Source organism: Pleurodeles waltl, chromosome 7 (assembly GCF_031143425.1).
Source record: "Pleurodeles waltl isolate 20211129_DDA chromosome 7, aPleWal1.hap1.20221129, whole genome shotgun sequence".
NCBI classification, from domain to species: domain Eukaryota; kingdom Metazoa; phylum Chordata; class Amphibia; order Caudata; family Salamandridae; genus Pleurodeles; species Pleurodeles waltl.
This window is the reverse complement of record NC_090446.1, coordinates 647,341,643-647,413,731: the sequence shown is the minus strand read 5'-3', so window position 1 is coordinate 647,413,731 and position 72,089 is coordinate 647,341,643.

The window sequence follows — 72,089 nt, the reverse complement described above, 5'->3', positions numbered from 1 at the left end:
GCATGGGTGACTGAAAAGATGGGTTAAAGGGTGGATGGGTGAAAGGATGCATGCGTGGATGAAAGGATGTGTGGTTGGTAAATATGTGAAAAGATGGATGGGTGAAAGGGTGGATGGATAGATGGATGCAATGGTAAAAGATTGAATAATGGATGAAAGAATGGACGAGAGAATATAAATGTGAAGTGGTGGATATTAGCAGGTGGATGAAGGGGTGAAAGGATGGATGGATAAATGCTTGGATGGAAGAGACAAGGGGACTCTTATGTGGGGTGTTGGAATCACTTGCTTGGTGCCTTCAACCCCTTTGTCCAAAGTGGGGTATTTTAAGTTTTGGTTACTCCCTTGACTTTACACCTGTCAATCTATTTTTTTCCTGGAAGAACAGAAGGTAAACAGAGCAAGCTGCCAGTCACACAGGTCAACCGCCGCCACACACACAAACACAATTAACCACCACTGTGGATTAAGCACAATTAAGCACTACTTCTCCCTGTCCACCCTTGCCTAACATGGCTTAAGATGCTGCACAAAGATTGGTCTCAACTACAATAGCAAATATTCTTCTTGTCCAGTACCTCTGAAGGTTGGGAAGCCCGGGGAGGAGTGGCTGTCTCTATCATAGATAGTTTTACCCCCTTCCCAGAAATAATTACAGGCCATTTGTTCGCGTTTTAGATTTTGAAAAGACCTAGACATGATACGTAAATGTAACTTTATAGAAAATTGACTGCATTCGTTGTAAAAATTGCATTTCTGTCTTTGTTTACTACAATTATCAGTCGGGGATCGTTAAGGCTGCTCAAGAACACTTCTTAAATTACGTTGATTTTTACGGTTTAAATTATGTACTGATGGGGGAAAAATACCAGCTTCTGGTGATTTTCCTAAGTTTTGTACCAGGTAGTACATTAAACTACGCGTCATGTCAGTACCGGCCAGGTGAACCATAGCCCTGTTAAACTTTCACCGACACAGGCCTTACCTGCAGGCCAATTTTCCACTCACTTTGAAAGCCACTCCATCCGCTATCTTGACTTAATGCCTCTCTTCTCCAACAACCGCAGGCGCTCAGAGAAATGACAGAATATTCCACGAATAACAAATCACGTCACCGATTTACAGCAGCGATAACTGCGCCATAAAGGGCGCACCCCTGTGCTCAGGGACAGCTGTTAATGAAACGAGATAAAGGCCTGCGAGTGAGGTAACTGCAGGACACATGGCGGGGAGTGCCTGCGCGCGTGTCCCGTCGGCAGGGAGGCCTGGGAACACTTGTTGGGGGCGCGAGGGTGCCGCACACAACACCAACAGTTGCTGTTGGAATGGAATCCGGAGGCTAATTTGAAACTTGAGGCACCTGATCCATCCACATCCGACAACTGACACCCGCCCTTGCCCTCTTCTGCAATGTCTGCTCCCACCGCCTCCAGAGTCCCTCGCACTTTGTTTATGTGCATCTGCTTTGAGCCTCCCAGTGGAAAATCCCCACACAAATTAATATTATGCCTTAAAGTTGTTGTCTATAGAATCTGGGTGTTTGGAATTGTAGTTTTAGCAGCATGTTGTTGGCTCGATTTTTGAAGAACGATTGCGTGAATGCTACCTTCTGTCACCAGGGCCCGAGGATATGCGAGGTCAAATGATTTGATGGTTTCATGAAGGGGGTTGAACGGTCCTTCACTGTCCTATAATTTTGGTAAAATGACGCTGCGGACAAAAGTGCAATCAAGCCGAGGTATTTTAAATCCGATCAAATATTGCTCAAGGGGGGTTTCTCAACTTTCTTGTAAACATGTTAATTAACTCATGTCAAAACAAGACACTCTCTTTGGCTGGAGTTTTATAATGCGTCCTAAAAGGAAAGTGTTAAGAGGAAGTTAGGAGCTGTTTTTTCTCACGTGGGATCTAGGTTATTTTGTATTGTTTATGAAACTGTATAGACATATTTTGCACTGTACTTGGGATTTTGCACACAATGAATACTTAGTTTAAAATGTTTTGATTTTTGGTGTAAACCACTATTTTATACCACTACAGTCAATGTTGCACAATAACAATAAAATAATGATGGAAAACAGATATATCTAGGCAATATCTACCTATTTCGATACAATCCATGGCTTTTTGATTCTCCGGTGTGAAATAGTATCAAACTTGAATCATGACAAACAATAGTAATTATCTTTGGCATTCGCCAAAAGACCAAAAGCTCCTTAACACACACATCATCATAGGTAAACATAGGAATGAATTTAGTATGAAAAGCAGTCTAGAGAGTTTTATATTGTAGATGTTTAATCCAGGATTACAGCCGAGAAGGAACTTTGAGCAGGGCTACCTAATGTTACTGACTGATCTAAATGTTTTCTTCAAGAAACATTTCGATCTATAGTGACACTGAACAGAGCACACACCTGTAGGTGTGCACGTTGTTATGGGGTGGACACTTGTGGTGCCGTGCTCCTCCCCTGCTCTTGCGCCTCTTTGGCCCAAGACAGGGGATACACCATGGGTGGTGGCAGGAAGTGCTTGCCATCCCTTGTCGCGCAATGTGCTGAACTGGGGACAGGAAATCACAACCACTAATAGCATGTCACTTCCTGGTTGTGGTGTTGCAGGAGCATTTAGAGGGGCCCTCTCACGACCTCCACCTCTTTGCTCAGCACCAGGACAAGGAAGCGGTTCTACTTGACCATCATGTTTGTGTGAATTGTGAATAAACATGACTTTGTACCCATGGCTAGTACAGTGCCTTGTCACTGATTCAGTTGAGTTGGAGGGAGGCCCGTCTTAAGATTTAGCTAGGACATCTGACTCTCTTTAACATGAGGGATTCAATGCTCTAACAGCAATATTTTTCCAAAATCGTTATCAGACACACGACATAGCACTAACATTCTGTAATTTGACTGGCTTTTTGCATCGTTCGTTTTATGTCTGGTGTTAGCGAAGACCTTTTAATTTTACTAAAGTATATATATAATATACATAGTTATGGAATCTTTCATCCAGCACTCATCATCCCTCGGACTACTATTATGTTGTTCATATATTTATTCCAGCCACTTCAGCGTTGGGCTTTTGTGAGCTCACTTCAGTCACTAATTAATTTGACCGTGAGTGACAGCATTCTACCCTTTCGCAAGGAGCACATTGGTATGCAAAATAGTTCCCTTCATGCTAGAGGCTACAATCGCAGTGTGAGCCTTTGAGGCCAAAAATACTTTTATTTTAGGATTCTTTTTAGGTTTAGCAATAGCCAAGATTCTTTGAGTTTACTAAATGTATATATATACTCCTCATCCATTGACTTCTTATTGTAGCATTCACATTTTTTATTCAGCTTACAGCAGGGGCAATCTGTCTGTCTACTACAGCCATTGGCTAACTTTACAGTGAGTGACAGCCATCTCGCTTTTCACAATGTCCCATGCCCACACAACGTAGTTCCCTTAAGTGCCAGAGGCTTCGACATCAATGTGTGCTTTTGTAGACCAAAATATATTTTTTGCTTACATTTGCTTTGTTTTAAAGACTGACGAATGCCCGACTGCTTCCTGACAAAGATTTTAAAAAACATGACAAAACAAGTCAAGCATTCACGAAAGCAAAAGGTTAAAAGTCAACTGCAGACCTATTGGCTTTAAAAATGCTTGATTTAGGCAGGTGCAGGCCCAGCTGCTCCCCAGTAACAGAGTTTTACTAAAGGCATAGCAAAGCAAAATAAGCAGTATCAAAACAAAAAGGCTGCCAGCCAAAGCCAACATATTTGCTTTTCCAATAGCTGTTAAAAATAAGGGGCATAAGGCTACCTCATCAAAAATCAGGAATAAATACATCTTTTTAAATACAGCAAAATAGTGGAAACCCCTTTCACAGAAAATGTAACTATTTTTATGAGTTTCATTTGAACTGATTTTAGCCAAGGTTGACAGAGAACATTGTTCAAAACCTACTTTTTATGCTTGACCAAATTGTGTAATTCTGAGCAAATTGCAACCTCTCTCTGTGCCTCACACATGGGAGCCAGAGGAAACAGCTAAATTGCATTATAAGGCAGTAAAGAAAAAACAGAATTCTAAAATTGAAATACATTGATGGGCAGTGTGAGAAGCTGGCAGAGCTGTGGAGGACTTTAAAAGGCAGGGCCACAATCTGATACCTTTCTCCAGGACTACATGTACACCACATAGTCACTAAGTGCTAAGAGAAGATTCAGTCTGCTGTGTGCTAGAGGATAGAGGAAGCAGTGCATTACCTTACTGTCCCTCCACAAGATGAATAGGAATTATGTAAGTCTCAAGGTAAATAGAACATGTCCCACTTTTGCCAGGAACATCTCCCATTCTGGATTTTGTCCAGGTCCTGTGGCAGAACCTGGTAGCGGGCAGCATCACAGTTTGGAACCCTGCTTTCTTCTCGCTGTCCCAGCACCTGGATGTTGTTTCTTGTAATAGTTAGCCAGTCCCTCTACCATCCCTTCACACCTGTGACTGAGAAGTCGAGCAAATTGGTGTTTGTGGATTGGACTTGGATAGGTTATACGTCAGGAGTTTTCTTTTCCCGTAAAAATCAGTGCTCATTTGTAGACATTTAATCGAAAAGGGATGTCTTTAACATACCAGAAACTTATCAAAAGTTAAAATGAGAACCGGGTGCCAAGGAGCTGAGGAACGTAAGACCCACAGCAGCTGACATAGGTCCAAAATGTGACTTGCTGATAAACTATGTGATCAACCCTAAGCCAGTGCAAGTCTATGGCACCAAGTTTATCAGAAGTCAAAGGTTTTTCGGACTCAAGGGGTTTAGCATTGTGTTTGCTGTCCTACTAGCAGTCACCACATGGATCTACAGGGCTTCCAGTAATTTATGTACAACATTGCAGTAGGACTTTAACGTGTCAGAAGGTTTGATTTCAGCTGAAGAGCTTTGGTTTGATTGTTAGGAGGGTCTGAAAAACTGTGATGGGACAAAGTTAGGGTGGCTATGTGGTACTGGGCCGGTTTCATTTAATGTTGGGAGTTGAAAACTCCTCTGGTGTGGGGGGCATTAGTTAAAACATTTTCACTAAAATGCTCCAGCTTTGGGAGTTTGTTTTTTAAAAATGGCAACTCTTGTAAATGTTTGACAGAGGACCTTCATGTTTGATGGAGCCGTCCATCACACTTTTACAACATTGAAAAGAACGGCTGTGACAGATGTTTCTGCCAATGTTAAGAAATGTCTGCAGGGGCGGTAGACATCTCTAACTTTGGTGGAGTATTTTACTATGTCACCCTGAAGGAGACACAACCGTCTGCTAAAGTATATAATTCAGTCCCAAAGATAACACATTTTCAGCCACCGCCCTACATGGCATAGCATGCTGCCCATGCAGGCCACAGGTTCAGTGATACACATATGGATAGTAAGGGCTATAGAAATGCTGCAATACAATACAGTACAATAGGTCCAACTTAGAAGAACCCTGTCTGGAATATGTTAAAGGGGTTATGTACATCAGTAACCCCACAATGAGGAGATCTGCTGAGAAACAGTTTCTAGAGTAGGGGGTCATGCTGCAATTCTCACAAATAGACTCAGTCGCCTCACATCATTACTGGTAGAAGTGTTTTCTGAGCCACAGGCAAAATAGCATATTGACTTTTGTATACTCCCACTACCTTAGTGGAATTGTCATATTTAGATCATCTGTTGCAATCTGGCAACCTCATGTGGTCTCTTGTGGTGGCCGTGATGTAGCATTGGCAATGAACCACACACAAAGAAAAATGCATCTCACTATGATGAACAAACTTCGATTTACATAGGGGGTCACTATAACCTCCATGAATACAGAAAAAAGATTGTACCCAACCTTCTACTATCGAGTAGTCACACGTAATTTACGAGAAAGCTTACTTTGTGAGGACAAGAGCTCCACGTGTGTGCCCTTGAGAGTGCAAAACATTGATAACAGGAAGTTTTTGGAGGGAAAGGCAAAATGTGGCGGGATGGAACAGTTGCCAGAGGGAGCTCTGGATGTTCACCAGTACCCCCCAATGGTGTCGTTTTAGGAAGAAGGACTTAAAAAGAAGTAGAATTCTGAGTTACTTAGACCATACTCTCAGCCACTGCAAAATGCAAGAGGTGTAAATAAAAACAGTATCATGAAAATTCGTTGTTCCTTGATTTCTTCATGTCAGAGGAATCCCCTGACTGTATTTCAGTTTGTGCGGGGAGCAGAGCCAGCTCTTGGAAATAAATTGAGAGAATTTAACTGGTCACAAAGGCTGCTGGCACAAATATGTATTGGTAAATTGAGTGTATAGAGAGGTGAAAGGGTGTTCCATGTGTCGTTTCAGAGGATTAAGCAGTGGTAGCAAGGTAAAACCGGCGGTGCTGATAGATGGGCAGGAACCATGGTTAGTGGTTGAAAAGTTTGGACCTGATTGAGTTTGGCAGGTGGGTACTCCATCACACATGCGACAGGTCCCTCTTCCACTTATTACAAGTGCATTAGAAAATCAAAATTAGGCCTTTGGCTTTTGCTGCTACTTAGATATTTGTGGGTTTATAATGGAAGTGCTTCCAAGTCTAGTGTATCTACCTTTTGCAACACTGTAGAGCTTACAGACAGCCTTCCCCTGAGTCCAAAGGAATACTGTGCAGTCAAATCTACCAGGAAAAATTTGACACTGCATCCTACGTTATATCTCAGAGCAACTTTACCAGCCCATTCTACATTTTTCAGGTAAAAATTGGAAATAACATGCAGTTGTGTTTTTAACTGCATCTGAAATCCACACTTTTTCTCCATTACCGACCTGTTTACTGTGCACAGATTTCTCCAAGATTTACCTGGAGGAATTTGTACAGGGAAGAAAACGAGGAGTGCGGTAATTTTGGAAACCTTGCAATGTAAGATTGGATTCAAAGAATGGCTCCACTTCATATCCTATAGCCTGCTACACTCAGAGTAAGGCCTTTGGAGCCAGTTTGTATTTGTCATTAGGTCCTGTTAAATAAAGTCTGCCAGCACTCCAATTAAAAGTTTGCAAAGTATTTATTTGAAAAGGAAGTATAAGACACAAATGAAAAGATTTTCATAGACAGTGCTCCAAAGATGATCTTGTGGTGAGGCTGAAACAAAGGAGTTACAGGAATTTAAAGTCATGAGATTCGACCTTCAGATAAATACAGAAATATAGAATGTCACTGCCGAGAAAGCTAATCAGAAATCCTAATGAGCCACTAATAAGCCAGGCATGGAAACAAGGCCTTCTTTACATGTTAGAAATGGGCACGTCTTAACTGCTTGGTTAGCACTGAGCAGGAAGATGGCTGCAACAGTTACAGGCAAATTAAAAAATGTCCTAGTCCTCATTTGAGAGTGACCTCTTAATATTAATTTGTTTCGAACCAGGAGCTTCCACCCGAGATGGAATTACTAGTAATGCTGTAATTTTCCATTGAGTGTTACAGGAAACACCACACTTGTCTTAAGCGATGAATTTGTAGAGTCAGACCAGGAGAATCTAGTCCCTGTAAAAGTGCTTGGAATTCAGCAGTGGCCTTCATAATCAGTGAAAAGACTAAGGGGCATATTTATACTCCGTTTGCGCCGAATTAGCGTCGTTTTTTTCGACGCAAATTCGGCGCAAAACTAACGCCATATTTATACTTTGGCGTTAGACGTGTCTAGCGCCAAAGTATGGGCAAATAGCGTCATTTTTTTGCGTGAACGCCTTCCTTGCGTTAATGAGATGCAAGGAAGGCGTTCCCGTCTAAAAACAGACGCACATAGCGGTGCGTGGTATTTATGCTCCAGGGCAAAAATCACTCCCGCGCGGCAGGCGGCGCAAAAAAATGGCGCAAAGCACGAATAGCGTGAAATTTTAACGCCTGGGTCAGGGCAGGCGTTAAAATGGGGCAAACACACCTGTACTTAATCAGAACACACAGAACAAACAACAGAGCAGCAGAGCAGCAGAGCAGCAACAGGGAGACATGGAGGTGCTTTTTCTTCAACGTGCACGTAGACGCAGAGCCCTGCAGCAACAACAGCAGCCACAACAACAACAGCAGGGACCCCAAAGACAGCGCAGAAGGCAGGAGAGGATATTCCGCCCAGGAACAACCCTGCATGGCCTCAGGGAACGAGACATCATCCAGAGGTACCGGTTGAACTGGCAGGCCATTCAGCAGCTGCTGACAAATATTGAACAGCAATTGGCCCCCACTTTAGTGACTCCACGCACTATCCCAACCGAAACAAAGCTGCTTGCCGTACTTCACCTGCTGGCAAGTGGCTCCTTTCAGACAACTGGTGCCCTGGTTGGTGGAATCTCACAACCATCTTTCTCCGCATTCCTGCCTAAAGTACTGGATGCCATCATTGGACTGACACCCCGCCACATCTGCTTCCCTAACACACTGCAGAAGCAGCAGGAAACAAAACAGTGGCTTTCCGCACGTCCTTGGTGCAATCGACTGCACACACGTACGCCTTGTGCCACCTGCTGCGAGTGAACACCTCTACCGCAACAGGAAGCACACACATTCCATCAACGTGCAGGCCATAGTCGATCACCAAGGACTGATCAGCAACATTGTGGCTAAATATCCTGGGAGTGTACATGACGCATTCATCTTCCGTCAAAGCACCATCAACCAACACTTCCAGGATGGACGGTATGGCAATGGACTACTTGTTGGTAAGGACAAAAATCTACTTATATACTCACTGCACAGAAACCCTCTAGGATAAACAACCCATACACCACAATAGCAACACCTAGACAGGAACACACTGAGGTACTCACATCACTAGCCATGTGTCACAAGTCACCATTGAACCTCTCATACATTTGAATTTACTCCACAGCTTAGTGTGAAGACATTCATGACTGTGGTTGCCTAAATGTCACCTTGCAAATTGGAAGTCTCACAATAACCTGTACACTAATACAATGCATAACTTTTAAGGGATGGGATGGCCTGGCTATGTTCATATGAACGTTTCTAATACCCTTTCATGTTTCAACTCTGCATGGAACTATCATCACACCCCCAGTGAGGACACATGGACACCTGTGTCACAAGTCACAATGCAAGGGAGGGCACACTGTACTTGAGAAACCAATACATCCTGCTGACAAACAGTTAGACAACAAACACTTGCTCAGCCAAGGAAAAAAAACAATGCCAAAGTTTCCACCAACAACCATAGGTTGTCACATTAGTACACAAAATAGTCACAGACAACACAACACAACTACTGCCATCAAAGATACGTACAACAGTGCCTCCTACATCTAATTGATACCATTCTGTGTTTCTCTTTCAGCTGATCAGGGGTATGGCATCCAGCCTTGGATAATGACACCATATGGGAACCCAAATACTGCTGCTGAGCGGGCATACAATGACGCCCACAAGAGGACACGCAGCATTGTGGAGAAGACCTTTGGGATCCTAAAGTCAAGGTTCCGCTGCCTTGACATCACTGGCGGAAGCCTACTATACTCCCCAGAGATGGTATGCAAAATCATACTCACTTGTGCCATATTACACAATATTTGTGTACAAAGGAACATTCCCCTCCTTGAACCGGACCCAGACATGCCTGAGGATGATGATGAGGAGGATGCTGGCCTGCAACAGGAGGGGGAACAACCTAACACCGCAGCAGGAGTGCGTAGGCGCCAACAGCTTGTGAACAATTTTTTTACTTAAGTTATCATAATCACTTGTATTCCACACTTGTAAATAAACACAGATCACAAACACCACATCATGCTTTGGCCTATTCATTTCTGACCACCTTTAGTTTGAAATAGCTGAAGATGAATGTCGTCTCATTGATCAAGAATGCCATTAAAATTCATCACACCAAAAATAAACATCACAACTGTATGCACAGAGGGTAGGATGTGACATGTTACATTACCATACACAGAGTCCAACAAGAGTACAAATGTGACAATTACACATGCCGGATCCAAACAACTGAAACAGTCTCTCATCCAGCCCAAAATTGGAGATCATTTGAAAGTCACATCACACGTGTTCAGAGACAGGGTGGGACCATCCATGTGTACGTGAACATGTCATCAATGGCTTCTCTCAAGTGTATGATGTGAGCAATACACAATTGCAACAACATCAGCTGCCACTAACTCAGGAGGAGACCTTGAAGTTACAGTGACAACATACACACAGACAGGTCATACTGGATCCACATTCCCACACACATGTACACATATGTCATACAACCAACCTAATATTTGAAAGTAGACCATCACAGTTGTGTCCCAGTTTGAACCTAGCAGGAAGATTGTAACATGACACTAAACCAGTTTATGCAGAAAGGGACACAGACAAGCAAAACAATCTTCGCATTATCACATCGTGAACGCTGAGAGTCTTGCAAACTTAGGGGGTCATTCTGACCCTGGCGGTAATTACCGCCATGGCGGAGGTCGGCGGTAGCACCGCCAACAGGCTGGCGGTGCACCGATGGGCATTCTGACCGCAGCGGTTCAGCCGCGGCCAGAAACGGGAAGTCGGCGGTGTACCGCCGACTTCCCGCTGCCCTTGAGAATCCGCCATGGCGGCGGATTCTGACACCCCCTACCGCCATCCTGTTCCTGGCGGGTCTCCCGCCAGGAACAGGATGGCGGTAGGGGGTGCCGCGGGGCCCCTGGGGGCCCCTGCAGTGCCCATGCCATGGCATGGGCACTGCAGGGGCCCCCGTAAGAGGGCCCCACAAAGAATTTCAGTGTCTGCTTTGCAGACACTGAAATTCGCGACGGGTGCAACTGCACCCGTCGCACCTTCCCACTCCGCCGGCTCCATTCTGAGCCGGCGTCCTCGTGGGAAGGGTGTTTCCCGCTGGGCTGGCGGGCGGACTTTTGGCGGTCGCCCGCCAGCCCAGTGGGAAAGCCAGAATGACCGCCGCGGTCTTTCGGCGGGAACCGCTTGGCGGGCGGCGACCGCCGCGGTCAGAATGACCCCCTTAGTCATATGAAAATGGTATGCAACTTAGCTCCAAATCATCAATACTGCAAACGTCAAATGGGCTAATGAGATGAATGAATGGTCAACAGTCATTCATACCATATGGCCTTACATTCGCCCGCTGCTGCAGGTTTGCCAGGATATGATAAAAATACTCCATGGATACAGTAGCTATTCTGGATGGTCAAATCCTAGGGTGCTGGGGGCCTAACTCCACATCTACCACCCCCAAAACATACAAGAATCATGTACTTGTGAACTAAACACATGCATAAGGCACATGTGTGGCCTCCATGTCACAAGTCCTACACAAATATGAAACACAAAATCATAATGGGACATGGTCAGCCCCATAAAAACTGAAAGTGACTCTCCCACTCCCTGTTAGGACTACAGATAAAAGCATCCCCATCATAAAGGTGGGGACATTTTGGAGACGGAATACATAATGGTATCAAAAACCTCATTTCAAAATAGCCATCAGCAATTACACCAAATATGTTGTCAAATATGGTCAATACATTAGTTAACGTATCCCAAACATCACAGTGTGAAGGCCGTCTATACATAAAAGTACGGACATTTGTCATATACAAACACAAATGTGTCTCACATCGCACCGTTTTACCATGACAAATCACCTTTCCAAAGCTAAACACATGAAGACATTTGGATAAATTTGCTCCATATTCTACGCATACAGCATGGCCGTCATAATTTGTTCATGTACATGAGTGCACACAATGCAGAGTCAGATACAAATGTATCCAAAAGTGTCTTGATATTTCACCTTCAAATTATTATTTACATCCACAATATTTTTGACTCTGCATCATGTGCACTACTGTACGTGTAAAAAAAACCACGCCCATGATGTATGCGTCGTGAAATTGACGCTATATGCACAATATATTGGTCATTTCATGTACAGTATTAATTATTAATATTCATACCATATTTTTTCACTCCGCATCATGTGCACCACTGTACGTGTAAAAAAAATGACGCCCATGATGTATGTGTGGTCAAAATGACGCTACATGGACAATATGTTGGTCATTTCATGTACAGTATTAATTATTAATATTCATATCATATTTTTTGACTCCGCATCATGTGCACCACTGTACGTGTAAAAAAAATGACGCCCATGATGTATGCGTGGTCAAAATGACGCTACATGGACAATATGTTGGTCATTTCATGTACAGTATTAATTATTATTATTCATATCATATTTTTTGACTCCGCATCATGTGCACCACTGTACGTGTAAAAAAAACGACGCCCATGATGTATGCGTGGTGAAATTGACGCTACATGCACAATATATTGGTCATCTCATGTACAATTTGAAATATTAATATTCATATCATTTTTTTTCACTCCGCATCATGTGCACTACTGTACGTGTAAAAAAAATGACGCCCATGATGTATGCGTGGTAAAAATGACGCTACATGGACAATATGTTGGTCATCTCATGTACAGTATTAATTATTAATATTCATATCATATTTTTTGACTCCGCATCATGTGCACCACTGTACGTGTAAAAAAAACGACGCCCATGATGTATGCGTGGTGAAATTGACGCTACATGCACAATATGTTGGTCATCTCATGTACAATTTGAAATATTAATATTCTTATCATATTTTTACACTCCGCATCATGTGCACTGTAATGCGTCAAAAAAATATGACGCACATCTGTGTATGCGTGAAAATATGACGCATTACGCGAAAATAAAAACGGCGGCCATTTTATGCAGGAAGTGATGTAATAGGATATCCTGTTTACCAAATCTGTACTGGGAGTTGACTTTCACTTTCACTTTGCAGTCTCAGAGTTATCTAGACTGTGTGGTTGTGTGAAAGGTGTTGTCCTGTGTTTTACTGCTTTAGTGTCCTGTGTGCCTTGTATTTTGTCTTTGTGTCAATCTTTTATTGTTGTCTAACATTGTCTCAGTCTGTTTAGTGTTATTTTGTCTATACCTGTGATAGTTTGTATTGTCTGTGGGAGTCTGTTGTGGGTAGCATAGTTTGGGGGGTTAGTTGGGCTATTTTTCTCCTTCTTTTTCTTTCACACCTCTACCTTTCCCCATTTCCCACTTTTTCTTTCATTTTTCTTTTGTACTTTTTTACACCTCTCATCATGTCAGGTAGGCCTCGCCTGTCCAGGATGGGTGAGGACGAATTGGGGGGCTTCATATGGCTCGTAAGCCATTTCCTCCCACTGATGCTGGAGGCTGGGGGCCGTGTGATACAGGGGTATCACACGGAGGCGAGGAAAATCCGTTGGGAGAAGGTGCGCCATCACCTGGTCCGGGTCTACGGGAGTCTGAGGAATATACATCAACTCAAGCACCGCTGGGCAGATCTGATCAGCAGGGAACAGGACCTGCTGGACCACCTGGGACTCCGGATTGGTGGCTATGTTGGTGAGTACTAATCAATTACATGGGAATAATAGGAATGTGTGCGTGAACATGTGATGATTGGTAGCCAATCTGCAAAATAAGTAGCTGACTGCGTGTTATACTAGGGAAACCTAGGCCCATGGGCATATACATAAATCCCCATTTTTGCTATACATGTACACCCAATAACAGCAGTAAAATGCAACATCTATTTGTATTTTGCTAAGTAGCCCCCTCTCTGCGTCACAAAATGATGCAAATGCTGCGCTACAAAGGTATACATATGTGTCCAAATGTGTATTTGTTGCAGGATGTGTATGAAGACCTATGCTACCAGGCCGATGCCTCATTTTTGCAACACATACCAGATGGCTGTAGCTGCATGGAATGTACTGTTGCATTTGTGTCTGAAAAGCAACACGTGAACTGCTCTATTTGTACTCTACTGGTCATAATGGCCAGTGAGTACGTCATGTAGAAACAACATACCTACATATGTAGACGCCATAGCTAGACCGAAAATTGCAAACACATGATGATGCTACACCTGTGTGTTGCCTTCACGTCACATGAAGTTAGTCATGTTGTCCACACATATGTCACATGTGTGTCTGGTTGCTGTGTGTTGAACCTGTCCACATAGCCTGTTTGATTGTGAGTGGTCATGCAGTCCTCATGGAACCAGTTGTGGAATGTTTCTCTCTGGGATGCACATGCTGAGATGTATGGATCACATGATTGTTCGGGCCTACTAATGGAGGATTAACTTGGACGACACATGACTGTCCTGGCCACTGCATGAGTGTAGTAGGGTGTGTCACTGGAGCAGGAGACTCATCCAATGATAATCTAGAATACAAAGTCAGCCAGGCAGGATGAGCATGTGTGAAAGTGTATCATTACCATGTAATATTCACACACTGTCATTGTAACAGAAATTATTTGTCTGTTCACCCAGTCTGAGTATAATCTTCCTTTCATGCTTTACAGGTGGACCAGCCCCGTACACCGTTGGTGAGGTGGCCCATTTTGACAACCCCGATACCTACAGTGAGTGTTGCCTAAGTGCTATTTACATTGTTTGGAAATGAAGCATGATGGATTACTGTGTGTTCAGGATAATTCATGATTTGATGTGCTGGCCGTTCATTGGATTTGTTGTTTTGGTGTGATATCAAATTGGAATAATGTTTCTGTAAAGCAATACCTAGTCATCTCTCAGATTGAGGGGCAGTAGGTCATTCAATTAGTGCGACAATTGGGAATAGCATGACTCATTTTGAATACACTGGTCAATGTTAGACTTGGTCAGGAACTTCCCATTAACTGAGTCAGCATATCAGACTGACAGTCTCCCAGATAGCTTAGGCACATGGCTTCGATGACAAGTGCTTCTTCCTAGTTGAGGATGGACTGTGTACACTGTAGGTCGGATCTTCCGGGGGCATGTACTTCCACAAGGTGACCTCGAAGTGTGTGTGACTTGAGTGCAATGGCCTAGGTGTTCTGTTGAATCATGTGAATGGGTGTTCTACCTCCTCTGTGTGTGTTGTAAAACATGCCTCACTAATAGTATGTTATGTTGGGCTAAGTCATATCATTTTGACATGTGTGGACCTGGGATGTGACAAGGTTGGGCTGACTCCAACGTGTTGCTAGCCCTTCATAGGTGTTGTGTGTGAAGGCACATGCTTGTTGAACTTTCTGTACACTCCTGGTTGTGCATTGATCATGGGATTGTTGTTTGTTCTTCCCACACCACCCACAAAGACTGGGATGTTACTGTGAAACAGGGTACCTAGGACTGTAGCAACCAGTATGTTACACGTACTTAACACCTTTTGTGACTTGAGTTTGTACCTAGGTCCAGATGTAGCAAAATGTCTCCACATTGCAAATAGCATAATTTGATGTTAGTGAGTTGCAAACGTCTGTTTCCTAATCCGAAATGTTTTTGGTGGTCATGTACATATTCGCAAAATGCTTTTCTAAATGAAAAAAATAAAGGAGTTTACCAGCCCTACTTGCAAATCACAGTGGTAGGCAATCCCATTTGCTAACGAGTACGTGGTTGCAAAGTGAGTAGCTGTTATCATCCACTTGAAGTGGATGCTAACCAACTTGCTGACTGGAAGGGGTCCTCATTGTGAACCTTCACCTTTGTGAGTGGACCAAAATACTCCTGCACAAAACAGCCAGTGGTCTAGGGGAGCAATAATTATTGTGTAAATTACGAAAAATCAATTGTTGTGAATTTAAACAAATCGCAGCTCATTTTCCTTTCAGATAAAGGGCCTACACTTGGTGAAAAATAACTTGCTTCATTTAAAAGCAGTCACGTCTATGGAGTTCTGCTGTTCCCAGCAGGCCTCCATCCCCGTGAGTGCCCATAGTTGCTAAGGTGGTGCAAGTTGGAACCCACATCATTGATGTTCATGAGGTGGGATTTAGGGACCCCATAGTGACTCGCAGACGGTGTCAGAGACACCGTTCAGCTTTGCAATTTGCTAGTTGATTTCCCATCAATTCCTACATCTGGCCCATAGTGTCGACATATGATTCATGGCCAGGGGTTCAATCTTAGCACACAACTATTTCGAAATGCCATTGAGTGAGGAGTGTGATTCTTATCACATAGAATGACATATGTAGTGAAGTCAGTATGCGGACGAGCTGGTGCCATAATGTATAATGCCTTAGGTATGAATTGTATGAGTAGTTTAGGGTGATGTCATCCATCATGTAGAGACATGGATATGCTATATGTGATATGCCCTTCAGTATGCATGATTCACATGTACTTCCTCTGAGCCTTCCCGTGAACTATGTTGTAACAACTGCTGCAACCAATACATTGCTAGTAATGGACAAATTACCCATTGTGGTATTCAACCCACTGTAAATTCTATGCTCAATATTTGCCTTTTCTCTTCACAGCTGCAAACCTGAGTGCCGCAGCTCGCAACCAGTTTGAGCGCCGGGCAATGAGGTACAGCCACATCCTGCAGGTGCAGTGTGGGTATCGGAGGATGGCCCGCAGATACAATTCGGAACGGGCCTCCGGGGCGTGGTATGCCACACCACAGGCTCCCCCAACGGTGCCCCCAACAACCCCCGGCACTACATCCACCAGGTCTGGCCAAGTGGACCCAGCAACGGACCAGGCATCCTCATCCAGACCTGGACCCAGCCGTGTGGTGGGAGCAGGGCAGTCCCGTGCCCACACCACTCCACCAACACAATCCACCTCCACCGGCACCCAGACCTGCACTGACCCTCCGATGAACCCAGCAGACTTCCACGCATTGTCAAGGAAATTGGACAGGTTGATTGGAAAAGTTGACACCCTGACGGAGGACATGGCTGAAGTGAAGAAGAAGGTGCGCTCCATCCGGCGAACACTACGGAGGCCAAATCAGTAGACATTTTGCCCTCCAGAACTTTTACCCCTCCCCTCTCACCTCTTTCCTATTTCATACTGTTAGTTGGGTTTGGGGGGTTAGTTATAGGATAAGTGTAGGAAATTAGCTTAGTTAGTGTTAGGTAAGAGGGTGGGGGGTCCTTCTTCTTTATATCTTATCTTTTTGTGTGGGTGGGTGGGTGGGGGGCAATGCTGGGATTCCTGTTTAAAAAAAATAAAAAATAAATAAAAAAACGATAAAAAAAATAAAAAAAATATATATATGTTTGTTTAGGATAGTGTAGTATGTGTGTAGGTTAGTAAGTGTTGTCCTGCATGTGTCTTGTCTCATAATGGTGGGTGGGGGGTTGATGTTTAGATCGTTTCGTTACATGTGTAGAGTAAGTTTAGCTTCGGTTAGTTAGGGACAGTTGTGGGTTAGTAGTAGTCAGGTTAGATTAGTGTAGGTTTATCTTTCCCTTAGTTGCCTCTTTTATTACTTATTGGAAATACAAATTTTGTTAACCCTTTACCTGATGCGTTAGGTGCTACCTTTTCATGGCCTTGACATCAGTGTAGCAGAAAGTTTTAGTATGACATTTGTGTCCTATGCTCGCTATCCCCAGGCTATTGAGGTTTAACATGCCAGCTACCCGTGTGCTAACTTGGTAAGTATCCACCATGTGGGAGAGCCACCATTGGTAGTGTGCATAGATCATCAAGATTTGGGGTTGGTATGTATCCTACTTCACAAAGAGTGCTTCCAGAGTTGATTTTGTAGGTAAATAGATAGGTCGGACAGCATTGTGAAGTTCAGGGAGAGCTTTGTAGATGAGTATTTGTTCACACTCTTGTCTTGTTGCTGTCATTGCTGACCTACATCATGTGTGTACTGCTTGAGCATGACTTTCCTTCATGGTAGTATACGCTGTAAGGGTGATTGATGCAGTGTAATTTGGTTATCATTCCTTTCATTTTACAGCATAATGTCTTGTTTTAGTATTGCAAGGTGCCTACATTTCTCAGCCACCATTAGTTGTCTAGAATAGCTATGGATGGGGCCTCATTCTGTACAACACAGCATGATTGTGTGTGCTTAGTCCCTACATCAGTTATTTTCCTCAGTCTAGTAAAGCTATGATGCAATCCTGGCCACTGCACAGATGTTTCAGTATACATGAAATCAGGAGAGTAGTATAGAGAATCGACATGGTTGCCACACAGCCACTTTGGAGTTATGTACTGCACAGTTGAAGTGTGAAATGACACAGAGACACAATAGGTGTGCAAGTGATATTTATTTTTAGGTGGAGTAGTGCAAAAAGTCCATTAACAATGTTAGGTGAGTCCGTTCTGGTGCATTCTTAAATGGTGATCCTATTTACAGGGTGTGGATGATGCTCCTGACATGCTGGGGTGATGTCACAGACGGTGCAGAGGAACAGGAATTGCCAAATGGTAGGAGAGAAACATTTACAGCCAATGTGGACAAGTTAAACAGTAGATTGCCGAACAGTCATTGAGGGTAGTTGGAGTGAGGCTGGCATGTGTCAAAACGTAGGACCTTGGTCAGAGTAGGGCATGGTGCAGGGACTAGGGCTTCCGGGTACTCTTGCGAGTGAATGTTATCTGTTCCATGTCTTCTTCTTCTGATGTGTGTGTTGCCTGGTGTGTCCTTGTTGTTGTTGGTTGTGAAGGGGCAACACACACCTCAGTGTCAGAAGACATGGAGGCAGACATCCTGGGGGCTGATCCCTGTCCAGTTATGAAGGGCAGTACTGCAGCAAGGAGAGCGTGCTGGTTTTTCAGAATGGCAGCCACATCCCGATGGTAGGCAGCCAGGTCGGCCCTGAGGGGTTCGATGTTGCATTCGTGCACACGCTGACTGGCTTGCTGTTGGAGTTGTTTGGTCAACTGGATGACAGCTGTGCAGATTGCCTTCTGTGTTACTAAAAGTTCCTCCAACAGCGATGTTCTGGCTTGCATTGCAGCTGCCTGATCAGCAGTTGACAGCATGCACGAACGCACCCCCTCAAGGCTGGCTGCCATAGTTTGCATCCCCACCCGCACCTCCTTGGCCAGCTCCCGCTGGACCCCAACGACTGTTCTTTCGAAGCTGGTGCCAGTGTCGTCAGAGTCCTCAGCTGTGTTGGAGCTGGCAGGTCTTACAATTGGGGTGGCGGGTGGTTCTACTGTGGTGGCTGCTTCTTCTTGGCTCCTCCTTGTTACTGAAGGGGGGGTTTGGAGGCTTTCGAGGACCATGTCAATGGTCTCTTGTGTGAGGTTGATGGTCTCGTCATCCATGTCATCAGGGAACTCATGGACAGGCATATCGGCAGGAGATCCGTGTTCCTCTGCAAAGAAACAGGGTACAATTAGTGTGTCTGTGTTGAGATCATTTAGCACTAAGATACAAGCCTTTGGATGCCTTAACTTTGTACTCTGATTTTGTCTTGGTATCTGCTGTCCGTCATAGGGCATTGTTGTAGGCCTATGGCCCACCTGTGTGTCACATGTATGATATGGAGCTATCAGACATGCCTGCCAGGTCATCTCTAGGTGTTGATTTGTAATTATTTCGGAATATGCATTTTTTTGTCCTACTCCTCCCTCGGTGTTTCACTATTGTTATGGAGGGACATTTGTTTGGGTGGGCTCTCATTATCCTACATGTGATTCTTGGCTTTCTAGGCAGCAGGATAGCTAATGGTGTGGGGGACTAAGTTTGACCCACATGTAAATAACTCTGTCACCCAGATATTCTATTTAGCTCAGACAGACTAGCAGTGCCTCTGGGCTCCCACAACAGAGGAATGTTTAGAAGTCCAAGCCCATGACATCTTTGGGACTTCTCAGGGAAGTGGTGGTCACTCAGGTCCTACACATTTCTATATTTTCCGGTATGTTCCCATACACAAATGACACAGACAGTATTTGTTTGATATGAAGTTTCATTGTACAACTGACTTGTAGGAATTTAGGTGTGAGCCCCAATAACCAAAACAATACACACAGTTAGAACAGAAATAGTCCGCAGGAGAGTAATACATTGGTACACAGCTATCATGGTGCCTAACAGTTTCTACTCTCCCTCTGCTTGTTCTATATATAGCACTGCATGTTAAGTTTGGAGCTTGGCTGTCTGAATCACAGGAGAGACATCATCCCTCATATCAGAGGAATGGGCTGGGATCTGGTTGTGCATCAGCAGCAAGGCAGGCAGCATCTAGATGTGATTTTCTGTTTGTAAACTCCCCCATGTGTGTCTTGGGACGAGGAAGTGAATTTAAAAGACATATGTCATTGTGATGACAAAGTTTCCCTACGCAGGAATGGCAAACCTTAACCCCTACCACATCTATCATCAACGAACCAGACGGTATCCTTGACTGGGGCACAGAGTGAATATGTTCTGGCAAACTCCAGTGCAGAAGTAGGCAAAACAGGGTGATTTGACTAATTGCCAACACCTTAGGAATGACTATTTGCTACATTAACTGATAGGAAGGGCAATGAGATTCATTTAGTGCAAAGTGCTCTGAGGCACTTAGATGTGAGCAAATGAGTATAAGTACATTCAGGGTAAGATGCACAAAGGCCTCCAGCCTGAGGCTATTGCGCAAAGTATACGTTTCACTTGCCACGCTACACTTTGACTGACTGTGGGTGTTGTGACTGCCCTGCCAGCACACTTGCCTCACAGGCCCTGCACCATACACTTTTTATTCACATTGCATGATCTGTACATGTTAGGTGGCATGACCTATGTATGTCAATGTTAGGATGTGGTATGGATGTAAACATTGTTGATGTTTGTATCTGATGGGGTCTCATTTGTGTCTTACCGGATTGGCCTGTTTATCGTATGAATGTCCTATTTTTTGGTTAGACTGTGCAGATGTGTTTCATTGACCAGTTGCCTGTGTCCCCTCGTCAATGTTGTTGTCTGAGCAGTATGACATTTGTGATGTAGCATTGTTAGGCAGGCACGTGAGGGACCCTGACGTATGCAGCATGTGTGTGTCGTTAGTGCTGTGTGGCTCCTATTGCTGTTTACTTAGGCTTATGTATGTGTCAGTTATGGACATTCGGCATTTAAGTGTACTGGTACCTTTGTCTTATTTCTAGGAGTAGTTGCAGATGTCATCCTCACCCCCTAATTTAGGAATGTATGTTCCAGGGTGGGGTTCCTGCCATTTGGTACTATAGCTGCCCAGAGATGAGAGGTGTTATTGTCAACTGTGGTGGCAGTTAAGTTGCAGTTGTTGTATTTGCTACTGCATTACAGGTAGGGACCTAGTTGATGGGGAATAGTTTGTGCAAAACAAGTGCCTGGATGTGGATTCAGGGTAGTGTCCTTCCCACCTGTCACTGGTTTCCCTTGGCTCTCTTGTTGTAATTACAGGATGTCCCCGTGGGACTGTAGTGGTGGCAGTATTTTGTCGTGCCCCGGCTATGGTCAGTACTGGCCATTCCCCCCTGCTGTGCCCCTTTCCCCATGCCACTTCATATATGTGCTAAGTTACATGCATTGTGTAGTAGGTATCCCCCCCCTGCTTACAGTCCCCATTATTGCATTGTAATTCCCCATGCGACTTACCCTGCATGTGCGTAGTGTCGTGGTAGTCTGCGCTGTCCAGTCCTTGTATCCCTGTGACGATCTCCTCCGGGATGACGGCTGCGACCATCTCCTCCATGTGGTCCAGGGCCTCCTGTTGTGCTGGACTCCCCCCTCCAGTCTGCATTGCTGCCTTCCTGTTCCTGGCCATTTTCTCTTTGGTCCTACGTTTACAGTCATGCCAGCGTTTCTTACACTCGGTGACTGTCCGGCGTTCTTCAGCCACACTGTTTATCTTGTCCACAATTTCTTTCCAGGTGGCCTCTCTCCTACTGAGTGGCAATTTTGAGGATATGAAAAGTTGGTGCTGGTGTTCCGTCACCTCTTTCACCAGGATTTCCTGCTCCTCTGCACTGAAGCGACACTTTCTTTTTTTCTTTAACATGTCCTGGTTCCTGTATGCTTCCTCCTGGCTGGTTCCTGGTCTGCTCTCATCCTCCTGGGGTCTGTTGGGGCATCTAGGATCCATTTTGGGTCTCCTCTCCTGTAAGTGCAGTTTTCGCGCAAAAATGTCACGCAATAGCGTGAAAAAAACCGGCGTTTTCACGATTGCGCTGTCGTAAATCGACCCACAGTGATTTGCGTCACTTTTACGTGGGTTTCCCTTACGACAGACCGACGCTGTTTGCGTCACGAAATAATGACTCCCACCTGTTGGTTGCGCCGCCGTACGTCAAAGTATAAATTTGACGCCCGAATGGCGCATCCAAATGGCGTTAGACGGCGCAAATTTTTTTTTACGCAAAACTGCGATAGCGCAGTTTTGCGTCAAAAAGTATAAATATGGCCCTAAATGTTATTACCCGTTCCATCGGGATTGACCTGCGATACTACAGTAATTCTGTATGCCGAAATTACTGATTCCTGCGTTATTGGTCATTTCAGGTGCACAATTACAGCACCGCATTATCTTAATTCTTTGACTGTGTGCCTGGGGTTTTGTTTATGCCCTTAGGTCTTCTCCAGGCCCCAGGGGCGTAGCTTCAGGGGAGTGTTTGGGGTGTTAAACCCCCTAAGAAATGTATTTTGTGATAAATAGTTGGGTGCAGGTGCTTTCAGTCAGGCACCATAAGGTGTCTGTCGGATTTCACCAGGAATTTGTACACACAGACAAAAAGGCACCCACATCCCCCCCAATCGAACTGACCAAGCTGCGCCCCTGCCGGCCCATGTGGTTTCTGTTGTCCAACCTTATCTATGATGAGTGAGGGGAACCCCCCTTAGAGTGTAGAACATTCCAGCAGCAGGCCTTGCGGGAGGAATGGGAAGGCTGAGAGGAATGTGGATGAGGGGCGGCGGCAGCAATTGGCCATGTAATGCACAATTAACGGAGGTATGTGGGAGTGGGGAAAGCAGTGAGCTCTCTACCTAGGGACCAGAAATTCTCCAACCCACCAGGGCCTGAAATCCAAAGCTTCTGGAAGACTCCACACACGTGTTTCTTGGCAGGGTGCAGTCATGTCATTCCACGCTTTCGGATTGTCTTCATATATGGAGATTACGGCACGAGGGCCTGTCACAAGAAAATGCCGTTGTCTCTACACGAGGGCTTTGTTGGGCCTGCTTACCGTCCTTCCAATCCCAAGAAAATATTAAAAGCATAATAATTAGGGAAAAGAAAACAGACTGCCTTTCTCCGTACATAATATTTGAATAAATCACTAACACACGGATTCCACGGAGAAGCGTTCTACCCGTCTGCAGAGTGCTTCAGCACCTCGTCAGGGGCACTAAGCGCTACATAACATACAATACAATCCCACGGAAATGCCAGGGGCTCAACTAAACCGGAGCGTCTCTACATTGCTAGGACTCCACTCCCCCATCCAACTTGGGCTTGAACACAACTGCCTGAAATTCAGGAAATGTTTCCTTAAACCCTTGAAAGGCTTGACGTGCCCCATTCTCCTCTGACATTTTAGACACTGTTCATGTTCATGGTGCCCGTTGACTACCATGTTCTTGTTCTTTTTTTTTGGATATAAGCTTTACGTGAGCATCAGTTACATAACACGAGGGCACATTCATTTTGTTTTCTTTTTTTGAGGCACTAGGAGGTTAAGTGATTGAGGCTGGAACAAGTTCCAAAGTCGGCAGCTATGACAACGCCACTTCCTCTCCTGGTTCTTGCAGCACTATAAAATGATATTTAGGGCCTGATTACAACTTTGGAGGAGGTGTTAATCCGTCCCAAATGTGACGGATATACCACCAGCCGTTTTACGAGTTCCATAGGATATAATGGACTCGTAATACGGCTGGTGGTATATCCGTCACTTTACCGTCACTTTTGGGACGGATTAACACCTCCTCCAAAGTTGTAATCAGGCCCTTAGTGTGATACAAAAATAAAACAAACACAAAAACATTTGAAAGAGCGTAAATGCGAGCGAGGTCCACCGATCCTGCCCATTTGTGTTGAGAACAAGGCTAAGCCCACCCCTCGTGCACCCTGTTCTGTGTGCCTAGTGTTTCACCACTTCACTTACAATCACTCCAGACATCATTCTGCTCCTAATGTCCCCTTCAGTGGGTCTGGAAAAAATCTAGAATCAGATAGTGTTTCTGAAATAGACCGATGGGTCTACCTCAGAAACACTGCCTGAGTCTAAAAATAAATACCAATGGATTCCGAGGTTGGTTTTACGGGTGACAGAGGTCTGTGGAAACCCACCACTTTCCAGACCACCACCAGCTGAGTGTTCTCATAGCTCATATGTGCTGCATATCCATCAGTTATAAATGTGGTAGGCCTTTCACTAATTGTGGTACTAAACACTAGAGGCACAGAAGGGGCAGACAGAAAGACATGGGAACGAAGCTCTGTGTGTGCCACAACCCCAATGTTTTGGCATAGCCCTCTCTTCTGATGCTACCTTCCATCACCAGTCATTCTCTGGCTGAAAGACGGCTTGGTGAATTAAGCGCTCACCGGTGACATCTGCAGTGATATGCATGTCACGAGGTAGAATCTTGAAAAGGTCAGCTCAGCCTGCCATCTATGTGAGGTTGACAAACTGAGTACCCATACATTGGGCAACAGTAACATTTGTTTCTAAGAGTGCTTAGAAATGATGAAGGAGTATAAAAGCTGCATGTGATAACACATTACTATTATTACGACTGCATCATTGAACTCCCTGTATAGTCATCTTTGCGACATAGAGAGGGTTCCTGGGAGTTTGCATGTGCATGTGCAGGACAGAAAGTTGAGGCAGCTGATGATGGTGCTGAATATGTGGTGACTTCTTGATCTCCTTGGTGCTTTGCTTGAGGAGACTAACTTTGAGGCTGTTCAGGAGCAACTAACGCAGGAAAATCACATATTTTCTAATGGACTGTGGGCCTTCCATCCAGCCTTGGACTTAGACAGAAAAGTAGACCCTACCACCAAAATAAAAGTAGCCTTCGTTAGATAGCTAAAGAAATGTCCCATATCTGCAAATAGGGGCCAGTTTTGAACTTACGACTCGCTGCATAAGTGCTTCACAATATATGGATGACTGCGTCAACCTGAGCTGCATGGATCTGAGCTTTTTTTGTTTAATGTCAGGGAAATCAACAGTAAAAACTGGACCAGCATACCATAAATAGGCTCACAAACTGTTCAAAAACTGGCTCACACACTGACCTGTAAGACCAGCCCATCGGGGACTGCCTGACTACCCTATAGGCCAGTCCGACTCTCCTTTCACTGGGTACAGCATGGAGACCCCAAGGCATCATTGGGCGTGAAGTCCATCAGAATTTGGGTCTGTGCAAAAGTCCTCACTGGCTTTATCCTAACATGCGGAATACACCACCCTCATACAATGGATGGAGTGGTCTCAAAGCTTTGCTCTTTTCCTATCTAACCCTGAAGACAGAAGGCATGGGTTAGGGCCTCTGTTGAGTCCTAAACACTCATGTAGCTGTGACGTGCTGAACTAGGATGAGCCATTGTCATCTCACAATCTAACCGGTTGAAAGTAGCCTGGCATCCCCTTGTCTCCTTATGGCGCTGTGGCAAAGGATGCCTCTAGCTAACGATTGAAACTGGAGTATTTCCTACTAGTTTATAGCACTGCTTCTTTGTTGTTTAAATGTTTCCTTATTGTGTACCTTGATATTTCTCTCTAGGATTTTTTTCTTTGTTGCGCACAGTAAAGTTTCTTTGATTTAAATAGCAATGTTTGCTTCTTGTGCACAGCAAGGCATTTGTTTTATGTACATCAGTATTTCAATGTTGTGCACACCCAATATTTTGCTGACTTGTACGCCAAAATGTCCTTGTTGCATGCACCCTGCTCATGAACCCGCAAAGTGGGAATTCAAACATGCAGAAATGTTTGAGCACGATTACAGACATGCACACTCTTGGGAGACTAGGTTCATGGATGCTATTGGGGTTATTGGATGCTACTGGAGTTTGTTGATGCTCATAGGGGTTGTTGATGCTTCCGGGGTTTGTTGATGCAACGTAGGTTCCTGAATACTACTGGGCTTCTTGGATGCTCTTGGGGTTTGTGGATGCAACTTGGGTTAGTAGATGCTATTGGGGTTTGTGGATGCTTTTGCAGTTCGTGGATGTTATTGGGTTAATGTATACTACATGGTTTGTGGGTGCTATTGGGGTTCTTAGATGCCTATGAGGTTCGTAAGAACCAAAATCCCCAAGAGAGAATGGTGGCCCTGAGGATCTTCTGACATCCTCCTCTAAGAAACCAAGAAGTACAGCAACAACAGGCAGCAGCACCAGTCGCCTTGCTCAATATTCTATACATGCCACCTGGGGCAGCTGCATAGAGCATCATCACTATTGCTCCACAATAAAGGTGACCAGTGAAACTGCTTTCACAGAATGCTGACCTTCACTGCAGACCACGGCCCACACTGAGCCAGGGGAGGAACCGGCCCCTGAAGCCCCAGTGGTAACCTCAATCCTTCAAGGGGCCCAATCTGACCCAATGCCAACAGGTATCTGTGAGACATTGGAGACTCTTCTCATTCTGCAGTGGGGATCCCTTCAGTTTGCCTCACGCTCCTGCGTAGATCTCCTGGTAAATGGTTCAGAGGACATGCATGGTTCGGAGGCAGGCGCATTCTGGCCTTTCTTCTTCCATTGCCGTCAGTATTGAAGCACTGTCTCTGCTCGATCTCTGCTGAGAGTCCTCATGAAAAAGTTCTCTCCATGTGTCCGACAAGGAGCTCATGGTGGGATCAGAGTTCAAGAATCGCTTCTTTGACACAAAATGTTTAATGACATCAGTTGTTCTCACTCAGTGATCAGCCTCACTCAGTTTGAGGGTGCAATTTGTGTAATTTATAACACTTTGCACTGTGCTGTGGGGGAGGCCCACCACGCTAGGGGAAAAGGATTAAGTTAAAATGGTACCATTTAGTCATTGAAGAAAAGGGCAGAGGCCGGCACCCAAAGGGGGCATAAAGGGACCTGCGGATTAAACCGCACCAAGGCCCAGGAATTGGGGGTCCAGAGAGAGATAACAAAAACAACAAAGGCAGGGAATGGCACCTCCACCCCAAGAGGGAGAGAAAAGGCGGTTAAGGGAAACAGAGCTAAAAGGAGGACATATTGTGCCAATCATGCCAGCCAATGGCAGGGCTGAGTGGGACTCAAAAAGGACCCCTGGGGTCCAGCTAAGTCTACTTAATTGCTGCACGTGTCTGTGTCCTTCACTTTTCACTAGGAAAGGCTTGGCAGCAAGATGGTTCCGAGAAAGGGTTTTCAATTCCATTCACTGGTCACACAGGGCGGGAGACAGAAAAACCTCCACTCAGCTCTCCAACATTTTGCGATAGTGCCTAGGAAGATTCAAAAAGAAAAGGACTGGGTGGAAGGGCCCCTGGACATTGTGCGACCACCAGGCATGGTGAGTTCCACCCTGGGGATAGTACCCAAGAAAGAACCCAACCAATACAGATTGCTACACCACTTATCTTCTCTGGAGGGGGAGTCAGTAAATGATGGGATCAACCGTGAGGACTGTGCAATAGGCTATGCATCCTTGAATAATTCTATTGAGTTGGTGCACGCGGCCAGGTGGGGACCCATGATGGCAAAGGCGGACATTGAATCCACTTTCAGGCTCCTACCAGTGTTTCTAAAGAGCTACCACCTCCTGGACTTCCAATTTGAAGGGGAAACATTTTGACAAAGCCCTTTCCATGGGGTGTTAGGTTTCAGGAGCATAGTTTGAACAATTCAGAACCTTCCTTGAACTGCACAAAAAACACCTGGATGTGGGTAAGTTCCACTACCCGGACAACTTACTATTCATAGGTGAACCATGAGGGTGGAGTGGAGAAGCCTGATGGCCAAATTAGGTGTACAATTGGCTGCAGACAAGACATTGGCGCCCACGACCAAGATCAGTTCCCTAAGCATAGAGTTAGACTGCAATGCAGGCATATCCCACATCCCATAGGACAAAGGGATGTCACAAGAGGGATTAAGGCTCTGGTATCCAAAGAGATGGCCAGGCTGAGGGAACTACAGGAACCCATAGGAAAATTGAACTTCGCAGCAAAGATGATCCCAGCAGGGAGAGTCTTTGCAAGACACCTCACCCATTTGTCTAGGGGGCAACAAAAGAAACAACACCATAAAAGATTAAGTGCGGGGAAGACGCAGGACCTGAAAACCTGGTTGACCTTCCTAAAATATTTCAATGGAGTGTTCATATGGACGAACGGTTGGGTGTCAGATAGGCGAATTGCACTGTAGCCTAGTCTTTGGGGCAATCCTAGGAGACAGCTGGTGCGCAGAAATGTGGCCCCAGGAGGTGGCCACAACAGGGATAAGCATGTACATAACATTTCTAGTGTTATTTCCAATAGTAATTGCACTGACAATATGGCAAGGCAGCTGAGAGACCCGAAGCAGACCCTATGGTCAGATAATCAGGCAATAGTGCATGCTATCAACAGTGGAGCAGCCAGGTGCCCACGGGTGCTGAAGATATTTTTTTAAGGTCCATAGTGAGGATACAGTTAACAAGCAATCTGGAGCTGAGGGTGAGGCATGTCCCAGGGGATCAATAAGCTCAAGCAGATGCACTCTCTCAATTCCAGATAGACAAATTCAGGAAGCTGGCCCTTGCAGCAGCGCAAGCAATGACCCCTTTCCCAGACGAGTTCTAGTCCCTGACAGATGGGACCTGTCCCATCTGATAGAACGTACCCTGGCACGTAAAACAGCACAGCGGTATGTAACATATGCAAAAACGGTGCACAAGGTCACTGGGCTAACATCGTTTGAGGACACAAGAAGCACTGCAGGGGCCGCAGAACGCATTGTGAGGTGGGCTTTTGAGATTAACTCATCAAAATCAGGGGAGCAGGCAAATCTGCTGGCAATGGCGCATTTTTCAAAACTAGCCACCTGGGATGGTCCCACTTGCTCACCCTACTTCAGGGCAGTGTTGAAACGTTGTCAGAGTCTGCAGGGTGAAAAAAAAGATACGTGGCTACCCACTGATTTCGACAAATTGCACATTTGGTGGGGGTGCTGGCCGAAACTTGAACAGACACCTCCAAAACTATTTAAATCAGCATTTATATTAGCATTCTTTGAGGCATTTAGGGCGAGCGAGCTGGTAGCGTAATCCAAACACGAGGGAGGTGGGGCTTGTCTCCAGGCTCAAGACATATGTTTGGGCATGGGGCAATTCTAGACAACACTAAGAAGGTTCAAGACGGACCAGCAGTCCAGGGGGACACAAATAAAGCTACAATGCCTGTCCGGCCAAAATGTATGCCTGGTACGCTGGATGCGCGAATACTGGGCAATACACCGACAGGGGAAGAGGAATGTGCTAGGCAAGGCTGGGCTACTTGCAGCAGTATTTGTTAAACATTCTTTCTGCATTGGGGCAGCAACAATGGCAGCAAGGCTTGGGATACCCGTGAAGGGCATCAAAGGGTTGGGTAGGAAGCACTTCTCAGCATACAAGAGTTAAATAAGGACCTTACAAGAAGGAGGGCCATAAAACAACCCCCCAATTACCCCTTCCCAACTTTCTCCTCCACCACGACAGAAACAAGCTGATGCTGTTTGTCATTTGTCTTAGCAGGAGCCAGGCACACAACAGCGTTGGTTGTCGGACACTCCTTTATTGGACCCAAGCATGGTTGATGCAAGGGGGTGGAGTTGAACTTCCCAAGCCTGACAAGATGGACATCTGATGGATGGGGTCGTCTGGACTGGGCTGGGACCAGCTGGAGCTACTCTGAAGAAGCTGCACAAGGGGCACCCAGCCGAACTGGGCCTGCTCATTGGGCATTTAGTGGGGACCGACTTGGCTTTGCTGGGGAGAAAGGAGCAGCAAGGGCGCATCAGGAACAACCTAACCATGGCTGCCAGGTTATTCAGCAGCAACAGCCTGATATGATTAGAAATTATCCCCAGCCTGATCCATCTGGGCTCTGAAAAAATTCAGAAAAAAGCTCAATGTGGCAGTTACCAAATATTGCAAGGCAAATGGGTGGGAAACCCTCAGACAGGGCCTGATCAACCTGAGGTGTCCTGAATACTTCAGCAGCAATAGGGTGCACCTCTCGGATGCAGGAGCTAAGGTATTGGGCCAACTTATGGGCTGCCATGGCGCTGTCAGCGTGCAGCTAACAAATGACGAGCAAAGGGGGAGGTGCCCGAGAATGTAAGCCCACGAGCAGCATTGCAGTAAAGGAGATAAAACGAGAGGACCTTAACGAGGGTTTGAAAGGCCACACCTGACCACGGCAGGGAGGCAGACCAGACTACTTACCCTGCGATAAGTGGTGTACGGTGGACCACACTGAGTAGATGAAAAATAAACTCCAGCTCTAAGACTCCATTGACATCCCTAACCGTTAAAATTATTTATGGCGTGATTTATTCATTTATGACAAGCAAGCAATATTCATGTTTACTTGGTTTATTGCATGATGTATGATGACAGGACTAGCATAATGGAGTGATTTATGAGGCCAATTACAATGACAGTTAATGATGTATGACATGCAATCCGTATGAATGACATATGGCCCCAAATAAAGTTGGCATGGGGTGCCTGTTGTGAAACCATGTGAACAATAAAACACTTCCAAATACTTCCAAACACATACAAGTGGTGTGGTGCTTCATTATAATGGGAATGGCCATGTAGAGGTTCATGGCTGAGGGGATTTTCTATTCGGAAATTTCTAGTCTTACCTGGGGTGTGAACACCATCAGGACAAACAGTAATCATTAAGGGGAGGGTGTATCTTCACTAGATAAGCCGTCCCTCCATTTGTCAATTACCATTTTGTTAATCAAATACACCCTACTTTACATGAGGCCTATAATTAAGCCACTTATAGAGATTTAGTCTGACTCTCTGGCCTCTTAAAACTAATTAAGTTTTGAAAGCATGCCAGCCTAGGAGGGCACACCAGGAATAAAACCAGGCGAGCAGGACAGAAACCCAGCAGGGTAGAACAGGGGTCCCATTCGACAGTATTAACCCTAAAGGAAGCCATGCCATGCTCCCGGGCCTGCAGATTGGCCACATAATTCATGGATTCTGAGGGGGTGGGCACGCAGCTGGTATGGGTTGGGAAATTAAATCAACTGTAGAAAATATTATGAAAGTTACTCTTGTTAGTTGCTTACTCGATAGGAGTGTTAAGTCGAATTCCATAAAATTCCTTCACAAGATCCATTAGACTCTGGCCATGGTGTATGCGCCCGCCTGGCAACATCCTCCCCTCGTCTAGGGCACAACTGTAGGGCTTTCCCTTGACATACGTTTTTAAAGTGCTGTTTTGTATCGTGACGGTCAGAATTCTGGATGCTGGTTAAACTGTTTTTTTTTAAAACTGTACACCTTGCCAAAGCATCTCATATTCTTGCCCATGCACTTCTTCAGGATGTGATCATCATCGTAGTTAGTTCACCATCGTAGGCGGAGTGGAGGTGGAGTGTGTAAATACAAGTGAAAGCACGTGCTTTATTGTGTGCTGGTTGTAGGCTTTCCCCAGGGGTTTCTTTTCTGTAGTCTTAAGTGGCAACTACATTTCAAGATTGTAGATGTACTGTCAGAGTTGTTATCAGTAAGTACAAAATCCCAATATGCCTTACACTTGTAGTTCTCATATTGTTGGAGATAAGAAACTACTTGACACATTCCATTATTTTAGCCAAGTGTTGTTAACTGACAATTTAGCTGGAATAAAACAACATTATGGCTTTTTACCATTAACAAATACTGACTCATCCATAGACCGTCGGCAAAACGACCACTTATGATCCAGTGGTTAATGCTACATTTTGAAAAAACGCAGGAGAGCTGTTAGGAATTTAAAACCTTTCTACTGCTAGGAATTACAAATTGCACCAAAGCATCCCTCATTTTTTTTATAAATATCTAAGTTCAAAAACATATTATATTTGTCTTCTTCGTGAAGCTAATAATTTAGGCTGTTAATGTTTAAGGCCACATACATAATTTCTTTGATAAAACTTTTATCTCTGAAAGAACCCTTGGCCTTTTTTTTGTGCTTTTTCTAAATAAAACCCAGTGCTTTTCTTCTGAGTATTATTTCAAGCAGAGGGAAAGCAACAATGACTAGATACCAGAGACAACACAATGGAACTGCTGACCATCACCTAGATGAGCATCATGCCATATAATACAAGACACTAGATAAGTTTCAATTCTTCATTTTTGTGAGTCTTATTTAAGCTTCAAGGGGAGCGGTTGCCTTCCAAAAAGGTAAAGCCTTGATAGCGAAGAGATGTTCCTCCAGTCCAGAAGCAGACTCAGGGATGCTGACATTGGGCATTTGGTTGGATGATATGTCCTGGGGATTGTGGTTGGGAGCAACGGGGCCCTCCCATCCAGAGCCTTGTAGGTGATATGTCTGGGTTTAGAACATATTATTCTGTTTTATGGATATGCATTGCAGGTTCCTACTGCTGTGGTGATGTAGACTGATCAATGCACTCTCAGGACAAGAAAGGCAGAGGGATTTTGAGACCATTGCAGCATGCTGTAAGGATTTTGGCTTCAAGGTGGGAGTAGGTGATGCTGCAGTAGTCAAATTTAGATACTGCCACATGAGGACTAGTGTGGTCTAGTGTAAGAGGGTAGGCAGCGCTGGTGTACACCTTGGTAAGCAAAGTAGTTAGAAGGCAATTTTGATCTCATTGTTCACTTCACGGATGTATGAGTGGTCAGAGTCAAATGTAACTCCCAGCTTCAAAGAGAGACTGGGAGTTTGATCCAGACTCAAAATATCAGACTTGAGAGCACTGGGACCAAGGCCTGTATGGGTCATACAATTATGGGTCATCTTCAGGCATGACACAATTTTGTTTTCATTGCCATACCAAATGCTGTACATTATTTCAATATGTTCCACACCAACAGAGTGCTAGACCCTGTTAGGTGATAGAGATTTACCCAAAGTGATCCTACTTTCAATATTGAGGTTTGCCGTCCAGGTGTACAAGCTACAACACTATTAAGGGTTGGTGGTAACTGATTATTGCAGTGGTTCACAGTGCTGTTTACCTGCACCCAGTGGGAAACCCGCCTAGTGGTACTTCCTGATAAATCTGTGTAATGTAGCGTGACTGGAGCCCTTGACTCCTGCGATTGTATGTCGTGCGCATCAGTGCTTAATTTGTAAATAAAAACGTGCCGGTGCTCAAAGTCCTCCTCTTAAACATGCGGCTGCTACATTTAAATGTGGGAACACGGAATACTGAGGCAGCCTAATCCTGAAGCCATCTCGGGGCTCTTCAATCCATATAAAGCCACTCCCTGCCCCTTCAGCTCACTCCTGCAGCTTTCTACTTTCTCCCTTTGTGACGGGTTTTTGTTTTTCCCTTTCTCCGTCTTCCCCATATGTGTCTTTTGCTTGCAGCAAATGCTTGAGGCCGAAGAATAAGCCCCGGACCGCAAAAATTAGTGCCGGTGCTCAGCACCGGAAACAACAAGCACAAATTAAGCACTGGTGTGCATAAGGGTGCTGGAATACATGGGAAGTGACAGAGTCCCGATGATGGGATTTCCCCTGGATGTATGTACCCTAATGTTATGGGGTGCTCTTCCGGGTTGAGTGATAGCAAGTGCTTGTGTCTCCCTTTCTCCTTCCTTGCATGCTGCTCTCCTCCCTCACCTAGAGTCCATTGTGAAGTCAATTTGTTTGTCTCCTTTCTGATACACGCCCACTGAACGTAGCAGGAAGGACCTTACATTGCTTTATTGGCCAGGACTAAGCTGGTTTCAGAGGGTCAGGCGGAGATGTCACTAGAGCAGCACCTGAACAATGAAGTGGTCAAATGCACAACTACGCATGCGCACTTGACACAAAGAAGCTCGGCTGGCTGCTCAACCCATTCTCTGCTGCAGTTAGGGCGCCCTGCCAATGTTATAGAACAGTGATTCTTAACCTGTGGTACGTGGACCCCGGGGGGTCAGCGACACCTCCTCAGGGGATTAGTAAATTTAATAATAATAATAACTGATTAATAAAGTGAATATAATAATGCATCAAAATGTAATATTGAATATTTTTAAATGATTTGTAAATGTGAATACATTTGAAATTGGAGGCTAAAATGTAATCGGAGTGATTCTTGGGAGGAGTGCCAATGAATCATACAGAATATAGTAAAGATGGTGGGTGGCCTCAGTTGCGTTTAGAAAAGCCCCAACCTCCCATTAAAATAAAAACTTGTCTTTTTATTTTTGTTTGCAAATGAAATGAAATATTTCATGATTTGTGTATTTTTTTATGAGTGCTTGTTTCTGTTTTTTGTGTGTTGTTTGAGCTTAAAATCATTAAAGTTGCTAAGCCGTGATCCCCAGCTTTCATGAATAACTCATTTGGGGTCCCACGGGCTACAATAATGATTCAGTGGGGTTCTGTGGGTTGCAGCAATTATTAAGTGGCTATCCAGAGGAGTCAAGAGGTTGAGAACCACCGCTATGAAATGTCCTCGGTCTGACATCTTCCTCCAGTGTGTGTGTGGAGGAAGCTTACACAAAGCACTGTCAGTACTGTCCATGCAGAATTTCCTACAGGCCGCAAGAGCACTTTGGGGAGTGAGGGAGAAAAGAAAGTGGCATGGATGGTAAGTGCATGGCATTTAAATGCATATAAAATCCAAACCTGAACAAGGGAGGCCAATGTTATGGAGCTGAGCTCAGGAAATAGCACAGAGTGAGATCATAACCAATTTACTCCAGTTAAGTGATGTTGCCCAAGGGACATATCCCCACCCACCCTCTTTCCTCCGTTTTAAGCTCAAGAGGCAATCTGATTGGCTGCTGTCTTTGTGTTGTTTATGTCTACAGATTCTACCAAAGGGTAAAAAAAATTCCTGTACTGGTCAGCAGTTTGTACCTCTGGAGAGGTGACGTAGCGCATGGTTGTCGAAATAATAATGTGTGCGCAACGGCACGATGACAGTGCCAAAGTAATATTAGAAAAATATTTTGCAAATAACAGGCCTTAAAAGGGAGGGAAAAGAAAAAATTGCTCATAATTCTGCAGTGATCTAAATGTCAAAAATGCAGAAAATATGTCAGGCACTCAATACACGTGCGTGAGGGCGAGCGCTGGGCCAGCAATCTGGGCCAGCAATCTGGATTTGTTTAACGAAAGGAGAAACATATGAGCTTTTATCCGTGGTGGTCTGTGGGGTATTACATATGGGTATAATAATCAGCACCTTGGAAGAGAGCACACATTCTTTAGTCAGTGACATCATGGGACACATTCCAGATACACTGTAGCGTGGCTTGTGTGCGCAGCAATGGCTGTCTGGTGATCACAAATCGAGCCTCAGACAAACACAGACCTCTGCCTGTGATTGATTGGTCTTCGTCCTGGACATCCAGAGGCCTCTCTGATATGCTCTCTGTAGCTAGTTCTGCCTCGAACAGAGAAATGTGGTCTCAGATTCCATGTTCGCCTTAGGAATCCAGAAGCTTCTCTATTTGATTATCTGAAATTCAAGGCATGGAAAACCATGCATTGTTGAGTTGTCCTTATCTTCTCCACAGGCATCTAGATGCTTCATTTTGTCATGGTCTTCACCCTTGGTACCCGGAGACATCACTCTCTGGTCCTAGTCTTGGGGCTAATCAGGCCTTCCTTTTTGATTGATCCTCAAAGAGTGGCATGAAGACGCTTCTCTCAGTGGTTAATACTACCATGCGGCTTGCAGAGGCATGTCTCTCTCCCTAGCCCTTGTCTTAGCCGTGACGGGTTCACTGTTTGTGATTGTTTCTTAGGCACCCAGGGAAATCTCTCATTGGTCATCCTCACTGAGCAGAGACACCTTTGACATTGGTCTTGAGAATCAGGTTTCTTGCAGCCCCCGCTATGACTGGCTCTTACCTCAGACATTAAGGGGCATAATTACTCGAAAGTGGTGCATCAGCTCTGATGCACCACATTTCTTGCGTCGCCCTGCACCCCCCTAACATCACCATGGTAGCGCTGTATTTACTATACAGTGCACCATGGCGCACTATAGTACAATAGCATAATAATTGATGGCGCTATTGTGGTGCTTTGCTGGAATAACGCTATAATTATGGCGCTAGTCTACCAAAGCACAGGGAGGCCCATAGGTTATTATGGGAGTGTCACTTTAACACCTACTCTGAGCAGGTGTTAAAATGGCGCAGAGAAATCTTGTAAATTTCACTGCGCCATTTTTTTTGGACCTCCGTGCATAGGAATGCCCTCTTGCTATACATTATACCTGGCACAGGTATAATATGGCACAAAGGTTAAAGTGGCGCAATGCATGCATTGGGCCACTTTGTAAATATGGCACGCAGTGGGGACATCCTTAACACCTCCTTAGCGTAAAAAGACAATGATGCTAGGGTGGGGTAAGGAGGGGCAAGGGGCTTGTAAATATGCTCCTAAGTGACGCCGCTGTGATTTTCCTCACTCCAGATGAGCTGCTCACAGGCCTCTCGTTATGAAGGTTCCTCCAATCCGCATCAAAAGCCTCAACTTCCATTCTCAGGATTCCCTATCTCTCTATGAAGGTTCTACATCTGAGGCTACAAATGGCTTTTCTGTGACTCGCTCAATCTGTGCTAAAGAGGCCCTTCTTCTCGGCTTTTTGTTATCTATGAACCCATGCGGTTCACTTTTGTTTGCAACATAGGTAAGTCCTTTTCCCAGAGCTTGTAAGGTACAGTTACATCCATTTACCTAGTAGTCTTTACAATTAGTAACGTTATACTTTGGAAGCTACTGTGGGATTGCCACACACTTCTTTACTTTCTTTCTTGTGTTTCCAGACAATCCAACCCTATATTTTGCTGCGATAAGCAGTAGTATCTTCTCTCATATCTGTACACCACAAGGAAACATCAGGCCTACACATCTTGCAACACAGACATAGGTCTGCTGACAGAACATTCATCTTTTTCTTTCCTAATTATCAGCATTATACTATTTTACAAGCATGCACGTGTGCTTGAAAACATATCCCCCACACCAATCTCCGCCATTAACTATTAACTATCCATTGCTGTTGATTTGTGCCTTGCAAACGAACGCTGGACTTTCAGCCACGAGGAACTGGGTGAGGAATTGATTACTGTTGTACTAAACAGGACTGATTCTCCTCTGTAAGAGGAAAATACATGTTTGATAAATTCGAAGATGTATTTGTCACTTATCCCTTCCTGTAGCTGAATACAGAACATTAACTGGGACAATTGGACCTGAACATTTGCACTTCACCATGACTAGCAGACCATTTTAACAACATTTTGATACGTTCTTTTTTATTCAGTACTAAGTGAAAAGTAATGTTTAATATGAACATGTATAAATAAATACGGGTAAGCAATGTTTCTTTCCTTACATCACACGATGTTACTGCTGACGTCATTGGTGATCTTTTGTGTCTCGTTAATTTCACTAGTGAGGTCACATGATCTTTGATGCCACCCATTATATCGCCTGCTGTGGAATTTTGTGGTGCGTTTTTTAAGGTCATCAAGAATGTCATTGAAAGCATCACGATGTCAATGTTGATGTCACTGGTAATGTCATACATTGTGTGACCTGAGATGTCAGCAGTGATGTCATCGGTGATGTCATGAGCAATCTCACTGAGATTCGCAAAAGTGATTTCATTAATGGACTAATTTGCTGCTGCTTATGTGTTATTGTAGTGGTGGCATTTGATTGGGTCAACAAACCTAGCAGACCAGTTTACATTATTTTCCTTCCTTGTGTTTTGTAGCGGTTTTACTTAGGTGCAAAGTGTCTCAAATTATCTGATTGAGGAAAAAGAGAATGGTGTCTCAAAGTAAAATCCACTGTTTTCTTTTCCAGATCTTCTCCTCATTCAGCTGTTCCCTTATCCCCAACTTCCTAGTCACCAGCTCTTTATCTCTAACAAACAATCAGGTATGTTTTAGGATCATGGAAAGTATTAATAAAGGGGAAAAAACAGAAATTATAAATTCCGAGTCACTCTTTCTCCTTCCTTATTTTTTCGAAATTTGCTTCATTAACCCTGTAAAGGTCTTACGTATCCTGTTTCTTTTGCTTCTATACTGGACCTTCAGTTGCCACACCTGGCTCATTCCTTTAACATACACCTTTCTCTTTCTTTCACCTTTACCAGACCCTCGTTCATTCACTATACTTTCCTTTCCTTTCTCTCTCTCTCTTTGTTCTAATGTTGTCTCCTTAAAGTTTCCTCTGATAAAGTTTCTTCTTTTCCTCAAGCTGAGATCTTTATAATCCGTCTTTCAAAATAATCCATACTACTTGTTCTGGTCTCTGGTGTTCCAAAACCAAAAGTATAGAAGAAAACAAACTTGTATTCTTTTTCCACCACTTATGCTCCACACACCTGGATGAGCCATAGTTCTCCATTGTGCAGTGGTGGGAGATCTTGCTGATCCGTGGGAGGCTCGAGACTTCAAACCAGGTTTTCCACTTCTCCAATCATTCAATTTCAATGGGATCCGTGTTCTTCCCTGCTGCTTTAAGGTTTATCCGCTGATACACTTATTTGCTGGTTGGGTGTTGGCTCCTTTCCTGTTGCGACATGTCCCCTTAACTGGTTCTGGTCACTTCCTCAGAAGTCTGTGATGTTCAATCTCAGTATGCCTCTCTCCATGCTGTGAGGTTCCTTTTTGCCAGTTCCTTTTTATCATTAACAAAAATTACATCAAGAAAGAAAAAGTTTATTGAAAGTCCTGTATGGTATCCTTACATAACATATTTTTGGGTCCGCCTACTAGACAGCGCATGCAGTCTGTTGTGACATGCTTTGTCAGCTCACACAGGGATTAGAGCTCACCCATTGCTTATCATTGGATGACTTAATTGTCACTCTCATTTGCTTGTTTCTTATTCTTTATCTTGTTGGTCTTCATGCATTTGTCCCTTTCAAGGAGCATGGATGCATTTTTTGTGTAATTCCACAACTCACTTTTTATGCACTACTTTTATCTTTTTGTTTATGCACTCCATAAGAATGCATGTGTTTTCCCACTGTCTCCCTTGTGTACTACCCCCTCCGCTACAATTGTGTTATTCCTTCTCCCTTCCCTTCTCCCATGACGCGCTCAGGCTTATGTGCTCCTTCCCCATGTTGCTTTCTTGCATTTGTGCTTCTCCGCCAGCTCCACGTCGTGCTCTTTCATCTGTTTGATTTCCAGTCCGCTTCACGTTCCTCTCTCGCTGTATGTTTCCCTTCTATGTTGCTTCCCGATCCGCCCACCCGTTTTTCTTCCACCTGTCCTCTGTGTTCCTTCCTCCTGCTGCTTCCCCTTCCTTCCTTCCATGATTCCAACCCCCAAGTATTGCTTCCGGCACCCGCATTGCCTCCCCTTGCCTGCGTTGCTTCCCATACCCACTTCATTTTGTAGGCATGTGCACGCTTGGTGTGCATGACCACAAACTGATTTTTTCCATAATACACAGCATCGTGGATGCTGTACTGCAGGCTAAATTAATTGGCATACCCAATAAGTCATAGGCATATTAGCTTCGAAAGTGCTTGCTTTGAATTGTCAGTTTCCAACAAGAGAAGTATTTTTCATCTCGGTATTTTGTCGACAGCGTCCTCAACTCCCAGCTGCAGCGGGGATAGGGTTCTTTATGGGCCCTAGGTATGGAACTCGGCAGACAAAGGCTCATAATTTAAAGTAAGTGGGTGAGATGGTGAGGGACGGGATAAATAGATGGATAGATGAATTTGAATTGGTGAATGGATGGCTGAGTGAAAGGATGGATAGATGCTTCGATGAATGAGTGAAAGGGAGGAAGACTGGATGAATAGATGGATGGATGGGTGGTTGAGTGAAAGGGTGGATGAATGATGAGACGATGATTGGATGGATGGATGAGTGAAAGGATGGGTGGATCAAGAAAGGATGGATGGATGAGTGAGTGAGTGAAAGGATGGGTGATGATGAAAGGGCAAATGAAATTATGGATGAGTGGATGGATGGACGGACGGATGAAGTGAAAGGCTGGGTCGATGGATGGGTTGAAAGGATGGTTGAATGGATGAGTGAAAGGCTGTATGGATGGATGGATGAGTAAAAGGATAGATTTAAGGATGGATGAGTGAAAGAATGGATGGATTAGTGAAATGGAGTGTAAATGGATGTTTGGATGAAAGGGTGGATTGATGGTTGAGTAAATTGGTCACTGGATGAATGGATGAGTGAAATGGTAAATGGATGGATAAGTGTGTGAAAGGATGAATGGATGAACGTAAGGATAGATGGATTTTATTTTGTAATGTTGCCATGTCCGCCCTAAGTGGCTAGGGTATGTCCAGTCGTGGGTCCCTTGCTTGCTGCACCACTGGGTTCAAGCTAGCCTGGCTGATGAAGGGTGATACCCTGAAACCGGTCCCAGGATGCTTGAATCCTGTCCAGGAAGGACCTGGCTTGGCAGCTCGGGCTGTACTGCTCTCATTGGGAGCATGGTCAAGACTATTTGCATATGGCTAGGTCCGAACAGGGGTGACGTGGCAAGCAAAATAACAATAGGTTAAACCCAGATCTGTGACTGGGGGTGAGTGTTTGAAAAGTTTCAACACTCCATCTATCATTTTATTTTGTGATTTTGCCGTACGGGTAGATGAACAGATAGTTGGGTATGTGAGTGAAATAGTGGATGGATAGGTGGAAGAAAGGGTAGATTGATAGATGCAAGGATAAATGAGTGAAAGGTTGGATGTAAGGATGAATGACTGAAAGGGACGAAGGGTGGGTGGATGAGTTAAAGGATAAATAGAAAGATGGGTGAGTGAAAGGGTGGAGGGATTAAGGGTGGAAGGATGGATGGATGGATTGATGGATGAGTGAGTAAAAGGGTGGACGGATTAATGAGTGGATGGACGGAGGAACAATGGAGTGAAAAGCAGGGTGAATGGACAGAGTGAAAGGGTGAATGTATGGACAGGGTGAAAAGATGGATTGATGAATGAAAAGATGGATGGATTGATGGATGGATGGATCGAAGGAAGGATAAGTGAGTGAAAGTAAGGGTAGATGGGTGGCTCGGTGAAAGGGTGGATGGATGAGTGAAAGGGTGAATGGATGGACGAGTGAGTGAAATGCTGGATGGGCGAGCGAAAGGGTGAATGGATAAATGCATAGATGAATGGGTGAAAGGATGGATGTAAGGATGGATGAGTGAAAGGGAGGATGGATGGATAGATTGATGGATGAGTGGAAGGGTAGATGGATGAGAAAAAGGTGGGTGGATGAGTGGATGGATGAATTGAGTGAAAGGCTGGATGAGTGGACATAGTGAAAGGGTGGATGGATAGTTGAGTGAAAGGATGTTTGTGAGGATGGATGAGTGAAAGAATAGATGTATAAGTGAAAGGGAGGGTAGATGGGTTGCCGGTTGAAAGAATGGATGGATGGACGAGTGAAAGGGTGGATGGATGAAAGGGTAACAGATTGATAGATGAGTGGATGGATGGGTCAAAGGGTGAATGGATGAATTAAAGGAAGGGTGGCTGAATGAAAACGGTGGAGGGATGGATGAGTGAAAGTGAGGATGGATGGATGAAGTGAAAGTGTGAAAGAAGGGATTAATTAATGGGTGGATGTGTGAGCAAAAGGATGGATGACTGAAAAGATAGATGGATTGATATGTTTGATAGATAGGTTTGAAGATGGATAGATTTGGCTATGGATAGGTGTTCAGTTAGATGAAAAGGTGATAGACTGAATGTTGGATGAAAGACTGAATAGATGAGAGAATGTACAGGTGATACCGTGGATATCGGCGGGTGGATTGTAGGAAGAAATGTGGGATAGATTTTTGGATGGAATGGACAAGCAAACTCTTCTAGGGAGGGTTGCGATGACTTGCTTCACTAGCTTGGTGCCATACGAGTTTTGGTTCAACGTAGGGGGCATTTTAATGTTCTGGCTACTCCCTTTAGCAACAGCAAATACCTTAGACCTACTCTGGTTTCCTGTGCATCATAATGGTAAAATGGCTTAGCGAATTAAAGCTTATTTCGGATCTGGAATGGTAGATTCCGCCTTTCATCCTTCGGAGGTCGATAATTTGAGCATGTTTTTAATGCTTAATAATAACATCCATTATAATCAATATTTAGTAAAAACAAGTTATTATTGTGAATTAGCCTACTTTACATGCAAATCAAGGGTTCATGCAAATGCATGACTTTGTACCTACAAAAAGACCAAATCCAGTAAACAGTTCACTTCCTGTTTTACTGTAGAAGTTTAGTTTCACCATTTAGATTCCACTGGCTGCCTCTTACGGGTAAAACAGTCAAAAAAAGACTTGGTGACTCATCCCCTGCTCAAAGAGGCAGACTGAAGCCAGCATGGCTCTGGCCTGTATTACGCCATTATTATTTCCCTGTTTCGAACCAAGTGATTATTCATTTCATACAACTTTCATAATCTGCTGAACTTTCAGAAAATCTAAATGCCACCCTGTTCCCTTTTTCACGAAGAAAGTCAGCATGCCAATGGCTGGTACGTCTAGCTATCAGTTTACAGGTTGAAATACACATTTTCCAGACTAAACTACTATTGGAAAGTTCAAAACGGCAGAAGTATAATAAAAAAAATCTGTAATGGCAAAGGTAGTCACAGATTAGGTAACTGGCTCATAATGTTTTTCATTCCCTTTTTCGGATTTTAAAATGAATCTAAATATAATGTTACAGAGCAGTGATAGTTGACCCGTAAACTATATTATATATTGTAATATAGATGTGCACAGCTCTGTATTCCTATTAGCACGATCTATCAACACGATCGGGTCCTGGTACCTTCATGACCTGTTCTTGAGGATTCCTTTAGAAACCTGAGTATGTTTTCTGTTTGTTTGGGATAATCACTAGTGTAGCTACAGTTACTCTATCTTGTGCATGTTTGGTTGTTGTGGTTTTTTGGTGTCTTTACCAATACCATCTGAAGGACTTGCATGTGCATTGTCCTGCTCATGGTGTGGCCAGGAGGGCACAGCGACTCTGGCGACTCTGGGTCACAGCATTCCATGAACTCATTCTACCTGTATTATACGTGTGTTGTGTATTGTCTTTGAGAGTAATACTGTTTAATGAGGAGTGGACTATTGTGTGCTTGGTGAGGCCTAGCCACATGATGCTTCTGAACTGTGTTGGGTGTGTGCACATTGTTCCGACTGATGTGCTCTATTTAAAGTCATATGTATTAATAGTACTGGTATTCTGAGCCCTGTGATCCCTAACTGGATGGATAATATGGTATGTTCTCTATGTGTGCTCTGTATTCTGTTTAATGTGTTCTTATGGCCTTTTTCTGTTGCCTACTGGAGCATCTGTTGATGTGTGCACAGCAACTTCTATGTATCAGCCACATCCAAGTGTAGCCCTAAGAAGGATGCCCTGTTGTGCCAGATGCATGTGTTGTACATTATGGTGGGTGATGTTGTGAGCTTACTGATACAAAACAGTATAGAGTATTGGAATTGTGTGTGAAGGGCGAGCAGGGTATTGTGGTGACTGCTTTGCAATGTATTTCCTCGTGGGGACATGGAACAGCGTGGCATCATTGACATGATGTCACTGTGTTCTATGTTCCTTGCTAGGCGGTTATTTCCCTCTGTGCCCCCGTTGTTAAGATGAACCTTCTCCGTCTCTCTTATGATATTAAATGAAGAAAAAGGAATCGTTTCATTGAGTTTCATTTCCCTCACTTCAATGGCGACGAGGGTGAAACTCGCATTGTGCTAAATCTGGTCTCCAAGGTTTGGCCCTTCAAACTTCAGTTTCGGTGATCATCTGTTCAGTCCTTCTACTCTACACGGACTTCTGCGAACTGCTGTGAGTTTGGCCGAGCTTACTTCATTTTTGGTTTCGTGGATTGCTGGGGCACAGAGGTCATTGACACTGGTTGCACTACGCACCCAGTGCAATTTTGTTTATTGCGAGCGTTTATTACTACGCGCATTTGTGGCACACAAACGAATCGGCATTCACGGCTGTTGTCACAGCGCGTGTGAAGACGCTAGCACAGCTGAGATCCGCCGCGCACAAACAATTCTAACGAACGTGTTTTGTCATTTTTTTTTTTTTCTCTCCTTACTGTATTTTGAAGAGACTGTTGTCCAACGCCACAGTACAATCTAAACAACGGACTTCTTTAAAAAAAAAAAAAAAGAGAAGGGAAAACAAAAACAGAAAATGGACTAACTTAATGTATTGTCAGTTCGGCCATCTTTCTGTGGGACATAAACATTTCAGTACTGCTGATTCTTTCTGTCCTTTTCTAGTACTTCTTTCAATCAATTTTTTTTTATGGTACAATATTAACAGCGTGCATTTGTACATTAATACTCTGGTCTATTTTATATATTCTGTGCGTTCTATAGGTAAATATGCAGAATGTTATACCTCCAGCGCCCTTTCTGCAAGATCCAGGCGATCCACCTCTTGAATGGAAACTTTGGTTACGGTCGTTTAAAGCATATCTAGGTGCCATTGATGGTCATAAATTCAGACCAGAAAGAAAAAAAAGTTTATTGTATTATTATTTGGGAATTGAGGGCCAGAATATTTTTGATCATCTTCCAGTCTACGAACTCGCTGTTGATGAGGAGTTAGATGAGTTTGAAATGGCCATTGCTCAATTGGACAGGTACTTCATTAAAACCAAGAACATTGTTGTCCACCGTTATAAATTTTTCACGAGGTCACAAAGCCCCAGTGAGAGCATCGATACCTTTATTACTGCGCTGAAAGTGCTTGCAGCTAAATGTGAATTTGAGAATTTCACTTCGCAGCTCATCCGTGATCAGCTGGTTGCCAAGTGTTCTTCAAAAAGAATTCAGGAAAAGTTACTGACTTGCAAAGATCCATCGTTGGATAAGGCTATTGACATTGCCAAAAGCATTGAATGTTCCATGGAGGATGCCAAACTACTAGAGGCTTCCATGGCCAGTGCAACCATTTCAGGAGCGGTTGTAAATGCACAAAATGATAGCAACAATAAGCGCTTAGAAAGAAAACAGGACAATTCGTTTTTTAGAAGTAAAACCAATCAGAAACTTACATGCTACAGATGTGGTTCTTCCATGCACGTATCTTCGTTCAAAAACTGTCCAGCTTTACAACAACAATGCAGAAACTGCAATAAATTGGGACATTTTGCGAGAGTGTGCAGAAGTGCAAAAAAGAACAATATCCGTTGTGTAATCAGCGGTGATACAGAGAATGTGGTGGAAGAACAAATGAATGAATATGTGTTAGTGGTTAAAGATTGTGCCAATTTTAACAGAGTTGTTGTTGATCCTGATGTGGATGTAATAATTGATGGAAAAAACATTAGGTTATTAGTAGACACAGGGGCTCGCATAACTATAGTGGCTCAGGAAAAGTATATAGAAAGCTGGATTTCTAAAACTCTTTACCCTCCACATGTTTCCACTGTTGCGTTTGAGGGTAGCAAAATTGATCTGATGGGTTACTTCTGGGCCTCGATAACTATTTTTGATAGAACACTGTGTGGTAAAATCTATGTAGCAAAAAAAGGGATTAATGTTCTAGGGTTGCTTCATCAGGCTGAGTTCAATCTAACAATCAAGCCGGGTCGAGACAAACCTGTAACGTTAGACGAAGAGAGTTCAAGTCCAGTCAACTTGGTCTCCAATCCAGTGGAGGTATGGCAACATAAATTTACCAAATTATTTCAGGAACGATTTGGTAAGATCACTAATTACTCTCACACGATAAAACTCAAACACAATGCTATCCCAGTTAAACATAAGCTAAGGAATGTACCTCTAAGTGTGAGATCTGAATTGTCCAAGTTACTAAAAGAAATGTGTGATCAGGGTGTGATAGAAAAGGTTGAGGCAACTTTGTGGTTATCTCCCATAGTTCTAGCTAAGAAAAAGTCAGGTGACTTGAGGATGTGTGTGGATTTGAGAAGTTTAAATGAGGCGATTTGGGTGGATAGTTTTCCTCTCCCAAGAATTGATGACTTGATTGCGAAGACTGGCTCTTCTCAGTGGTTCACCAAATTAGACTTAAAGTCAGCATACCACCAAGTAGATTTAGATGTAGATTCTAGACATCTTACTGCATTTATTAGTCCTGATGGTACTTATCAGTTTTGCAGACTACCTTTTGGTTTAGCCTCAGCGGTTGCAGCTTTCCAGAGACTAATGTCTGACATGTTTATGGACAATCCTAACGTTGCAGTCTTTCAAGATGATATTCTAGTGTTTGCTAAAAATGAGGCTGAACATGATAAAGTTTTAGAGCAAGTGTTGTACACATTGGAAAACAGAGACGTTACCTTGAGAAAAGATAAATGTGTTTTCAAGGTTGATGAGATTGAATACCTTGGCCATGTTTTTTCAAGGGATGGCATCAAACCCAAGCCAAGTTTAGTTAAAAGCATACTAGAGGCACCTCCTCCCAAAACCAAGGACCAGCTACTGTCGTTTCTTGGGTTATGCGAATTCTATGCTAAATTTTTGAAGAACTTTGCCAAAAATACTGAGTGTTTTAGAACTATATTGAGAAACCCTGTGTTCTTTTGGTCCAAGGAATGTAATGACATGTTTGAGCAAATCAAACAAGAAATTGTTAGTGTTCCGGCCTTACAGCCATTTTCCGAAAACAAGAACACCATAGTTACTGTAGATGCTTGTGAGTATGGGCTTGGTGCTGTCATATCTCAAATTTGCAATGATGGAAAGGAAAGCACTGTGGGATTCGCATCTAGAACTCTAAGGCAGGTGGAACGCAAGTGCTCAGTGATCGAAAAAGAATTATTAGCCTGTGTCTGGAGTATTGAAAAATTTAAACAGTACTTGTGGGTTAGACAATTTGTGCTGAAGACAGACCACAAACCCCTGGTAGAAATTCTATCAGGTAGAAAAGTGAAACGTTCAACAGCGCGGATTGCAAGGTTATCTGCCAAGCTGTTGGAGTTCACTTTTACAGTAGAGTACATACCTGGTGGGAAAAATAGGAGGGCAGATTGTTTATCTAGGATACCTATTAATGATAATGATGAACAAGAATGGGAAACTGAAATTGAAAAATGTTTCATTGCCTGTGTTGCTGAAAGCACTGTGCCGTTAGATGAAAGAGAATGGGTGAAGGCTGTACAGGATGATGAGATTCTCTGTGAAGTGATGCGTTTGGTCAAATCGGGTTGGCCCAAGGAGAGGGGTCTACCACCTGAGTTACAATCATTTTGGAAGGTATCTGATGAGCTGTCCATTGAAGGAGATAAATTGGTTAGAGGCAAAAGGTTGGTCCCACCAGAAAGCGTAAGGAGAAGGTTGATTGCGGCGTCTCATATGGGTCATTTGGGGTCTACAATCACCAAAAGAAAATTGAGATCCGAATTTTGGTGGCCCAAAATGGATACTGAAATTGAAGACTATGTAAAGAATTGCACAAGATGCTGTACTAGTGACAAAGTGTTGATCACGGAAGGAATATTGGAGACTTTCGTTCCTTCTCCAGCAAGGGCTTGGCAGAAACTTGGTCTTGATCTTTTGGGTCCTTATCACGTTTTGCCTCCCAATATGAGATACTTTGTTGTAATAATTGATCATTTATCCAGGTGGGTGGAGGTTGAGCCTGTCAGGTTTCCCACCACTCGTCTAGTAATAGAATGCCTGAAAAAGATATTTAGTCGTGAGGGTTTTCCTGAACAAATTCTAACAGACAATGGTGTTCAGTTTGTCTCGGCGGAGATGCTTCAATTTTTGAATAAGTGTGGTGTGAAGCATATCAGAACACCACTTTACCATCCACAAAGTAATGGCATGGTCGAACGGTTTAATCGAGTGCTGGTAGACTGTATTCAAGCTTCATATAGAAATCACCTGTCTACTGATCAAGCTATTAAGGAATTGGTATGGTCATATCGCACCACACCTCACACTGCCACAGGGAAAACTCCATTTGAACTTATGAGAGGGAGAGTGGCATCTACTGAGTTGTGCCCTTTTTGGATGGTAAAGTTGTTCCATGTAGGTTGTGATCTTAAGGAACTCTGGCGGGTTGCAGAATTTAACTCCAATGTCTGTGGTCTAAAAAGGGCAACTGGTAAAGGCAACAAGGAAAGTAAGTTAAAAGTTGGCGATTGGGTGAGGGTGAAAAATCCTGTTTTAGTTAAGAAAGGATTATCTAAGTTCAAGGATACTCAGCAAATACGTGAAGTGCGGAAGAATGCTGTTAGGTTGGCAGATGGGAGCTGGTGGAACAATTCTCGCATAGCACTGGATCCGACTTCACAAAGTTATTCTGATGTTGTTGTCTCTGGCGGTGGAATTGTGCCAGGCATCAATGGTGAACACAAATGTAGAAAAATCACCAGAATATGTCAAACGCCAAAAAAAATTCAAGACTTTGTTATGTCATAATTTACTTTATTTGTTCTCATAATTTGCTTTATTTGTTCTAATTCAAAAAAAAAAAAAAAAAAAAAAAGGGAAGATAATTGTGGTGACTGCTTTGCAATGTATTTCCTCGTGGGGACATGGAACAGCGTGGCATCATTGACATGATGTCACTGTGTTCTATGTTCCTTGCTAGGCGGTTATTTCCCTCTGTGCCCCCGTTGTTAAGATGAACCTTCTCCGTCTCTCTTATGATATTAAATGAAGAAAAAGGAATTGTTTCATTGAGTTTCATTTCCCTCACTTCAGGTATTATCTAATGTCTTGTGTGGGCTGACTAGCCACACGCATTGCCTTGTGGCTGTTATAAATGGCTTCCACAATGTTTTAGAGAACTGGCTGACCAGCTTAAACATCCCTTGGTTAAAGATGGAGCCCAGATGCAGTGGCATAGAATAGGTCCTCACAGCACCCGTGGTGCGGGTAGGGGAGGCTGAGCTCCAGGGGGTCCCCTCAGCAAAAGTGGTTGGTGGTGGGCCGGGGATGGGAGGCCCTCCATGTACTTTGCGGGGCGCTCTCAAGTTTCATTACGCCACTACCCAGATGAAAAGTATTTTTGGACCTTTAAAATCTTTGTCACTGTCTTACAAAATTGTGGGAATGGTTTCAAAAGTCTGATTCAACCTGATTAACTTGAACTTTCGGAGTTTTGTAAAGATTCATCAAGGGAGGGAAAGGATTATAGGGAAAGGAAGAAAAGTGATAAAAGCGTAGATTGATTTACATCAAACTTGGATGAGATCAATTGCCTAGTTAGAGCTCACGTTTATTTTAATGGTTTTATAAGACTCTGGGAAGATTGTTTTGTAAATGAAAAGTAGTGAAATGCGTTAAGATATGAATACTATTTCCAATTAAAATCGCAAATTTGAATTCGCAATCTTTGTCACTTAAAATTAGAATTTTTGAGAAATGTGATTGTTTGTTGAAAGTCTGTGTTTGTCTTTACCACCATTTTGAAATCACAATTTTGCATTTTACAAAACAATCTCTAGACTGCAAGTAGTTTTCACACACTAAATATGGCATCTGACTTGTGGTTTAGGTGTATAAAACTTCCACACGACTTCTTTTTTCCACTTCCCTTCTTCCCCTTCAGGAAATAGAGTTTGGGTGCCTTGTTCCTTTAATTTGCAGCTCACACAAGTGCTTTGGTTCCCAGCTTGTGTCATATTCGAGAAGGGATCCGTGTGTTATTGGACGATAGTCACAGTAGCCGCCTGGGAGCCAAAGGAAAGACTAACTCCCGTTACTTTGATCAAATTAGCTCTCCTTGAGAGACTATTAAACGGGTACTGTCTCTTTTCCAAGCATTGTTACCTAAAGTGATATTCTTGCTTCCGTCACCCAGCCGTCCTTCATCTCGACCAGTGAGGTGTGTAGTGTGCAGCTGTGTTAACCAAACACAGTTGTATCGCTCTCTTGCTTTCCCTTTTCACCCGTGGGCCTTACCTTCGACCATATAGGTTTTAGTGTTTAGCCTAGGTTAGGATTACCAGGAGAACTTTGGTTAAATACGAGTTCACATGCTTTCTCCAGTCGGAAACTTGATAGTTAAATGCGCCGCTTGAACAAGTTACCGAAAATCAGCACTCGCAATGGCTTATGGGGAAAAGAGAACTGCTGACAGGTCAGATCTCCTGAATAGCCAGGAGAGCTGCAGCTCAGTCTTTGACAAAGTGCACCGTCTGCTTCATCCCTCCAGGCCACTCAGAAGATACTGCCAACGAGGCATTCTTCTGATATTCATGCTAGGACACTTAGGGATGAATGAGCAGTGAGTGGTCTGATGTATGATAGATAATACCTTCACTGTAGTTCCTAAAACACTTCCACTTAACAAAACATGCTGACATTTAAATATCTTGAACCCTGACTAAATCAGCTATTACTCAAATTAAGAAAATGTAATTCAAAAATACATTAAAAAAACAATATAATGAACAGACACTAAACCTAAGGCCGAACTACCAACTTAAGCCTAAGGCTAACCTTAATATCTTGGCTCACCTTAGCTCTGAGTCCCTGCTTAAGCAAGCCCTAAATCATGGCTACTCACAAACATTTTCCCAGGGGCCACAAAGTTTGGTCTGTGGTGCGACCGAGGGCCGCATTGATGCTAGCAGCATGCCAATCAAAGGAAGGAGGGGGCTCTGGTTGGGGAGAGTTTGTGGTGTTATGGTGGCGATAGGGGGGTAGCAAAGCATATGGATCTAGTGGCTGAATCGCACAATGTGAAACCAGAAAACCTGGCGTTAATCCCAGCTTCCCCACTTTACCAAACTGCGTGATCCTAGGCAATTGTCTTATTTCACGTTCCCTTCTTTTTCTTCATTATTGTATTAAGAGGACCTCACAATGCATGACTTTGGCATGTGCGCTTTGCAAACCTTTCTCCTGTGTTTGATTTCATAAACTATAAAGTTGTTCATGTACAATAGCAAATCAGACCAATCAAAGAGTGCAGATAACAACTGACTTGCCTCTTAGTTCACTATTGGCATTGTTATCAAGGTGGGGTTAAGAATGAATGTCGGTTGGGAGAAAGAATGAAAGTTTCTGAATTTATGTTTGAAATTTCTCGTTTAAAAAAAATACTTCTCTGTGCACTGATATAATCTTATGTACTTAGATTAAATGGTTCTGTGTGTAAATGAAATACTCTTTTAAAATTTTTAAGAACACTCATAATTGTAGACATTTGGTGCAAGTTTTCTTAAAGAATAAAAGTGTTCCTGCAGTTAACACGGTGCAGGACAAATTCCTTACTTCCTTTCTGTATCTTCAATCATGTTTAAATCAAGTGTCCCCTGTTAAATCTAGTAAACAGTAGCCTAGTGCTACTGCTGCCCTGGGGGCCGCATGTAAAGGTCAAAAGGGCCGCATGCGGCCCCCGGGCCGTACTTTGAGTATCACTGCCCTAGATCGATCTCTAAGGACAAACCTTACCTTCTCGTTGGGCCCTGATCCGGAGACTCATGTTAACCCACAAACCTCAACCTAAGACTAATTCTAAGGTTACATCTACCCTGTGTCGTAAACTTGGACCGAATGTTAACCATGAGAGATGACCAAGCAGTATAAAAAGCTAGATGAATTCTTGTATCTTTAGTGGTTGGACACCCTTTCTCTTTCTCCTTCAGCCTCCTAACCCCCTGCACTGTATTCTGTCTGGCCTGGTTCTGAGCAGTTACTTTGGGTTCACATTCGTTTTAATGCTACCAATTTTTCACTGTGAATATTTGTTATGAGTTCTATGTTCCAGCTGTCGCATAGTCTTCATTACAGCACTATTATTTTTTTGGCTGTATGCATTATGTTTCTGGCTGTGGCTATTATGTTTCTGACTGTAGCTGTATGCTTAACAGAGACAGAACATGATCTCACTAATCTTCCTTTAAGAACTTTAGTTTAGGTTCAGCTCATTAAAAGAGGTGATGTCATGGTGACATTGAAGTAAGGCTGGGTTCTATTTCGATACTTGAAAAAGAACAGATGAACCTTTGTAAAAGCTTTACCAGGGGTTTAAAGGGTCAGGAAGAAAGATTGGTAAGATATCACTAACAGCAGATATTCTGCTTGCAGAGCCAAAAAAGTCCAATCCTTAGCAGACTGGCGAATGAACATAAATTTGTAGTGGTATTGACCCAAAGTGTGGTGTTATGGAGGAAACTCAGAAACAAATGCATGGGGTTTCCCCCTATATAAAAGTCCCAGGCATTGGAGGATGCACGGTCCCAGAAGCACTTTTAGTGCTTCCAGGCCATGCATACTGGATGCGCACATCGACCCTGCCCATAAAAGGGGTCACGGTCGCAAGCAGGTATTTCCAGTTAGAGGGGGCCTATTATTTTGACAAAGTGTATGCTGATAGGCTGCTTGGTGTCTTGTTCCTATTTTGACAATTTTAGCATGTTTCTTGAGTGGGTTTTTAAGCACACGTCACAACACCAGGGGTGCTTCACTACCATGAAGATCATCTGCCCCCTAGCTCTGATCAGTGTGCAAAAGCTTTGGGAATCTTTCAGAAACTGATGGGTGAGTTTGGGGTCCCTCCACCATGAATGAGCTCCTATGTATCAAATAGGATTCTGTGGCAGGGTGTCCAGGCTTCCGATGGGCCAGGTTGACCCTTTCTCACAGGCCTTACGGGCATGTCTGAAGTCAAGTAAGGTCATGCTCCATCAGTTGCAAGGAATTGTTGGGCAACTTAATTTCACTCTACAGCTGATTCCCATGGGGCGCCCCTTCTTGTGGTCTAATGCTTATGCCATGTCGGGCTTGAAAGTCCAACATCACCACACCAGGCTCTCCAGGAGGGCATGCAGGATAGGAAAATTATCAGTCATTCCTGCATGACTTTAATAGGATAGTCGTGTGGCTGAGTCAATCTAGGTCCAATGAAGAGCTAGGTTTCTTTACAGATACAGCAGGCAGTGAGGGGATTGGTGCCATCTTTGGCATGGCATGATGTGGACAGTGCTGGCTCATGGAGTGGGTGTGGTCTGGCTTGGTTGCAAATATTATTTTTCTGGAACTGTTCCCGATTCTCGTAGCTTTAATAGAGTGGCTTGAGCGTTTTTGCAATCAGTCTGTGATTTTCTGGTCGGATAACATGGCAGTGGCAGAGTGTATCAATCAACAAGCTGCAACGTGCAGAATGGTCCTGAATGTGCTAAAAGAAATTGTGCTCCTGTGTCTGCGGTTGATTGTCCTTTTTAGAGCTGCACATTTGCCTGGTGTTTAGAACAATGTCGCTGATTCCCTTTCCCATTTTAAGATGAAGGCTTTCTGGTTCTACCATCAGGAACAGGAAGAATTCCCAACACCCTGCCTGGAGCATCTGTGGCAGATTGGTGCCCAAGATTACCAGACCTCGTGGCAGCCAATTTAGCATCCAGGACCAGGAGGGCCTATGTTTTTTTTTTTAATGTCTATTCAGAGTTCCTCTGGTGTGTGGAGGTATCTGACTGGTCTGATGCATCATCAGGTATGGCATTCTTGGGGGCACTTAGGAGTAGGGAAGGTTGGTTGCATGTGTTAGGAGCCACACCGCCTCCATATCTTTCTTTGCTCAACTGTTGGGGTCACCTGATGGGACAAAATCTTTCCTGGTCAGGAGGGCTTTATATGGCTGGCAGCAACTTGAGGGGGCCAGACCAGATTTTAGGTGCCCCATTGACATGGTCAAGCTAGTGGGGTATAGGGGGTATATGTTGGTCGGTTGGAAGTCCCAAGAGTTCTGGTGTATGCAGGAGCTGCAGGGATCACAGATGCGTAGGTCATCGGCCAAACTTATGTGTGGTGAGCAGGTGAACTGTATTCAAGAGTGCCTTTGCATTATGCACATTACAGGCAGGATACCTCATTGTTTTCTAAGGTCGTGGAGGGCTCCGACTTGCCCACTTGAGGCTGGTGCTGGACTCAATGCTGCCTCGGGGGTGCTCACATCCAGGCATCATTATTCTGCATCGAGGTTGCTCCCGTAGGGCTGCAGCAGCTTTTTGAGCTGATGGTCTCAGAAGTTGGTTGCTTGGCTAAGAGATTTCCACATGCAGTGCTTGCCTGGTCAGATATGATCCCACGGTTGCAGTGGTGGGGCAGCATTTCAGTAAAGGATCTTAAAGACTCAATGAGAAGGAAAAACAACAAGGTTGCCAAGTTGTTCAGGCCCCTTAAGCTGGCTGTCACTCCACATGGTTATATACAAGGGAAGCACTTCTTGCTGTAGGATGTGGTGTACCTATCGCAAGCTGGCAATGACATGTTTTTGGAGAACTTCTTGGGTTGGTTAGTTCTCCGCCCATGGTAGAAGATCGACTGCGAGAGGCCAGATAGTAGGTCTACTATGCTGGTCTGTGGCGTGGTGAGATCATGATAGGTGGGGCATTCGGGCTTACCTTTTCTTACCTGAGCAGAACACCAAGGTAATGGGATCCTTCAAGGGTTGCTGGCCTCTGAATTGAAGATGACATCCAGGGGCACAGGAGTTCCAAGCAGTCACTGGCATTTGCTCCCGAAGGCCAACCACCCACACATTTGCAAAGGACTAGAAGCTAGCACTCACCCTTGTTGGGGGGAGTCCGAGGGTGAGGGTGTACCCGAGGTAGGTATCATGGCAGGCAGGCCCCTGCAGAGGAATTGCACCCATAGGATTTGAGGGGTGGAGTAGGGTGCTCCCATATGGAGGGCCTTCCCCAGGGCCACCAAGCCATGGGATGGAGCAGGGACTGGAGTGTTTTCACATGGATCAATCATGATCTCATCTGCAGTCACTGACGTGGATACGCAGGAAATGATTTTAGATAATGCTAGGAAACCAGGGGGCAGATTTATGAAAAGTGGCACTGCACCTGGTGCAGCATACTTTTCTTGCACCCCTCAGTGTAAACAATGTTTATGCTAAGCCTGCAAAGCACCCAAAGGTCATTGAAAACAATTGGAGCGTCCATTTAACGTCTGCTGTTAGCAGGCATTAATAACGGCGATAAAAATGACGCAAAGAAATCTCTTGGATTTCTTTGCAGCATTTTTTCAGCCCCCTTAGCACCGGAACGCCCCTCTTACATACATTATCCTGGCGCAGGCATAATGTGACGTAAATATGGCACAGGGTTTTTGCCCTTCCAACGCCACATTAGCGTGAAAAAAATATGTTAAAGTGGTGTTGGAATGGCGCTAGGCCCTCTTAAATCTGGGCCCAGATGTATTAGCGTACTCTGTTAAGGCTAGACATCTACAAATGTAAACAAATCTGTAAATATGTTGGGGTTACTGTCGAAATTGTGTTAAGGGATGACTGATTCATGATTTTTTGTTTGAAAAAAACACAAGGCGGACCCAAAGGACCTCAAGAATTTCCGGCCTATCTCCCTGCTCCCCTTCCCGGCAAAAGTCATTGAGAAGGCTGCCAACAGACATCTAACCCGCTTCCTCGAGGAGAACCGCACCCTGGACCCTTCCCAGTCCGGATTCCGTAGCAACCACAGCACCAAAACCGTCCTCATTGCCGCCACCGATGACATCAGAACCATACTGGACAGTGGCAAAACCGCAGCCCTTATCCTCCTGGATCTCTCGCCCGCGTTCAACACCATCTGCCACCACGCCCTATGCTCACGCCTCAGCAATGCTGGAATCCGGGACAGAGCCCTGGACTGGGTCACCTCCTTTCTCAAGGGTAGAACACAGAGAGTCGCCCTCCCCCCATTCCACTCGGAGGCCACTGAAATAATCTGCGGCGTACCCCAGGGTTCATCCCTCAGCCCGACCCTCTTGAACATCTACATGGCCCCGCTCGCTAACATCGTCCGATCCCACAACCTCAAATCATCTCATATGCCGACGAGACCCAGCTGATCCTCTCCCTCACCCAGGACTCCGTCAAGACCAACCTCCATGAAGGAATGAAGGCCAGCGCCGAATGGATGAAGAGCAGCTGCCTCAAACTCAATTCTGACAAGACGGAAGTCCTCATCTTTGGCTTCACCCCCTCCGCATGGGATGGCTCCTGGTGGCCTGCCACTCTTGGAACCGCTCCGAATCTCACCGACCACACACACAACCTAGGATTCATCTTGGACCCTCACTTTCCATGACCCAGCAAGTCAACGCCATCTCCTCCTCCTGCTTCAACACCCTCTGCATGCTCCGAAAGACCTACAAATGGATACCCACCAAAACCAGAAGAACAGTCACCCAAGCCCTTGAAAGCAGCAAAATGGACTATGGCAATGCCCTCTATGCAGGAACCACGGCCAAACTCCAGAAGAGGCTGCAATGCATCCAGAACGCCTCCTCACGCCTCATCCTGGACATTCCCCACCACCGACACATCACAGATCACCTGAAAAACCTGCACTGGCTCCCAGTCAACAAGAGAATCACCTTCAAACTCCTCACCCACGATCACAAAGCACTGCACATTACCAGACCAGAATACCTCAACAGATGACTCTCCTTCTACACCCCGACCCGTCATCGGTGCTCCGCCGACCTCGCCCTCGCAACCAGCCCACGCATCCGCAGGGCTACAAACGACGGTAGATCATTTTCGCACCTCGCCGCCAAAACGTGGAACACTCTTCCCACCCACCTGTGCCAGACCAAAGACCTCCTTACCTTCAGGAAACTTTCAAGACCTGGCTGTTTGAGCAGTAGCAGCCCCTTTCCCCCCTTCTCCCCTCTCCCCTCCTCAGTGCCTTGAGGCCCTCACGGGTGAGTAGTGCGCTCCACAAATTCCTGATTGATTGACTGAAAATAAACTACAGCCTGGGAGGTTTACAACCTCTAACCCAAAAGATGTGATTTTATTCTTTGAAGGTGATTTTGGGTCACACGGGGGAGGACTTTGATGTTGGCGGGAGGCGTGCTAGATGTGGTTTTCACAATCTGCCTGTTTTCTGTACAGTGCACAGAAGTTCCCCGTAACCACACAGTGCTTTTTTTAGACCTTGAGGAGCTATACCTAAGTAGCTGCCAACCTCCTCCCATAACCTGTGCTACAGCACGCCATAAGGTGAAAAAGTGTTATATTCATATTTTTTTCGGCAGGCCAACTTTGAAGCTGTGTTTGTTTTGCTGTGGAAAACAAACCTGATTATTTTAATAACAAGCTTTGCCAACAACATTTATTTTGGCTTTTGTGTGACAGATGTTTTTTAACCAAGGTTCATGAATATATTGGAAAGACATAAGCAGCAGTGCAAGAATTCAAAGACAAATAACAGGTCACTGTAGGTGGCAAAGTGTCCTTGTAAACTCACATGTGGAACACAGGTAACAACAGTGCAGACTTCCTTATACACACAGAGCAAGTACTGTATATATATGTATATATATATATATATATATATATATATATATATATATATATATATAAGGTGTGTGGCCTATGCTATTAAGCTCAGGGCTTAAACATGTAAACTACATTTCTATGATTCCCATAGTGTGCCACCTATCCCGTTTTTTGGTTCCTCTCTGAGAATTTGGTTATTGCATCTAAATAATTAATATTAGAAATGTTTTAATTCTGAAATTGTGTAGCTTTAAATTAAACATTCCAGAAGTCTTTGGAAGGGGTAGAGGTCTTTAGAGTGTTCACTTCCGTTACGTTCACTTTATGTTAGACATTTACACACTGTCCATGCCACTTCTCGCCCATCTGTATATCTTACGCTGCATCTCTTCCCCTCTTCAGTACTCTCTTTTCACTCCCTCCTAAATGTACCTCCCTGCACCTCCTTTGCTTCACCGCCCCCAAACGCATAGCCACTATTCTGTAAGCACTGCTATTTTGCTTTAGTAAACCGTGCACCTTGCCGCCACACATTTGCACGGAATCACAATTGCAATTGGAAGATGCAACCACTGCTGTGAGAGACTACGGAATAGATCATCATGTGTCCTGAACCTCTTTTTGACCCACTGATGGGCACTGTGAGAACCTGCCACTGTCTCCTGCCTCAACTCCTGAGCTCCCAATCGTGGCTCATTATAAACACCTGGAGGGCGGTGACTCAGTTCCAAGTATGCACCACACAAAGGCAACATGCCAGAAGCACAACATTCTGGAAACAACTAACACTTTTTTGTATCAGAAATTAAAAGGGCAGCAATATTTACTTTGTCCCACTATACAGGCTTTCCCGGTACCAAGGAGAGCGTGGAGTTGGAACAGTAAATACGCACTTCATTCACTCAATGGCTTGTCCACATATTGGGGGTCATTATGACCCTGGCGGACGGCAGAGAAGCGGTGGTAAGACCGCCAACAGGTTGGCGGACACATTTTTGCAATTATGACCATGGCGGTTACCACCATGGTGATCCGCCTCTTCTCCGTTCCGCCCGCCAGGGCAGAGACGACCGCTGGGCTGGAGACCTGGGTCTCCTGCCCGGCGGTCGTCACTATACCGCCGGCGGTATTTGGACCCGGCTGACCGCCATGGATTTCATGCGGTTTGGAACCGCCATGAAATCCATGGCGGTAAGCACTATCAGTGCCAGGGAATTCCTTCCCTGGCACTGATAGGGGTCTCCCCCACCCTGACTCCCTCCCCTACACCCCCCACCACCCCTGCCACCCCCCAAAGGTGGCAGGACCCTCCTCCCCACCCCTACCCCCAACATCACATCACTCATACACACCCGACACGCACGCAGGCACCACGAACACACATACACACACACACCGACATACATGCCAACAGCCACACACACAGTCAGAAACGCACATCCACATTCAAACATACACACACACATCCATACAGACATACCTACAGACATACAGGCACTCATTCCCAAGCACACAACACCCACGCAAGCATACACCGTCAACAGAACACCGCCACGCCGAATCACAGGACGTGATTCGGGAGGCGGTGTTCTGTTGACGTGGCAGTGGAGGTGGAGCAACCTCCACTTCCCCGCCGACCGCCAGTATGGCTGTTGGAGGCTCTCTGTCCGAAAAAGGACGGAGGGCTGCCAACAGTCATAATACGCCAAGCTGAAAACCGCCACCACTGGCGGTCTTCAGCACGGCGGTCCCTCGGAGGTCTTGACAAAAGACCACCGAGGTCAAAATGACCCCCATAGTGTGTGTTTCTGCACGTGTGTATTTTGAGTCTGGGTGCACCAAGCCTGGCCTCGCATCACCCAGTACTTCCACCAGCAGTATGCGCTCAGTAGCTTTCGTCACAGTGGATTGGATTTCGGCAATGTACTTAAGCACCTATAATCGATTAAGACACACCTGATTTAGCGTATCTAATCATGTTACCCAGTCCTATAATGATTATTCGCTAGAGAAGGGTGGTGAGGAGACACCAGGCACATAAAAACTATGTAAAATACACAAAAATATAGGTTTTGCAATCTATTGTTGGTACATAATCTTGGATGGATCATTATTAAAGATATAAGCCAATTTTGCAAAAACGCAATGCAACAGTAATCTGTGGTAAAAATGGCCGAAACCGGAAGAGATTGTTGTATTCCCTCCGGAGCGTGGCACTTCGAACCTGATTGATCCTGTTGAAGCAGGGACAAGGATGTGTCTGGAGTGAGTATTGAAAAAAGTCACCAGTGGCGGGTCTAATTCCAGCAAGTCAGTGGTGTTCCTAGCCTTGACAACTGTCATCAAAGAAAAGAGGTGTGAAATGGGTCAACAGTGGCCATTTCCCTTCAGAGTTAAGAGCTCCACAGATGCCTCCTTCTGGGCTGCTCTCAAGTATATAAGGAGGGCGTTGCTGGTGTTGCCTGGTGGGTTAAGATCCCAGCATGGGGCCACTTTCCAAATATATGGGATACCGAGCAATCAGCTTCATGTGTTCAGCGGAGGCAATCAGCGCCCCAGTGTTATTCCTGGCTCAAAACACATTGGCAGAGGTGACGAAGGGTTGTGGAGGGGCCAAGGGGAAAGTGCAAGGAAAGGGTTAAGACAGAAAGGCTGAGAACTGGCATCAGAGTGAGAGGGCAAACACTTTAAACCCGCTGTGTAAAGCAAACATCAATGGAGAAGGGGGGCGGGGGGTAAGGAGCGCACAGTGACAAAATCAGAATTACACGAAATGGAAGGGGGCAGAAAAAACGAGATGTCAAGAGCGGTAAAAGCCTGCAAGGGGGCGGAACGAATAAAGAGGCGAGGGGGTCAGGAGAATAAAGATGGAATTGGAAGCGGTACTATCACGGCCGGGGCTCCCGGGCCGATTCAACCATGCGTTGACTGTGCAGCTCTGAACTACTTCCAGGCACCCTACTAGGGTGATCAGACGTCCCGGATTTTCCCGGACAGTCCCGGGTTTTAGAGGACTGACCCGGTGTCTCGACGTTTCTCTTAATTTTAACGAAATGTCACGGTTCTTGGGGCAAAGGCCAGATTATTAAATACATGTCTCGGTTTTTAGGCCCTGTTTTTGGGACAAAGGTCAAATCATCTAGGGAAGGTAAGTTAAAGAGGCCTACAAAGTATGAAATAATTGAAGTAATGTATCTGTTACTGTTAGGCAACAAAGTCCCCTGTCGGCTCCCAGCAGCGAGATGGCGGAGAGCAGAGAGAGGTGGGGGGTGCAGGGTGGGAGGTCAAGCCATAGCTAATTTTATATATGTAGTCTTGTAAATGTGTGTGTACATATATATATATATATATATATATATATATATATATATATATATATATATATATATATATATATATATATATATATATATATATATATATACACATATATTTATGTGTGTGAAAAACGGGATAGGCCAGATATTAAAATGAGAGTAATATCTTTAGTCCTTCATTTATGTCTGACCTGTTTCGGTTTTTGCTCCTCAAAACCTGCTCACCCTCCCCTACACCCACGCCTCCTATGTTAGGTGATCGCCCTGTTCCTGTGCATGAAGTGAGAGAGTTCGACACCAGTGCACACAGTGCCAGATCCTCACGCGTGCATTGCGGCAGAAGCACTCCCTGGCACAGCAGGGTAATGAGGTATGTTCAGTGAAACTCTTGAAAACAATACTTCAGTTTTCCCCCTGCACCATTAAAAAGTGTTAAAAAAAATATATAATAAAACGATAACCAGTATCCAAGCTGGCAGAGGCCTGGAAGACTACTAATACATGAAATGAAACTTTGTAAAACTAAAGGTGTTCCTAGTGGGGGGCAATTGAATGAACAGCATCTTTGTCAGTCAGGTATGACTCTTCCCCCATTCAGTAACAACACCAGGAAGGAAGGTGGCATTTGCTGCCAGGTGGTATACACGAAGCTAGGTGGTGTTAAGTTGCTACCTTGTCCGGGCCTTGGGGCCTACAATGTCCAAGTTGGGAGAGGGGAATGGGGACACTCAATCACGAGAAACACGCACTGCAGTCGAAATAACTCTAAGCAAAACTGCAGGGATAAACCCATAAACAATTCTTGATCTCTTGGAGCCTCCCTTCCTATCTCTGGACCCCAGAGCTACAAATTACCAGCACAGCATAACATGTGATGTTCACATGTAGCACCTGTAGGCAGCCTACAGTGACTTCAAATAATTTCTAATTTACACGTGAGAGAGCAAATCTCAAACTCTGCCCAAATGAGATTCCTCAAGATCAAGCAGCAGGTGAGGTTTCGCACACTGAATAGTTATCAAATTGGTGTGAAATTCATGATGCGATCCTTGCACTAATAAAGTAAATCACACACAAAACGACATGCCTAATCATATTACTATTAATTAGACAAGTCACAATTGCAAACCATAGTAGTTGACTATGAATCCATGGATAGAGACAGGCAAGGGATAGCTGGCATCCAAAGCCCTCATTTGCACTCCCAAATGGGAAACATTTTTTGGTTAAAATCAGCCTGTGCCCATTAAAGGACCAACGCTCCCTAGATCGCCCAGTATAAATCCATAAGGAAGACTTCATCTCTTTACCCACTTCTCCTTTGCAAAACTATTACCACCACACCTCAGGGCTGGGTAACCAGTCAGTGTTCTGCAATCATAATGACAGTCGCAAATCATGAATACATAACTTTGTGGATCTATTGATAAATACCTTTGTGAATTGGAAATAGGAGGTGGATGCCCCTTTCACACTCTCTTCTATACCTGCAATAAGGAAAGTCTGGCTAAAGCCTTTTTCCCATTTCTAAAAAGGCTTTGTTCTTTGTACATGCCCTGTAATTTGCAAATCAAAGGCCAGTCAAGGGCCCTCAGCCATCTCAGGAAGAAATATCTGGCAAACCCAGCTTTTTATCGCTAGTCCGCTTCTTTGGGAAAGAAAAGTAAGCGTCTGACTGGAATTTGGCAGATAGGTTAGTCAGACCACCTGATTTCAAGTGCATTATACTATACAGCACCTTTGATGAGACGAGTGGGGTATCTGTTAAGTTTGTGATGGAGTTGCCCATCCACAAACTCTAACTCAGGCCATCAGTTATAGGTGTTAAGAGCCCAGTCAAGGGAATAAAAGCTAGAATATTAGTAAGCACCATACAGATGCACAAAGCTGAACAAAAGCAATGTAGAAATCACAGTGACTTCTATGAAGGCTTCAGTTAACACCAAATATTGCAAAAGTTGGAAAATAAAAAACATTTTTGCGAATGGCACCACAATGCTGCTTTGGTGTGATTATGGATGTGCAAGTGCTGGGCCACTTAAATAAATAAGCAGCATTTGAGTTTATGTGCACAATATGACAAGTTCAGTAGAGGAAGAATTTTGTTTCAGTTCACACACGCAGAGGGAAGAATGAATAAGAACTGTAGCAAAGGGGCGAGCCCGGAGCAAGAGAATGAAATGTCAACAACTATGAGTAAGCACAGGGCATACCAGACAGTTTACCAGCAGAGAGGATAGTGTTTCCAAAGGTGGCTTTTAGTAGCACATGTGGAAACCGCTCCTTTCCACAGCCTGGGGTGGCACAAGGGGAACGTGCTGTTTTCTGTTCTGTGACTAATGTGTTCTAAGTTGCTTTCTCCTAATCTATTCTGTGACTAATGTGTTCTCCGCTCCCCCCATTCACCTTGTGGTTGCTTACACCACATTCTTGCTTGGTAGTGGCCTGTCACATGATGATTACCTCACCCGGGTGGGGGTGCTGCCTGGAAGGGAGCAATTAATCACATATGTGTTTAGAAGTCTGAAACTTTGTCTAATTAGTAGTTTGTAATCAGGAAGGTGTAACGGGATAGAGGTTGGAAATCCGTACAGGGAGGGAACCAAAGTCCTGCCTCCTTTGGCTGATACCACATGCATCAGACCAATCACAAAAGGTAAGCATGGCAGCTCACATAGCACACCTGCCAATAAATGGGACCATGGCACCATGCGGGCTCCACCCGAGCCACTACAGAGGAGCTTCACACCACACGGGCCCCACACCGGGCACTACACGGGAGTGCCGCACCACACGTTTCCCACACCTGCTGTTAAAGGAAAGTGTAGTCCACACTTTCCCCACTCCTGGCACCATCAAACCTTGATTGAGCATACGCACGAAAAGTTACAATAAAGGGTTGTATGACACAACACACATCTGCCAGTGAACAGAGAAACAATCTAGGCCACACAGCTGCCACCAAAGGAAAGTATAGCAGGAGACAGGCACCATAACCACCTCTAAGAGGAACCGTGACACAAGACAGTCTCCCTAACTGGCTCTAACACAAAGCTTGGGGGATCACAAGATCTAGACGTGCTATTAAGTGAAGCAAGGCACTTCATATGCCCCACACTTGTTAATAATGAGATCTTTGATTCAACACAGGGGATACACCTTTCACGAAAGAGGAGCATGGCAGAACACAGCCCCTACACGAATCACTAAAGATAAGCTTGGCGGATTACTAACCTAAGAATTGCTACCAAAGAGAAGCACAGAACAACACAGACGCCACACTTGCCACTGGAGAGAATCATTGAAAAGTGAGCCGCATTGCAGCCCATGTTTTTGTCCCTCTATTCCCTAAACAGTGACCAGCCAAATGCAACCCGGTCTTGATCCTGCTACAATAGAAAGAGCTGAGATAGAGCTGGAGGGTCAGTACTAGTTTTGGCTGATATGAGGTTTCACTATTGGAAGGGGGCTACTTAGTCTATGGCTATCAATATCCATATCTTTCTCTAAAATAATGGTGTGCGATAGGCACCTCCTGGGTCCCAGTAGTAAAGCATTGGCTGACGTCAGGTCCAGGCCTGTGGTTAGGAGAGATGGCAGATGATGGAAAAATAGAGGTCACATGATCCATAATTGGCACTGAATCAAAGAATTGGACCGTGAGGGGCCCACATTTGTCACATTGGTGAGAGTGATAACTCACAGTGCTGGACAGGTCAGCCAGGGAACCTGGGCTGGTGGAGCTATGTTCTTAGCCAGGTGGCATATGCACACATCTAAAGCAAACAAAGTGTGGCTCCTTTGGTCCGAAAGCTGCTTTGTTTCCCTCTTCACCAGCTCACTGGCATACTTGGTGGATGTTGGGGTGGGTGGGGTTGATAATAATCCAACAGCATTAAGGAAGTAGCTCTCTCTGAAGAATGAGTCATTGCCGGGCATCACTCACCAGGCTGCCAGTGAGGTGGGGAAGAAAGGAAGATAAGTGAAGGGGTGCTCTCCTTGACTAGGCAAAGTTGAACAGGCATGGTTATGGTGATGTTTCATCAGTGTGAAAGCACCGTAGCAGGACCAGTACATCTATTGTTCCAGAGGGTAAGACTCCGTAGCTAACCCAGTATCACTTGTGCTCCAGTCTGTGTACGCCTTGAACACTGTTCCTGGCTATGGTGCTTCACAGTGTCTTAGTGAAGCTGGACCTCGGAAGGAACATGTATCACAGCTTAGCAATTAATTTAATGCGCACCACAAACCAGATAATTTCTCTCACTTGAATAATGCTTTCACCAGCACACAATGCATATGTAATTGTTTCTAAGGCACATCAGTAGATGTAAAAAGCTACCCGGGTGCTGATAGGCAGCTCAGTGCGAACACTTCCTGTGATTAGCAATTAGTTACCCAAAAGTATGCAAGAAATACTGAAATGTGACAAAAGTTATTGATTCATTATTATCACTGATTTGTGCTATATATGGGATAAAGTATCTCCTGCCGTACATTATAAGGATAGACTTTACAGGACTTGGTTGTGAGACATGCCCAATCAAATAGAATCTGATGAAGTGCTTGGACGCAGAGTGACCCATGATGTTGCATATAGCCTCCGAAAGCTCTAACAAACCTAGATTCCCTGTGCATTATTCTGGACTAACTAGAGGATGTATCAGACCTCTACACAAATATGGACTGGCATTAGGCAGGGGTCACTTGACCTGCCAGAGTGGGTTGTAGGCAGTCGGTGTATGTCCATCTCAGAAAAGGAATTTGATGCTAATGTCAAATGTGAATTCCAAGGCAGTATTTATTTATGCTCTGGCCTACACCTGTGTTGCTGGAGCTGTGGCTTTGCCTGTTCTCTCTCTCTTGGCAGTATGAGACATCTTGGCATGACCAGTATTACTCACCTGTAAAATTCGATTTGTGGGGATGTTGTTCTGTTTAGCTTGTGAGTTTCGATGAAGAAGGTAGGACTACAAAGTCCTGTCCATACCTGTTGACAATCAACAGCCAGGCGTGAAACAGAGATTGGGGGATGGGAGTACTGTTAGGGTAAAAGATGTCAATGAACAGATCAGGAAACAGGACCTCTCTGTCACGGCTCCTTACGGCAGTCTTTGGACAGCTACTGAAACATCACATACTGTGCTCAGAGGGAATAAGACAAACAAACCAGGACCTGGTGGAATTGGTTTATGAGGTCTTTGCTGAATATCTAACGAACTCTATAAGGGGACACTATGCATTCCTGCAACACCACAACTAAGTTTGGCAATATTATATCAAATACACAGGTTTGCCTTCTTGCATCTTACAGAAATGTATACAGTCTCTTTAGGTCACAGAGCTTATACCAACCTAGAAACTGAACTATGCCCCTCAAGGGACACATGAAATCTCCTTCCTGTTCTTCATTCACGTTGTATGTTGAAAGCTGTTGTCCTTTTCTTTGGAAATCACTCAATAGGACAATATTTTGAAAGGTCTCTGGATGAGTAACTCTTTCCTAGTGAGGTCAGCCAAAGGCCTTCAGAAATGTCGACGCCCTTAGAACAGAGAACAGTTCGATATTGAAAGTCTCGTGGTTTCCTAGGCTTACAGTTATTTTTCCCTGAGTACGTGCCCTGGGTGGAAGGGGGCAGCACTTTTAGGTTGGGGTGGATGGGTACTACCCTTCTGCTTACCGACTCTTAGAACATGAAGTCAAGGTGGGCAATCGTGGCATGCAGGGATTTCGAGAAAACTGCCTTCCAGTGAGCCACTTCAGGCTCCAATACAGGAGTACCGCTGAATGTACTCCTCGAGAACTCATTCAGACTTGCGACATCTCAGCCTGGAACTGGCACCCAAAGGATCTCGGGCACATGATCCTCTCTGCCTCCCACTCTGGAATGTACGATTTCAAATATATAAAACGGTTAGAATAGCATGTGAAATATCTTTGATAAACAGTGTCTTATTTTTTTTTTCTATGCAGCTACTGTTCTTTTGTCGTTTTTAGTTGGTGGTCGGTTAAGATCACTTTGATGAATATTACTGAACAATGATGGCAAGTTTAGCTTAATAACACTGAGGGAGTTATCTGGGTATTTTCATTCCGTGCTTGCTTTTTCTCCCAGCAGAGGGGTAACCGAGTTTCACATATGGTAACGCCAGGGGTTGCTCTAGCCACTGAACCCTCTGTGTGGGAACCTTGGATTATATGGGTGAGGTGAGATGGGTCTGGGGCGGCATTACTTAGGATCGGCCCCAGGTGCAGATACACGGGTGGTTTTGCCTGTGTGTGTACACTGACAAAATGGGAAATACAACTTATTTTTCCTGGTTTACTGGACTATGAGTTATATCAGTTTGCTTCTTAATTTATAACTTGTTTGAATGTCTTAATACGTACGACCTATTTTAATACTGCAAGAACGTTTGGGTTGTGTATTTGTCATTAAGTTTCATGCGAAGAGGGGGGGCTGCTATGGACAGTCCTAGCCTACGGTTCTAGGTCTTTACTGCCTCAGAGTCATAGAATCTTCAAAAAGTGTGAAACAATCCTACTGAGTTTGATGTTATGGTTTCAGGTGGCTTTTATAGAGCCTGTGAATGATTTGGTGTATCCCAGTAATTCAAAGTACAAACTAGAACAACAGGCACCAGGTCACGGGGCGTCTTCCTCTTTCATGACGAGCCACAACCCAAGACCACAGCCGAGTCTTGCAGGAATTCAAATTTCTTTTGTAATCCCACGAGACCCTCCACAGCGATGCCACGTACCTCACTGTGTTGATCATGAATTGGCCTACAGGTGTGACACTGAGAGCAGTGCTCAGGGAGTCCTGCCTGGGTTGCCTTGTATGCACCCTTTGGGGTGGCCATAAGAGACGGATGGATCTGAACAACCTTCAGGACATGACGGCCCCCACCAGGACGACACTGGTGGCAGCTGAGCATGCAATCATATGGCTCCTGAGGAGAGTCTTTCACTGGTAATCTAAACTGCACATTACTTTGGCTGGTTCATAGATCCTTCCAAATACCTGTCTCTTTCCCAGAGCAAACTTGTGACAGAGTCTGTGAAGAAGTCCCTTACTCGCTTAATGAGGTTAGTGTTCAGTAACACCTGACTGAAATCATAAGAAATAACCCCAATCTCAACGCACTCTATTTTGTTGGCCATTTTTTAAGCCACTATAACTACAGAACACTTGACGGTGTCCACCTCCAATCTGCCAGTGCCCATACAAATTTCCCTAGCAGATGCATTTTTCCTTGTTACAATATCAACATTTGCATACTACATTTCTGTCACATCTGTGGTTGAAGAGTGCCTTGTACAGTCTGGAATATCTCAATGACACACTCTGGCTTACGTTGTGTTGTGTGGATGTGGAATGACCTTTCTACTTTGTTCAGCTGCATCTCTAAGTATCTGCATGATGATATGGTCAGTATGTCTATTAAGTGGTAAATCATTCTCTGTCCATATAGATGGTCTCCAAAAGCTGGTTGTTGATTGTGGGCTCCGTGGAAAGGATATCTGCATTTTCATCAATATTTCTGAGGGTGGTCCATATTATACATTTAATGTCAGAATAGCAGACCAGATATCACTGGTCATCCCTAGGAACTTGAAATGACCTCTTGAGTGAGAATTGTTCAACTAACCTCTCACCCTCTTATATGGTTCCACCCCTTGGCCTTCTATCCTTGTTTGGCGCCTTCAAGTTATGTGAGTTTTTTTAGGGGTGTTTGGGACAGTACTTCTGATGTTCTCTTATCTCCAGCCCGTTTTAGTTCAACACGTTTGCTGTTTACTTTCCTTCAGGCAAAGCAAGCTAGCAAGGATCAGTGGTCTAGGTGTTAGCCACGTCAGGCAAGCACCCCTTATGAGACCCTGGAGCATTACATAGCTGTAGGTGGGTATTTTTACTTCTTCTCACACACCCATTCATTCTAACTCTTCATTGTGTGCTGCTGCCCAAGTTTCCTGACGTAGTTGCGTTTTCTTTCAGATATCGCTTAAACTTCATTGGTACTTGGTTAGAGGCATACACAAGTTCTCACCATTGCTTACGTCATTTCACCTACATCTTTTCTTCACTCATATCAAGTTTTATAAATTCCACTTGAAGGCAGTCACTGTAATGAATAAGCAGACTTTTTTCTCACCAATCAACTTCTGGATGCAGCATTTTAGCTCAAAGGTTACCTACCAAGCTAACACATCCACGACTATGGTCTATCTCTCTGTTAGGTCTTTGGGTGAATTTAGGATGCAGTTTTGGGGTGCCTGAGCCAAGGCCTGCCACACCATCCAGGGTACTGGTTCATTAACCTATCTTTTCTTTTTTGTCAGAGGGCTAAGAAAGAGTGAAACTGGTTTCATAAACTAGTATCCCTTTCTTTTTCTGTGATCTCTTTCTCATCTGTAGCTCTTTCGTTGCATGCTTAGCCGCCTGTACTTTTTTTTATAAAGCCTCCCTGAGTTGCACTAGTTAGTATTTGTCCATCTTTTGAATAATCTCATGGTGCTTCATCTCTAGGGCTATAGTTTCGAGAGAGGGGGCTGGGAATCTCACAGAAGGGCCGAGGAGTACATTTGCCTAGGATTAGTGGCTAGAACTGTATTTACTGATTGATAAGGTATGCTCCCACATCCCATTTGTTCCCGTAGATATCAGTCCTTTCACCATATCCTTATTTTGAGTGCATAACAGTTTCAAAGGTGACACTATGTGTCCTCTGCATTAGCTTGGATGGTGTGTACTGTATCTACAATGTTCAGACAGAACCATAAAAAACACAATATTGCCACATTCACTAAAGATCAATGTCCAGTGGGAAGTATTACATTTGAAATGGAATACCTAGGTCCCAGGCCCTCATTCCAGTGGCACTTCAGTGGAGCAGTACTGTTCAGGGCAAAGGGTGTTGCCCCCCCACCCCCCTACTCCCCCAAGTGTGGTATGAGTTCTGCAGTTCGAAGTGGTGTATAGTGCAGTAATAGACCATGTCACCCCTTTCTGGGCAGCTAAACTCACCATTTTGTGTTTTCTTCCATATATATACCATCAGCAATTACTTTAACAAGTATGTGTTCCGAATTAGTGGAGAATCAGTGGAAAATGTAAACTTAAAATGGTATTTACTCAAGGTTCAACATTACCTGCCAACTGTGAATGAAGGCCTAAAAATTATAGAGCCAGAAACAAGCATCTATCAGAAAAACTCAAAGAGCTCTAGCCTTAACTACACACTAGACATGAATATCGTCGAAGACTGCCTATGATCAAGTGGTGTCCAATACGCCAATGTTTTATAAGTAGTTCAGTACAATACATTGCTTCAGCAATTTTCTAAGTGCTGAGGTTACAAATGATGGCCCCTGTGGTTTGGACCTTTGTGTTCCAATAATTTTGTGTTCCCAATTCCTTCTCAATTTAGTGATTCACAATTGTTGTAGTAGTAAGCCAGTGAGTTAAATGGGGTTTTCCTGTTTTCCTCATGATTTTGCCAAGTTTGTCTTGCTCCTAATGGTCACCGAGCATCAGAGGGCGTGTGCAGGTTTGGGGGTACTGCTGACATGACTGTCAGTCCTTATGATAACAGGCTGGATTTCCTAACTCCCCAAACCCCTTAAGCAGGAGAACTGCTTGCCCTCAGAGACTACCTGGGACACAGGAGGCTGTGGGATACTGGTAGCCAATGTCAAGATTGTCAGTGCTCTTTTAGCTCCTCCTGCCATGGCCGCTTCACCTTTGGGGTCTGAAGCCACAGGTGACACGGAGAGCTGCCCTTGGTGGTGGTGGCCACATTCTTTTGCATCATGGTGGAGTAAAGATGATGTTCGTGGGAAGCCTAATTGGTGAGTAAAAATACCAGCATCATTTGGCACTGGGGGAGACTCTTGACTCCATGGCTGATGCGAAGTAAGAAGATGGAGTGGCGCAACATAGGGGGGATCACATGACCATGCACAGCAACACAAAGCGGGGTGCATCAAGATCAGGGCCTGGGGTGAAGTGCCGCACCTCTCGCAGGTGCCAGAAGCTGAAGCAGTGAAAAAAGAGGGAGAAGTAGGAAAACACATGGGGTGGCGCTCATTTATTTATTTATTTAAAACATTTATAAAGCGCACGGTCACCTAAAAGGTATCGTGGCGCTGCTAGACTTGTATAAGGTCACACTTTCATATTTAAGCACAGGGGAGGACTATATCCTAAGAATCACATTTTAGATCCTTCCTCCTTGCTTTTATTCGGCATTATTGGGTTCCTGCAGTGTCTCAAGAGGAAGTGGCGGTGGGTTAATTACTTAAGAAATCAGTGGGTCTGGGCTTTCTTCCACACGAAGTGAGTACTTCTTTGTTACCCACAAAGTATTTTTAAGAACTTGGTTATAATTCTATGCTTTAGCGCCTTTTGTTATTGAATTTGCCTTTGTTCTTTTTACACGAATACATTCTTTTATAATAAAGCAATGTGTTTTGCCATAAAATCAATGCTAATTTGGGGGGCGAAATGTGAGTGTGTGGTGTTTCTCAATTCGCTGCAAAGGGGGTTGGCCCCATTTTCTTTTGGGGGAATTACATTCATCTACATTAAATGGGGAGGGCTAAAAGTTGATTCAGGCATTCCAGGATTTGCACTTGTGACCAGCAGGTTGTGCAGAGATCGCTATGACCCACTGAGCTATGTTACTGAAGGACAGAATATAATGAGCGCGGTGACACGTCACCGGCCTTGTGTCCTTTCTCTCTGTCCCTGAAGTCCCAACGACTTCCGCAGACTCGAGTCTTACCCTCGGCCGAATGGAGGGGATTCGGCACGCAGTGCTATTTTAGGTTTTAGGAGACTGGAGGGATATTATATCCTGCTCCTGTGTCCATCCAGTTACAGCACCCAGCGTGTACCTGCCATGGGCTCCGTCATTCCCCCCTGCAGAGGCATCAAACATGGGGGCAGGGAGAGTTGCTAATAATGAAATTACTGCCGTCAATCATTAACAGCACTTGTTGGCCACGTCAGAAAATAGATAGTACGTGTGTTTCCAAAGGGACAGCAGCCCGGAGACTCTTCTGGTCTCCTCTAGCTCTTATTTTTCCAGAATATTCTTGTCTTTACCAGGATAGTGTCCGCATTGGCAGTGAATGGTCGTCTTTTTTTAGTTTATTCTCGGCTTTTCCAGTATATTCTTTTGCAGTGTCACCTTGTTTTTCTCTGTAGAGTAGTTTCCTATGTCTCTGTGCCCTTTTCTTCCAGTATATTCTCGTTTCAGTATGTTTGCCTTATTCATTTTACTGTCTTCTATTCCTGTATATTGTATTCTTTTAATATATTTTCCTCTGTTCTTGTGTATCTTGTTTTCCTATATTCTCTTCTCTTCCAGTGTATTCTGGTCTTTTTAAATATACTTTATTCTGTTCCAGTGCATTCCTGTATTCTTCCATACATTCTCCTTTCAGTGTATTCTTATTTTTTCAGTGGATCTGTTTACCTTTGAACTTCAATTCTCCTCTGTCCCCGTGTATTCTGGTCTTTTTCATTACATTGTCTTCTGTTCAAATTCATTCTTGCCTTTTTCAGTAGACTGTCTTC